The sequence below is a fragment of the Plectropomus leopardus genome, chromosome 17 (genome assembly GCF_008729295.1).
Source record: "Plectropomus leopardus isolate mb chromosome 17, YSFRI_Pleo_2.0, whole genome shotgun sequence".
NCBI lineage: Eukaryota > Metazoa > Chordata > Actinopteri > Perciformes > Serranidae > Plectropomus > Plectropomus leopardus.
In genome coordinates this window covers 5,725,596-5,786,543 of record NC_056479.1, presented here as the reverse complement: position 1 = coordinate 5,786,543, position 60,948 = coordinate 5,725,596, and the positions used below count along the sequence as shown (strand labels likewise).

The window sequence follows — 60,948 nt, the reverse complement described above, 5'->3', positions numbered from 1 at the left end:
AAAGCACTTAGCTAAAGTCATAATTAGCATGGCGTATTTTAAATTTCAGCTGAGTCATTTTGTGATTGTGGGAGGCCAAATTCTTTCATTTGATTAATTGTTAATTGCTTGCTTAATAAATTGTACTTAAATTAAATAACTGACATATAGTTATATCCTGTTAGAGGTTTAAAAGTGGATCTCCCATGCGAGACCACAAGTTCAGTTACTGAAGAAAATACATTTTATGAGCGTAAGTCTAAAGACCTCTGGTAGATCTATTTATTCAGTCAATGCTTATTATTGAAAGCACAGTAAGCTCCAAATGAAGAAAGTAGGAGAAAGTATGATTTATTCAAAACCTGTTACCACTGTGCTCAAATGTGCTTTACTCATCATGTTATCTTTAATGATCTCATTCAAGCTGTTGCTGCCAGTACAAGTCTGCTTCATTCATTATATGTGTGTGTGTGTGTGTAGGTGTGTGTGTGTGTAGGTGTTTATTCTGCTGAGATTATTCTGGCAAAGCTAAAGAGAAATGACTCATAATGTTCTGAAAACAGATTTAACACAGATAGCATAAAGCACACACTCAGTGTACATCATATGTCGTAATATTATTTATGTATACCATGCAGTTAGATTGCATTCAGACTGTATTTAAACATACTCATATCTACTCCTCACTGTTTAATTGATTATCAGACATATGTACAACTCCGCAATGTTCTGCTTTTGGTTAGATGCTAAACTGTATTTTATTGATTCATTACTTGTACTTTGTGTTGGCCATAAAGTTGACTTTAATCCTATTAAAATAAGGCCTATTGGTAGATTTTTCTTTCCTTTTTCAAATCTGACAAACATGATCTGTTTAATGACTATTTTAGCAGAAAGAAACACTCTGAATCCATAATTTTCAAATATGATTTCAAGAATGCACCAAAATAAAACCTTAATTTTTCCAGGAATTGTCCAACATCAGGAAATAAGCTACTGTTTGGTGAGACAGGTGCAGTTGTTAGTAATTTTTGTCATCTCATTAAGATGAGTCCTCGCAGACACAACAGTTTGTTGTTTTGTTTTTTTTTACATATTCCACTGCTGATTATTGGCAACAGTGGACAAAGAATTCAGATCTTTTAACAGAGTAAAAGTACTGCAAAGGAAAAATACTCTGTTACAAGTAAAAAAAAAATTATGTTTACTTTAATAAACCAACAACCAATCAAGTTAGCATCAAAATAACTTAAAACAGCATATTAATGGTAAAAGTTTTCATTTTGCAGTGTCTCACATTTCAAAATCCTATATATTTTAGAAATATATAATAATAAGTGATGCTTTATTGTGATCCTCACATCTTATCTAAAACCATGTTCTATTATTGACTTAAGAAGGCAAACGAGATCTTAAATCCCCCTAAAGCTGTCTTTAATTATGCTAAAGGCCCTCTTACAATGTCAGTCTTTTACTTTGAGAGAGAAAAAAAGACATTTCAGAGATTTAATTTAATCATGTTTTATCCACATGATTGCCATTGTTCTTAACGTATTCAGAGAGAAATGAATCACCTTTGTTGTCCACATTCCCCTCACCATCTGCGTGTTGTTGACAGCAGACTTTGATGGACAGTTTGCTTAGCCAATGGATGCCACTCGTAGTAGTAACCGTCCAATCATATGAGTATAGAGGCGGGGCTTGTAGTGAGAGGCGGGGAACCAGAGAGGAGACAGCAGTGGCGATCAGCCGATCTGTCAGCAGTGCATACAGTGTTGTCGTGCGGTGCTGGGGAACCACAGCTGTGATTATGATTGCATATAATGGAGAAAAATGGAAAAATCACGGACTGAGATCACAGAGTACACCTACAGAGATTTGGACTGGACGTAAAAATGCCACAGGCCTTTGAACACCCTGCGGATATCGGTATTCTCTGGATATAACGCAGTGAAGTTACGGGAATCTTTGTCATCCCGGACTAAAGAAAGACAAGGGGGCCTGAAATTACACAGACGTCGGTGGAAGTTGAGCTACGGGCTGCGCTAGCTAAGTTAGCATTTAGCTTAAAAATACCAAGGCAAGGGAAGTGGGGTTATAAAGTGCAACGGTATATGTGGCTGTGTGTGGGGTGACGCATAACCAGAGACAGTGTCTTTTAATAAGTGCCGTGTCTGATAACTGCTTTGGCAACGTTAGCGCCAGTGCTAATAGCTAAGCTAGCTGGCTAGCTCTCTGGCAGGGCTAGCTTGTTGTTCCCCCGTGTTAAACTTAGCAGAGAGCTTCTTTTAAATGGGAACAAAACACGAACTCTAGCTTTGGTAGTTTGTTGCTTTTAGGAAGCATACCTTAGCAGAGGTTTCTGCTTATAGATTTTGGAAAGTGGCTTTTTATATTTACCGTTCAAGGCAATAAGCATGTTTTTCTTCCCTACATAGACCAAGGCTGCAAGAGTTGTCCCGTCCGGATTCAGTTTAGACTTTGATTGAATGTGCTTTCACTTTTTTAATATATGTGATCTGTCATTTTTGTCTAAAGTTTGAACTTTAGCGTCAGATTGTGGTTACTAATAATCTGTCACTCATCAGTTTGAAAGACAGTACCAGTTGTTTACATTACTTTAAGTCCCCCACCCCCACTGAGCACCACCTATCCCTAAACTATTGTTTTTTCTTACTTTAAGCAATAAGGATGTTTTGCTTTTCAGAACCACCTTTTTTGGCACCCACCTTCTTTTTTTCAAGTAGGGCATGCATGTGAGTTTGGCCCTTTTTTAGTCTGAAAACTGCGCACAATTTGGGCCGACTGGTAAAGTTGCCAGGTAAAACAAGGACTTAATGCTGGTGGACACACAATTCAGCAAGTTCATGGCATAACAAGACTTTGTTTTGGACCAAGTGAGTAGAATAACACACACGGGGGTTATCAATCCTTGTGTCGCCGGGGGAAGTTTACAGTCACTCATCTTCAGCCTCCTGGGCTCAGATGTGAGACACAATGGGCAGCCAGGGCAGCCCAGTGAAAAGCTATGACTACCTGCTCAAGTTCCTCCTAGTTGGTGACAGCGATGTGGGAAAAGGAGAGATCCTAGACAGCCTGCAGGATGGATCAGCCGAGTCTCCATATGCCTACAGTAGTGGTGAGTCACTTTTCTCTCAGCTGATTGGGAGTTGCTGGCTTAGTTTTGGCCTCTTGTGATGATTAGCTCCTTGTGTTATGTCATGCTTGCTCATCAGAAAAGTCTTGAACATACTAGCTGTGCGTTTTGCAGTGTGGACTGTGGAGAATACACAATGAGCTCTCTGGCGCTCATAACCCAGAGCATTGACATGGAAGTGAGTCAGACAGTCAGGACTGTATGTGCATTGTTGTCGAATTTCACTTGCCAAACAACAGTTTTCATGACCTCTGAGCACACAATAGATTTTAGACCTACACATTAAACACAGATTATTTTCCAATCTACATCTGGTCCAGTATGATTGTGGCTCCTCCTTTTTCCCTTAACAGCTTCAGTGGTGTCAGACTATAAAAAGATAATAATCAAAGGAAGCTTCCATCCCAATTATAGTTATGCGCCTTTGTATACATTTTAAAACCCTGTGTAGGTTTGATTTGTCCACAGTATTGAATTAGATAACAATTTCTCAGTCAATTGTATAAGTTGGTTAAAAGTAGGTGCACAAACTTGTTCAACCATGCTGTGAAGGGAAAACTTATGAAGCTGTGCCCAGTCAGATGATCCCTCCCTGGGCACAGAAGCTCGGATCACCTGGTTCTCTTGCTGGTATTGCTCCGGGGCTGACAGCCACTATCTGATCGCTGCCTGTTTCTGCTGCAGTGAGCTGGTGGTCTGTGGCTGCTGTACATACAAACACACACACACACACACACACACACACACCCATCAAAGGGAAGCCCTGAAGAAGAGCAGATGAAACATACATGTTTTTGTATGTTTCAGCCCATTTAATCCAACTTTACATGCATTACAATTAACCATTTTTTTTGTTTCATAGCAGTTTCTTTTTTCATGATAAAGTGGTGACTTTTCTTTACTTTTTATAACAAAAAGCCTAGATATGTTACATGGCTTGGTAGGGCTGTACCAGAGAGTACATTATGCCTCAATTCCTATTTGTTGGCATTTAGCCTGTCAAAAACAACATTTTCACTGTGGTTGAAAAGCTATTTGCTCTCTCATTTGCTGTCCAATAAGGGAGGCATTGCACCTGAAGTTTGCTTTGTTGTTCCTTTACTATTTTACCTTGTTTCTTTAAATATTTGGCAGCTTAGCTGACATTTGAGTCAGTAGCAAAAAAATTAATCGACACATGAAAATACTTTATCACAATAAACATCCATTGTTGTTGTTCAGTATGTAGTTGAATCACTCTTCCATGAATGCTGCATTACAGTGCCAACAATAAAAGCAGACATAATGATCAACGTGATGGATTACCTCACCGTCTTTCAAGTATCTGCAAATAGTGTACTGGAATTAGATGACCCAATGGCTGCTTGGTAGGCAGAAATAAAACATTTTTAAAGCACTAAAATGCTATAGTTTGCTTTGGAAAATAGTGAGCGGTTATTTAGATAATATATACATTTTGTAAATTGGCTTAAACATGCAACCCGACCCCGGATAAGCGGAAGAAAATGGATGGATGGATGGATGGCTTAAACATGTAAAAACACATGGTCATTAAAGTTGTGGTGAATAACTATTGTTTTACTGGAATAACTGATGATGCTTAATGTGATGTTTGGGTTTGTAAAAAAGCAGTAACAAGGCGCATAGCATGACAGAAAGGAAGAGCGTACATCTATCATTGCATTAGACGTTCTTTTCTACTTATCCACCAATAATGGAATAAAACCTGCTCAGTTATTTTTTTCCCCTTAAGATAAAATGTGCATGTGAGATGCATTTGTTAAGAGATGCTGTTTTATGGGATTTCCTGAGTATCCATTTAGTTTTTCAGATGAAGAAGATTTTCATCCCCTCCCCTCAGGATGACAGCAACTGTTCATGAAATATACATCAGTCAGCAGAATGAACCCTCTCCACCAGTGCTCATCTAATGAATTCTGCCAAAGGGTGATGCTGCCCGGTGGCATTTGGCAGCACTGTGAACCTTCCCAGGTCATGTGTGTTTTCAGACATCCACATTCACCGAAGGCCAAACTGTTTCGATCACTAACTGTGATCTAGAAGGGGAGGTCATCATTATAAATAAGTCACAGCGACTGAGCAAAAGAGTTGATAAGAGCCTCTGCATCGTGGTTCCAGTATTATTCTATTGTGATAGATTGTCTGTGGCTGTTGTTGCACTGACTTAATGCACTCATGAAGCTACAACGACTTCCACAGTTAATTCATAATGTTTTCAAATATCCAATTTATGTGCAGAAACTGAATCATCAAGTATTTTGATAGTCAGTTAATGCTTTAAAACATTTTCAAGAAAAGGTTACAATCATTGTCTGATAGCAACATCTCCAGTTGAGTATTTACTGCTTTTAAAACATTGTTAAGTGAATAGTTTGGGGTTTTGGACTATGATGGGCTATTTTATACTATAATCGTACAGTTTATAGATTTTATAGACCAAATTGATAGGCTCTTCAGGTAAATCAATTGCGAAATTAATTGTTAGTTGCATTCCTAGTCCAGTGAGGCTGTACATTATAATAAAGCTGAAAGAATTAGACAATCAATTGATACAAAGAAAATGATGGTACGATGGTAAAGCAAGAAAAATTCAAGCAAACTTGACCTTTATTTCCTGGTTGCTGCTCCACAGTTGTCAGAATTTGCTGCTGCTCATCGTCTTTTGTGATAATATATTCAATATCTTTCTATTAGTGAGACTAAACAAGCCGTCCTTGGGCTTTAGGTATTGTGATGGACATTTTTTAGGGCTGTACCCGACTCAGAATATTGTCAGTCGAATGAGATTCGGCAGTTAAATACAAATATTCTGCGATTCTGGGTTTTTTTCATCAAAAGTTTTACAGTTTGAACAAGGATCAGAGGGACATTACGTGTGACAGTAGCATTCAAGTGATATAGTAAGCAATCTAACGGCGCTTAACACAGATCGCAAATGTGCAACAACATTTTTTTAACACTAAATATCAATCAAAAGCCAGAGACTGTGTTATATTAAGTCGATAAGATAATGTTATCTCGTAGCCTTACAGTGCAGACTGCAAATGCACCATGTCTGCTGCGGCCTCTATGAAAGAGTAGCATGACAGTAAAGAGCACTCACTCAGCAGCAAAATCTGGGGACCAAAACGTCCTCAGCATATGCTCGCTTTACGTGAAGCAATCTTAGTGGACTGAGGAGTCTCCTACTGATGATTTGAATCTCTGACTTTCAAGGGGCAGCCCTGACATTTTTTTACTTTTTCTCTGACAATTTATAAGCCATATATTTAAGAGATTATTTTGAAAAATCTGCACATTGTACTCTTACAATTGAGGTTTCATCCAATAACTACTTTCATTAATGGCAGAATGTTACCAGCAGCTGTTTCGGTAACTTCGCTGTACAAAATTGTGATATTTATTACAGCTTTAGTCATATCCGCCGTTTTAAGTTTTGTCACACAGTTCCAAGTCTTTTTGCTCACTGGAGCAGCTCCAGTGTTTGTCTCTGCCCTCTGTGGCATGGAAGCCTTCAGCATTGATAGGCTTTTACTCATGACTTGTAACCAATCAGATGCTGCGGGCAGGACACTGAGCAAAGAGAGAGGTGTCTGCTGACAGAGGGGCAGCCCCAGAGCCTAAGTAGTGCATTGATCAATAAATTCATTGTATCAACCCATTTAAAAAAAAAAAAAGGCAGAAAAAGCAGTTATGACAGTGATTGTCCAGGTGTCATCATGCGATTGAGATGGTCGGGCTTTTGTCTCAGCTCGACCCACACAAAATGCCATATTGTTGTGCAGCCTGATATCTCTGTTCAACACTTGATCAGTGTTTTCATATTTATCTGCATTAGTGGTTATCATCTAAAGGTGAGTGGACGTGTTAAGGTTTCTGAACACCAAACCCAGGGAGGACCCTTCATTCCACTAAAGACAAACTGTGAGCCCCGCCAAAGAGTCTCTCAAAGAGGAAGATGTCCTAATTGATGCAAGCAAGATCAAAAGCCTTCAAACAGCTTCATTAAATATGGAGGGCAGAGTGGAAAGCAGCTGAACGCGCTTCAGCTGGGATGTTTTTGCAGACAGAAGCTCTGCTATTGATTTTCATCCCTCTGGCAAAGAGAGATTAGCGTGGAGGGAAGGGGGGACGCTTGTGAGGAACCTAAATATTTTAAGAGGGGAGAATCAGGACAGAATTGCAGATTTTGATTGGACGGGGTTGTCCTCAGGCTATGATTGGCTCCCTGCCTAATTTGGGGGGCAGCCAGTTGGTCTGTCACATTTCCTCTTCAGTGATTGTGTGCTTTATTGATCAGAAATTTGGTGACTACTGATCACAATTGTGACATGGTTATATAATGACAAAGTAAGTGTCCATGTTGTGAGGGATTTGGTGGCTTTGTCAAACTGTTTCGGCCCTCAGGTGTTCGGCATGATGCATTTTGAGATGATTTTTAGGTGGTTTTGCAGTGCTGATGTTAAATTAGCAGTTTTATCCATTTGTTGATCGTCAGACAATGAATTGCCAACTGTAATAATTTAATAATTTATTATTTTTTTAACTCTTTCTTGAACAAACATGCCAAACATTTTCTGTTTCCAACTCCTAAATATGTGGATTTGCTGCTGTACTTTGTCATACAGCTATGACAAAGCAGCATCTTTGCATATTGAATATCAGATTTTGGACCGTTGCTTGGACAAAGCAGTCAATTTGTATGTGTCATGTAAGGCTGTGAAAAATTGTGATGGCCAATATTTAACTATTCTTGGGCTGAAACCATCAAAAAATTAATCAGCAGCTGTATAGGGCTGCAACTAATAATCATTTTCATTATAGATAAATCTGCTGATTATTTTCAAGATTACTAGATTAATTGTTTAGTTTATGAAATGTCCAAAAATGTGACAAGTGATCATCACAATTTCCCCTGAGCTCACAAATGACATCATTAATTTGCTTCTTTTGTCCAGCCAGCAGCCCAAAACCCCAAAGCTGTTAGTTTACCATCACAAATGACAAAGGAAAGCAGCAAATTTTCACATTTAAAACTGCCAATGTTTGCCATTTTTAATCGAAAAAACCTCCAAAAAAACACTGAATATCTTTGAGCACTGGACTGTTCTAGAAAAATAAGACATTAGCTGGGGTTGATGGACATTGTGAGGGACATTTTGCTCAACTTCCTGATATTTTATAGAGAAAACAATTTATCAGCTTATCAGAATGCATCGTAAATTTACCAGAGCACACACTGACATATTTGAATGAAAAAAAAACAGTTCACCATCACAGAAGGCTAGAAGCAATTAATTTTCAGGCATTTTGTTTTGTATTACAAAGATGACAATTTTTTTTTGTTAATTGATTCATCGACTAATCACTCCAGCTGTAGTTGTAGCCCTAGCTGCTTACTGACACCATCATAAATCTATGTGATGTAGCATATTTCATATTATTGAAGTGAATAAGTCTTTTGTTGCATTCAAGGCATTAAATACCTGACAAATGAAGGTACTTCGTGCCAAACCTATAGTTACTGTAAAGCATTCCTGCACATTCATTTCTAATGTTGGCCACAATGGCTTAATATGTCTAGAGATATTGAAGGGATTGCTTTCTCACTAATGACGGTATAATAGAATCTCTATTGTCTTTCTGCACGCATATTTATATTATCCAACCCTAACTGATACCACTAACGCAGGCTTTAGGGAGACTTTAGGAGGGGGACATGAGTGTGTTTGAGTTGCAGATAATTTCTGAGGGGATCTCCAGATTAATTTTTCACACCATGATAAGGTTTTGAATTTCACAGTCCGCTACCATCAGATAACACTGGGCTCGGAGGGCTGAAGCCAATTAAAATGCAAAAGCAGGTTGAAAAGATGCTTTTCAGTGCAGCTGGCAGACAAGTGAGACTCTTAAATCTGTTTTTCATGGTGCAACAATGGGATATTCCCCAGGGGTCACGCAGGCACGGCAGTCCATTGTTTGTCTGTGGCAATGGACTGGCTGTTTTGACAGTGCCTCATCCACAGACAGCAGTCATGGCTGGATGCAGGCCAGCTCAGAGATAACCACCTATAGTGCCCTCCTGAAGGAGAGGGGGGTTTACTGTTTGTGTAAAAGGGTGAACTGGTAGGTAAATGAAAAGCTGAACCTGGTCTAATCCTGTCGAAAGATGCACAGACACTGACTGTTCAATATTACCACAGAGCTTAGCTGTTAATGCAGTCTCACTGCTGTCAAATCAGATTTTCTGCACTCTGCTCTGTATTTCTTTTCCTCCTTATGTCATTTTTTCCTTCACATCATCGCCATGTTATAACCTGCAGATGCAATGTACCTCATATTCAAAGGTATAATGTAAATGTTACAAGTCATTCACTGAAATTACCAAATGCAGACATGTCTTTTATGATCATTTTTTTCCAAAATTTGACAGGAAATCAAGCGAGAAATGAATAATAAGTAATTGCAAATACTGTAAGTGGTAATTTTAGTCATGTCGCCCGCTTAACAGTGACAGAAAACATCACCCCAAACATTACCATATAGTTAATTCAGCGCCTCCCTGACACAGCTTCAACAAAAGCTGAACATTATACGCCTCACACAGCTTTGAGTGCATCCAAAGAACAAACAAAGTAAGCTGACTCCCAGAATAGAAGCAGCAGCATTCAGCTAAGACGTCAGAGACATCACAGAAGCTATTGATTATCTGGGATATCTAAGTGAGCCCTGGCAACGAGAGGAGAGGAAGCACTTGGTACAAAGTCCCGCACTCACTCCAATTCAATTAGGTTAGACTGAGCTCAGCACTTTAGCTCGGCAGCAGCTTTATGTTGCCTGGAAAATTGGAAGATATTGCTAATTTTGTTAGCCAAGCAGCTGCTACCTGCCAGAGGCTGACGCAGTCATGTGTTAGAGTCTGGGAACAGGGAATGCTTGCTCTTCTGCCGCTGTTTTTATTTAAAACATTGCTGTGATGTTGTCTGTTTTTCCCAGCAGTCTTAATGTTAATGCTGATGGTTTCCAGTTAAAAGTGGCCTCTCTTCAATTATACATCCAATTTGGTGGTGGTAAAAGGGTTCGTTGAGTATGGGTGTGTAGGTCAAAGCCAGAGGTGGGATGACACATTGAATTAAAATGATTTAAGGTCACTTTTAAAAAAGCATTTTAGTCAATTGTCAAATAAAGAAGCCAGCAATTTTCTTAATTCTATGTATTTTTCAGTGAAGTAGTTCATTTGGTGTGGACTAATTTTAGAGGCAGATTAATACGCAACAGTTTGACTCATGAATATGTTTTAAATAGTTTTTTTTTTGAACAACAGTGGAGCTCTATGGCACAGAGAAGGGAGATGTATACAGCTTTTGAAATACCCAGTACTTGATAAGAGGACCAGTTCACTTTTTATTATTTGTTGACAGTAACTGAAATACTGGAAATGTCCAGCCTCACCCTAAATACAGCCAGTAAACACAAAGATCCAGCATGATCCAAACAGTGTTATTCTTGTCTTGATGGATGTGACATTGAAACAGCATTTCATTGGTTAGCATGTTAGGGCACAGCTCTACACACTCACACATTACACTGTTTAGGGAAAAGATTAACATCAAACACTGATTATTCAGTAGTACGCCGGTTTAGCTCCAGGTGATACCAGACTCAGTGAAAACCACAAGAACATCAGGTGAGCATGTGGAGGCATGGAGCAGCAGGACGACAGGTGTAGCAGTCTGACAGGTTTGTGAGAAATGAGCTAACACCTGGCTTGTTCCTTCTGCCAGCCCAAATCTGTTTTTTGGCATATCCAGATTGTATTCAGGTTGGTTTTAGAAAGTTTAGACAGCAACTACAGCAAAAAACAGATGAAATACGTTTTTGTTTTTTGATCCAAACCATATTTGTAGGCGGTTAAAAATGTGATTCTGAGCAGATTTCTAGAGATGCATCTAAAGATCTGGCCACTCAGATCAGATTTCAAAGTATATTTATATTTGTCACACAACACACAACAACAACATCAAATTCAGAGTCATGGAAGTGCTAAGCAGAAACCAGCCGCTGTGGCGGACAACAAGAAAAAAAAATCAGTTGACGGATGCTGAAAAAATTTGAAACAGATAACAGCAACAGCGTGATTGTTTGCTGGGCTCCAGTGGAGCCAATAGATTTCCAGTTTTGTAACTTAAATAAAATAAAATAAAATAAAGAAATGCAAAATAAACTATTCCAAGGGAGACAAAGTAGATATAACGCATATTTTCATTTTATTTTGTATTGCTGTTGAGTTTTCTTGTCGGGTCCTGTGGTTTTTATTAGAAAATGTTACACAGGTATTTGTCAACCAAGAATTTAGAGAGAGGGCAGCCTGAATTTCAGAGCAGGACAGACACTTTAATAGGAGGAATTATTCTACACTGCAGCACAGAGACATTTGGGGAAAAAGCAGGAATGGGAAGGGACTAGGCCTAGTTGTTACCGTTGATGAAAAGAAGTCAAAAATGCTGACGTGATTAAAAATGGTATTTTTAGATCAAGCTGAAAGATCCCCACTGTGACATCTTTAGTGTTGTCACCTGTAAAACACTGTTGTCTTATTTCTCAAAGCTAACCACAGCTCTCCGCCGTGTGTTGTGGATAATTTTACTCTTTGATTCAGTTTAAGCGGCTCAAACGGATGATGAGTCATTTTATTGAGCGTCAGCTCGTCGCTGACTGCGGTATTGTAATCTTGATTGATGCTGGCCTTCTTGATGCATCCATTTGCCTAATGCCTGCCTCCGTCTGCCCCCTCTCTGTCCAGGCATCGACTACAAAACCACCACCATTCTTCTGGACGGGAGGAGAGTGAAGCTGGAGCTCTGGTAAGTACACATCACTGCTCAGCCAATAACATGTTGTCTATAAAACAGAGAGAGGGACTGCTGCTCTTTTTTTATTAGGAAAATAGGTTTAGTATAGCATAATACATGATTGAACATCTATAGCAAGGTATATAGTAAATTATTGTCAATAATGGTTATTCTTAATATTGAGGTTGTGACAAAAATTGCAATAAACTCTCTCCAGCAATATTAAATCCAAAATTCTGTCTTAAAATCTGAACAAACACAACATGTTTTATATCTATAGTCCCCTGAAGATAAGTGAGTGTAAAAATACCTTCACACTGACTGTGCGTGTATGGGAGCGCCTGTCCTGAGTTTGTGTGACAGCTCAGACTATGATTTGAACCCTCCAGTCTTTTCTTTTTAGTTTCTGTGTGTTCAAGTAGAATCATAAAAGCTCCAGGATGAGCGCACATTTTTGGCTCAAATAAAAAACATTTGCAACTGAAACAGACACGTCTTCACCTCAGTTTGCACCGCCGTGGGCCCTCTCACATCTTGTCATGCATCTAAATTTCACCTCATTTTCCATTTGAACGCGTCTTTTGTGAATTGTGTGAACAGACCCTTTAATTTAAAATCTCTCTGACCTGCCTGTGGGTCAGTGTTTTCCAAACTCATGCTGTGTAACCAAACATTGTTCAAAGCCACAGAACTTAATTTCAAATTCTCGTCGAGATCCCAAAGTATCCAAAGATATCAAATGTGTCTTGCTGAATATCGGGGGAAATGTGTGTAAGATGAGTGCATCTTGAATATTTCAGTTTGATGGAAGGGTGCAGCCATGAAAAAACATGAAGTGTGAATATTTCACTCAGTGTAAACCTCATGGAGTTTCTACGAAGAGCTGGAACCACATGATACAGAATATATCAGATACTGGCAGATAGTGAAAGCTAAAGGGAGAAGGGGAGAACTTTATGTCAAGGGGTTACATTAAATAATATACTTAAAAAAAAGGCAACGAGAAGGTTTATGTAATGGTTGCATATTTGTGCAGAAACAAAACATATTTGCAAACACATCAAATGTTTACTTTTATCTATTATATAATATCTAACCCAATTTGTTACATATCTAATATTGGCATACAGAAAAGAAAACATCACAAACTGCAAGGTGCATGCACTTTATTGCGGATGTTGTGGGTGCAATGCTTTATTCCCTGCATATTGTTACATGCTTCACAAATATTCTTGCATCAGTAGAGATGCAGGAGATGCGTGTAATTGTCAGCTAAGACACACTGCAGTGCTAGGCGAGGCCTGTTTGGTGGAAGTAGGCCAAGGAATTCAGCTCCTCAGGGGAGAAGCAACGCCTTGTCCTCCCTGTGGAGGAAAAAGTTTAAAGACAGCCCTATGATGCAGAATCTTTTTTATTTTTCTACTACACTCGTTCCTTCTCTTTTTACTGTTGTTTCACTGGCTAAATGTTGCTTTTTCTTCTTGCTCACACTCTTTACTGCATCCTCTGCTTCCTTTCTATTTCTGTCACTGTTGCCATCTGCGTCTCATGGCAGAGGAAAATAACTGCAAAAGCTTTGGTGGTGGTAGTCTTTATTTTTTTTACTGTCAACAATTCCCATGTGCAAAGTCAAACAAAAAAATGTGTAGCTCTTAACAGGTATATTGCAATATAGTGTTTGTATCAAAGTGTATATTTCCTTCCTCTGTGGCATACAGCTCAGTAGTTTCCCCCCAAAACTATTAAAAACACACCAATGAGCCACACACTTGCACTAATTGACATACTCCTTTATTGCCATGAACACACACATTGTAGTTTATTTTGACTTTATCCCACATAAACCGTCCTGCTGCCACAAATACTGGAGCACCAAATGAGGATTAATCCGCCTCTGAAAATAGTCCCCAACAAATGCACTGTTTCCTCCTGTTCAAGTTAAGTTTGTTAAAAACTACGGAGATCAGCTGTTTCAGGAAATAATGGAGCCTTTTTTAAAAGGTTTCGGAATCGGACATTAAGAACATTAATATAGCAGCAAACCATTGTTTGTGTCCTGATCAGAGATTTAAGACCTACTGCCTGTGTGTGTGTGTGTGTGTGTGTGTGTGTGTGTGTGTGTGTGTGAGTGTGTCTGTGTAGTATTATGGTAGATGATCTGGCTGTCAGTGCACTACACTGTTGCACTGCACTAATATGGCAGTTACAGCTGCTATTGGGACGACGTCGTCAAAGAAGCATAGCAGCCACCTTGGGGTTCCCCCAGGTCAACACTGTTAGCTCCATCAACACTGTTGCCATTGTTTAGCTCTGTTAATGATGTCAGCACTGTTAGCGGCTCACCCCCGGCTCAGTCACATCTTTGATGAGAACCATGTGCGGACGACTCATACACTCTGAATTTTGCTGATATAGCTGCTTTGAATAAAGCTGACTTTTTGTTAGTCACCAACCAGTCACTGCATATGGAAAACTGACTGAGTCTTTTATTTTATATTTATAAGTGGGTTGACAGTGAAGTGGCAGAAAGAGGGAATGAGATGCAACAAAGATGGACTTTAACAGAGGACGATGCAGTTCATTGATGGGGCCTCATACTCTTTGACCAGCAGGGTGACCCCTAATTAGTTTGTCTTTGACCAGGTAATAGTAAAAACCATCATCTGGTTCAGAGACCAATATACTGCTGATTCTAAGGCACCTTTTATTAAAGAGCTATTATTGGCTTGTCAGTTTTATCCCACATCAGTAAGACAGGTGAGCATAATTTAACACTTTATAGTCATTCATAATGCTGCACCTGCCGTAAGAAGTGTAAACATTTAATTAGTCATGTTGTCATTTCTGGGAGACTGCACAATAGCTGATTGACAGAATATTGTCCCTGAGACATGAACACACAACTGACTGAGCTGTAACTAGTCTGTGCTACTCATTTTCAGGCTGTAAAAGTAAAGCAGATGGTCTAAATTTGTTCTTAAAACTCCCCACAAAAAATAGTTACTAAATCTGAGATTCTAAACAAGCTATGAAGTTGTGAAATTATGCTTCCTTTCATGTCTGTACCACCTGTTTCAAATAGCTGTTTTCATGGTTTGGGAGTGAGGAGAATGCTTGTCAGGATTTGTCAGGCTCAATTAATCCTCAGTTATTCTCTTTGTGAAAAACTGGAATGGCAAGATGTAGGCTGGCTTTGCAAGGCAGAGAGTATGTGTCAGCTAAATGTTGTAATATTCATAAATAAGATTTTATAAAGTAGGTCAAAAAATCACTTGTGAGAACAAGAAATGGCTATAGCAATATAATCATGCAGATATGAATGAAGAACATGCAGTAAAAGTACACAGAGTACATTTACATTACCTTTAGACTGTATAACTAGCTCTACACATATTGACTGGTGTGTCACATTTTGTCCCTCATATTTATGCCTCCTCACCGGCAATAGCAGCTGCCGCAGGCACTTTGTTTTCAGGTTGTCTGTCCTGCCGTCTGTCTGCTTCTCATGATCACAGTTTCTCGAGAATGTCTTGCGGGAGTTTCGTCAGATTTGGCACTTGGCACAAAAATCCACTTGGACTCAATGATGAACTCATTATGTTTGTTGGTCATAGGTCAAAGGTCATGATCACAGTTGTCCATCTCATTCTCGTAAACACAATATCCCAAGAACAACTTTGGGAAATTTCTTCAAATTTGGCAACATTATTAGACTCAAGAATGAACTGATTAGATTTTGGTGGTCAAAGGTCAAGGTCACTGTGACATTGTGTATGTATCATTCTCATGAATGCAATATCTTAAGAAAGCCTTGAGGGAATTGTCTCAAATTTGGCATAAACATCCAATTGAACTTAAGAATGAACTGATTAGAATTTTGTGGTCAAAGGTCAAGATCACTGTAACCTCACAAAAAAAACATGTTTTGACTATAATTCAAGAATTAATGAATTAGTTATGACTAATTTCACAGAAATGTTTAATGAAATAAAATGTGATGCCATTGTATATCTAAAAGGTCAAAGGTCAGCTTCAGTGTGATATCATAATGATCTGCACAGAGACTTTTCTGTCCATTACTCAGTGTCATAACTCAGAAGGGGAGACATTTGGTCAGATAGTGGATTGGTAACACTAATTTTAGGTGTCCACCGTGAAACTGTCCCTGTTGCATAGATCTGTGCTTCAGTTTTAACAGATGTGTTTGAAGTGTCCATGTTTTCACAGACATTGATGTAAACTGTAACTGCACCTTTACTGGTTTGTGGAGACATACAACTGCAAGGCCGTAATTGTAGTTGCTCATGAAACTGACCCAGAGGAATGTGCTAAAAGGATCCTGGTGATGAATGTGAATTCTGCTCTTTTGAGCCAACTCAAGACAGTTTAGTCACATCTGTTGAAACTGAAGAAGTGATTTTTTGGATGACAAAGTCAGACCAGTTTTCAGGTCAGTGTTTCGTCCTCAGTGCTGAAGCCCGTTACTTTTCTCAGAAACATTTTAACATCCTGGCAGCAGAACAGATCTGATTTGACTGTTAATCTTTCTCTCTGCCTGTTTCTTTCTCTCTTCAGGGACACATCAGGACAGGGGAGGTTTTGCACCATCTTTCGCTCATATTCCCGTGGGGCGCAGGTGAGGAACAAACAAGTTAAATTGACTAAACTGAAAACAACCTTCGCTTCCTCTGTATGCACTAAACCTGCTCGACTTTGTCTAAATATCCAGGCTTTGATCGGAGGGATCACAGAAAGGGTGTTGTGGTGTTGAAAACATTGGTCAAACACAGATTGACCAATACACTCTATTGCTATGATACTCTTAGACTTGCTGTTGATTTTGTGTGTGTGTGTGTGTGTGTGTCTGTGTCTGTGTCTGTGTCTGTGTCTGTGTCTGTGTGTCTGTGTGTCTGTCTCTCCTCAGGGGATCCTTCTGGTGTATGACATTACCAACCGCTGGTCCTTTGATGGAATCGACAGGTGGATCAGAGAGATTGATGAGGTGAGTGTAGGAGCTATCTTTGGACTAAAAGGAATTTTGCTGTTTATTGCCTATAAAAATAATCTAAAAGTGTAAAGAAAGTATCAGCATGAGAGGAACTTGTACTTTCTTAAACCTCAGGGCGCTATTTTTATTTATTAAATATAATTTAGATTTTCACTTGACTTTATCAAAAAAGATGTTGGGAACTTGCAAAATATGATGTTGAAATTTTTTGGTTTTGATTCAACTTTTGCTAAAGGCATTCTAAACAAAGTTTTGTTGAGTTGATCATATTCCAAATTGTTAATATTGACAGACAGGTTCTCATCTCTACTGTAAATGCATATCGGTTCTAAATATCAGTTATTAGTTCAGGTATCAGTTTCATTAACTATTAATAATCCGTATCAGTATTGGGCCTGAAAAAACAATGTTGGTCATCCCCTAATCTTGGTTTATATTTACTCAGCACTGCCTAGTTTTGCTGTTTGGTCTGAGTTTGGGAGAGAGGGGGCGGCAGCTCTCTCTTAATCCACTCCCATACTCTTTGTGTCCGTGGTGGCGGGTGTACAAAAATGTGACAGCATAATCTGTGGTTAGAGCAATAGCTACAGAAAAAGCCAGTGACAATCCACTGGGTTTGACGAAGGAATGAGCAAAAAGATGGAGAGAAGAAGAAGAGAGAAGTTTCACATCTATTTACATATACTACCTACAATGTTTTAATACCAAGCTACTTTAAAATCAGCAAAGTTTAGAGACCTTTTCATAGATCAGTAGAGTCATTTTGTTGTCCATTAAATTTTATCAAAGATTCATTTTTACACAATCATGTTTCCACTCTGGCTTTAAAACTATGATTCTGACAAAAACAGTGATAATTTACAAGGACATCCATAATTATGGTGATAATAGCTGCATTTGAATTATTTGAGTTTTTTTCATGGCACCAGTCAGTGTGTAGCTTTTATCCAAAGTGAACCAGCATCGCCAGTGTTAAGCTCAGTGAAGCAAATAAAGCTACACTTGCTTTGTGATACACGTTTGTTGATGTTTTCTAAAGTGATGCCTTCTCATTCAGTTGGGGATCAGTTTAGATCTTAGAAGTAACTTTTTGCAGACTGTAATCTGTTACTTTGAACAGACAATGAATTATCTGTCGAGAGGGCAGGACTATTGGCACCAGAAAAATATTAAAAGTTGACAAAAATCTTATTCGGAAATCAGAGTCCTCTGCAAGAATCACCTTTTCCAGGATTTCTTCCTGTCATTTTTTTGCTTGGTTAGTTTTTTAGCTATTTTCTTGCTGCAGCAATCCAGCTGGATCTTCTCATGGTGCTGCAGAGATCATGGAAGATTGATTTGATTGTTTTGCTTTTAGACTTCATGTTCCCATTCATAAGATGGAACAAAGGGTCAATAGAGGGAGTTAAGTGAATCACTTAAGACAACCTGTGTGTGTGTGTGTGTGTGTGTGTGTGTGTGTGTGTGTGTGTGGTGTGATATTTTTGGCCTGTGGAATGTATGTTTCAGTTTGGCCCTTTCCTGCTCCACCTCCGCAGACACGGTGTGGTTGTCTGCCACTTTTAAGGACAGAAATAAAGTAGAGATGGAGGGATGAAAAATCTCTGGATGATGAAAGTTTAACGGTGTGCCGAGAAGTGAGCTGTTTAGGGTTAATCACTGGTTATGCGCTGTATGTGATTACTTCTCCATCCTGAAATGGCTGTGTTGTCTCAGTGTTGGACTGCAATCAAAGTCATTGTGGGTGTTTTGTTTTTTCTTTTTGCCTTTTCCAGATTTTTGCCTACCCCAGATTTAAAACATAATAAAAAATACATAAAACAGTTCATAAAAAATATGCAAACATAACCACAAAAACTAAAAAACCCACCACACAAGCCCTAACACAACATTAAATCAGCGATGGCATTAAAACTCACGAATGTAAGAGAGATGTTTGTCGCTAATGATCTTACAGCCCCATGGCAAAGTACAAATCCTGACATCTGTAGAAACTGCAGCTGCCACTGTCTCCCCTGTGACTACTGCTGCTGCCGCTGTAAGACCGGCCTCGGTGGAGCGACTCGGAGCATGAAAAGGCAACAGGGAGGAAACTCTGAGGAGAGGCTGATGAGTGGTGACAGTCAGGAGGAGTGAGGTCAGCCTCTCGCTGCCATCATGTTTCATTCAGTTTGTCAGGACAGATGGGGAGGAATTAGAGAGACCTGAGTCAGAGTGGCAGGACAAGATACACGCTGCTTCCTGGAGCTTGTTGAATTAATAACAAGCTTCCGCTGGTCATTTTGTTTGAGTGCGATGTCTCAGTCAATTTTAATCTCTTGCTGATGTTTTTAATCAACTGGATGTGCGTTATGGCAGAGATTTTTCTAATCTGATCAACTTTACTGTGTAAATCATATTTTAAAAAGGTGTGAAAAACTAGAGACACTAGCTGTATTTACTTTAACACCTCTAGTTATTTTTAGATTGGGAAACCTGCTGTGAAAGCAATATTTCTCTCATATAAGTCCATTTTACACAGAGATCGCGCTGTAGAGCTGCTACTAAGTCCCTTCTTTATGCCACCTTTGTATTCTTACACAGAAGCAAAGGACAACAGCCACATTCTGCTCCAGCGTGTGATTTTAAGTTTATTCTGGCATCATGGGACCAAAATAGGCAGACAAATGGGAGGAAATGCAGCATTTAAGTGTATTTTAAAAACATGTAGAGGAATTTTTCTGGAAATATGGTAATATTTACATGTTTAAAATCATGTTATGGAAATAGGTACACCTGTTCACATATTAACTTTTTTTCAAGTCGTTCCTTATTATTTTATTTCTGTTTATTTCTTATCTTTTTCTTTTTTTGATTTTTTCAAGTCTTTATGTTTTTAGGTTGTTTTTGTTTTACAAATTTAGTGCTAATTTTGAGTATTTTTTTGTCAAGTTGCTCATGCAACAACAATTTGCTCGTTTGTCATTGCCATCACCCCCAACTCTAGCATGCAAAACAAGAAAAGATCTTATTTATGTCATGTTTTTTTGTTTATAGAAGTTATGTTGGCTGAGCATATATACTCTACAGGTATGACAGACACAAAATAACAGGAACAGACAGAGTTAATATATAAAAAAGAAAGCTGACAGTTGAGAAGGTACATGCTCAGTGAAAGCAAGCTCAGACAGGCAGAGAACAAGTTATTGGGAATGCTCATAAAGTTACAGAGAGGAATAATTGTTTTTTTATCTAAAACAGGTTTGAATGTCAAAACATATCAGTTACTAGGGTGTTAAGTTCTTAAGTGCAGCTACCGACAGAGGTTAATTTTCTTTAATTTTTCCTTCCCAGCATGCTCCAGGCGTGCCTCGAATCCTCGTCGGTAACCGTCTACATCTGGCTTTCAAAAGGCAAGTTCCAACGGAGCAGGCGAGGGCGTACGCTGAGAAGAATGGCATGACCTTTTTCGAAGTGAGCCCTCTGTGCAACTTCAACGTCATTGAGTCTTTCACGGAGCTGTCGCGCATCGTCCTGATGAGGCATGGCATGGAGAAGTTCTGGAAGCCCAACAGAGGTGAGTGTACAGGGAGCCGGGTTGGGAACAGCGGGCAGACCAAAGAACAATCCCTCAGAGAATATAGACCAATTTTTGTCTTTTTTTTAGGGGGTGGATGGGGGATCTTGAGGTTGAGATAGCAGGTCAGCAGTATATGATATATAGAAGTGTTGTCCATCTGTGAGTGTGATATCTCATGAAGGCCGTGAGGGAATTTGGCACAAACGTTCACTTGGACTCAGCGATGAACTGATTGGTTTTGGGTGGTTAGGGTTAGGGTAAGGTTAAGGTTACTGTGACCTTGCATCCATCTCATTTTCGTGACCACGCCATCTCAAGAACACCTTCAGGGTTTTTTTTTTTTTAGATTTGGCACAAACATCTGCTTTGACTCAACAATGAACTGATTAGAATTTGGTGGTCAAAGGTCACTGTGATTTTGCGATTATCTCATTCTTGTGAACGCAATATCTCAAGACAGCCCCGAGGGAGTTTCCTCAAAGTTGGTAAAAACATTCACTTGTACTCAAGAATGATCTGATTAGAATTTTGTGGTTGCATAATTTTTGGCATAACTCAAGAATTCATAGCCTAATGATGACTAAGTTTCACACAAATGTCTAATATGATATTTTGATAAAGTGATGATATTTTATATCCAAAAGGTCAAAGGTCAGCTTGACTGTGATGTCATAATGTTCTGCAAAAAAGCAGTTTTCTGGCCATTACTCAGCATCATATCTCAGAAACAGGAGGGGAGACATTTGGTGAGATACTGAATTGGAGACACAAAGCTTGTGTAAGTGCAACTTGACTGGTTTGCGGAGGCATACAACCACAAGGCTGTAATTCTAGTTCCAGTCATAAATCTTTAATAAGGGTTTTATGGTCAGGCGCCAATCAACATTTTGAAAGTGTAGAGTGTTTTTTTGTTTTTTACTCAACACTGGGTTACCGTGTATCCTTATAATGTCTTTAAAGGTATTGAATTAACCAGTCTAAAAATAAGGCCTTAATTGGTATTAAATTGACTTAAATCAATTTTTCAAAAGTCTTACAAATGCTCAGACATGGGAAACAGGATTTTCTGAGTTGTTTTTTTTTCTGAAGTTGCATTGTAAAATATCAAAATAATTGGAAACATCTATTTTTTGTGAAATAAAATAAGTAAATTCCTTTTCTTAAACTTTTCATGTTGGGAATCATCAAGTGGTGGAATCTCATGCACAATTAGGAACACAAAATCGACCAGCAAACAGGCCTGAAATGCCAGATGATTCCCAATTCTGTTGGCAAACCAATAAGACACCTTATGATAATACAATATGTTCATTGTCTTCCATGTGTTCCACTCTAAAAAAGTTGTTTTTACTAACTTGTGACGTATATAATTCAACTTTTTTACTGGACAAAAAAAGTCTTGTTTTGTGGTACAATAAACATTTGGGCAAAATAAAATTGCCCATCTTTGGTCTTTAGCTTAACTTTGAGGGGCATTAAAAAGTCTTAAAAAGTCCTCGTCTTCCTCGTCTTAAGCTGTAGGAACCATCAGAATGAGCACAGCCTAACTGTTAACCTCCTGTCCGCAGTGTTCAGCCTCCAGGACCTCTGCTGCAGAGCCATTGTTTCGTGCACGCCGGTCCACCTCATCGATAAGCTCCCTCTTCCCGTCGCCATCAAGTCCCACCTCAAGTCGTTCTCCATGGCCAACGGCATGAACGCCGTCATGATGCACGGACGCTCATACTCGCTGGCCAACCCGTCCGGCGGCTCCAAGGGCAACAGCTTGAAGCGATCCAAGTCCATCCGTCCACCGCAGAGCCCGCCGCAGAACTGCACCCGCAACAACTGTAAAATCTCCTAATTAACAGCTTCCTCTGGGGCGGGGTGGAGGCAGGAGACAATGAATGACTGACAGCATGGGATCAGGAGATGGATTTACAGGATGTAGTTAGTTGGAGCAAAAGAGTACATCCCTGAACCTGAAGAGCTGAAGAGCAGGAATGATGGATAAAGGGATGCATGAGTGCTACCTCTCACCTTCATGTTTAATAGCATGAAGCACTTTGCAGGGGAGGGTGCTGGGGGCTCGAAGAGTGCCTCAAGATATCAGAGGAGAACAACTCCAACCTTCTTTGTCTCCACAGACCTGATTCTCACTACTACAAACATGTTAAATGAGAGAAAACGACTCCAGATTCACAGCTGGAGTTTCAACTACATGTACAGAAACCCCTCACCAACTCAAGCCACCATATTTAAATCCTCTACATGATGCACGACTCATTGTGTCTGTGCATCACAGAAATCACCTTTAAGTTCAGTTCTTCACTTTTATGTCTCGTATTTTTTTGTCTTCTGTCTGTCTGGTTTTAATTCCACCTGTTTCTCAATTTATTTGCTATTTGAATGACCAATAAGCTAATGATCAAAACACTAGTAACCAGTCAGTACTTTACTGATATTTTTTATCCTCAGCTGGTAACAGTTGTGTTTGAACACTCATTGTGCTTTGGAGGTAGAAATATTTTATTTAGTAACACTCACTAAAATGGAAATCTTGGTGACAAGATGAGAAAAGGTTTCCACCCGCTGTTGTAGTCAAATTGGAGGTCTTAAGGCAAACATGGCTCCTCTGAAATCCCCTAAAAGACGCAACCTGAACCAGATCTCAGGTCCAGACTTGCTAGTGTGCTTACGTTTTCTCCTAATTATTTGGGGTCATAAACAAATGTGAGCCTTAACAACACATGCTGAATTTTCACTGACCTACTTCAGCTGCAGCAAACTGGCTTAAAGTACAAAAATCAAGTTCCCCGAGTAGACAGTTCTCACATCAGAGTTTCAATTTTCTCTTATAATTCTGTGGTTTACACTGCCGCCTACTTTAACAAGGCATCCAGTGATGCTTGTTGCCATGGATACCACTCAACGCTTTAAAAAATAAGCAGCCTATTTGAGATATCTCAGTCTTCCTGTGAAATGTATTTTTAACTGGAGCAGAAGGCCGGGAGTATTCTATATATTTATTGCCAACAAATCCCATTGGAAGCCATTTCTCTTTTGGCCCACGAGCTTCTGGAAGTTGTAGTCTGGAGATAAGATGGAGAAGAAGAGCTTCACATTTGTGTCACCCAGAGGTCTGGATCTAAGTAGAGATTAGTTTTTACTGTCACTTCCTCCTCCTCTTTCCTTCTTTCTGTTTTCCCCTCTCTGCCAAACGCTTCAGGACGCCTGCTCTTCATGTTTTCCCATTTCACACCTCACCTGTCATGTCACACGTGTCATGCAGCAGGAAAATACACACACATCACCAGTACAGTCTAATATGTGACACTAAATTTTTTTCGCTCCCTTATAGTGATGCTCCACTCAAATTCTGCTGTGTGTGTAGTGTGTCCCAAGCACAGAGTGAGTGTTTGAACGAAGAAGTTTCTGACACGATGAGACAATTTATCCATGAGTTGACAAATTTTAATTATTCTTTTATTCAAGGACAAATGCTAAATATTTGCTGATTCTAGTCTCTACAATGCAAGAATTTTAAACTGAGAATTTGGAAAAAAAAGTTATTTGAAGATGCCCACGTGGGTTTTGGGAAATTTTGATAGACATTTTCAGTGTCTTTTGGCAATTTATAGACAACACATTTAATTGTAAAGATATAAATTTATAATGAAAATAACTAAGAGAAATAAGTTGAAGATGCAGATGGAGGGTACAGAAGTCTCTGTGATACATTTTTTCGACCATAAAAACTGGTCTTGATTTTATAAATACAACCACAGCTGCTATTCTTCATGAAAAACACAACTTCAAACTCCAACAGAGGAGAAAGATTTTGAGTGGAATATCATTTAAACTACGCTGAGACAAACTGAAAACCAGCAGAGACAATATGCACCCCCCACACCTTTGATGTTATGACCTAGTGTGTTTTCCATACATTCATTTCAGTGTCAGAGGTGGAGCGAGCATGAAGCTGAAGGCAGGGGAGGCACAGATATCTGATGGTGGCGGCAGCGACCGGTAAAAGTCTGATAAGTGAAAACAGAAACCCGTCAGAGAAGCGAAACAGGATCATGTCGGGTAAAGTGGAATATTTCACGTGTTGACAGTAAACAGGGACCCATGTTTATTTGTTTTGTCTAAATGTCACTCACTCCCCTGTATGAGCAGCTCCTCCTCTCCAAACAGAGCAAACTGCTGATTTATTTTAAACTTGATTGATGTTAAAGGATCCAGATTTTCAATGTATTGTTCATTTTTAAAGCAAAAATAGAAAAAAAAATGTTGCCTTACACGAGTAACTAATTACCATCCTCCAAAGCAGCCAGTAGTTTAAATTAATTTTAAATAAGTGGGAGGAAATGCTGCATTTTCTGGGGTCTATTTTTTCCGCAGGGAATTAATCCACATTTGGTTTTTGGGGGGCATCAGTGGAGGTCTGTGGCACAGAGGAGAAATAGTGGACACACTCAGTACTTGTTAGTATTGGGGGTTGACTGACATTGATTTTTTTGGCCCGATACCAATACCAAGTACTTAATGAGACCAGTAAACGATATTTGAAACCGTTATGCATTTACAATAATGAAAATATTTCTGTAGAAATCTAGAATTTAAAATATAACAAACTCCAATGCAGAACTTTGTTTAAATGCTTTCAGCAAATGTTTAATTAAAACTAAAACTTTCATCATCATATACAGCGAGTTCCATGTAACTTGTTTTTATAAAGTTTAGTGAAAATTTAAATAAAAAATGAATAAAAATAGCTCCCTGAGGTTTTACAAAGTAAAAGTCCCTCTCATGCTGACAGTTTCTTTGCATGTGTTGCAGACTGCTGTCCCTGGTGTTGGTTGAGTGTAATCCGCACATTTTGACATAAATTAATTTTATTGCCGATCATTAAAATAAAACACTGATACAGATTATCGGCATATTGCCAAAAATCGGCTCTGATAATCGGCCAGATAATCTGTCGACATCTTGTTAGTATGGCATTAGTTGTGTGTTAGTTTCGGGCATTTCATCGGATTTCTTTACAGTAGTGTTTTGGGTTTTGTTCTCACTCCTTGCTGCATTCATGTCCAGTGGGAAACAGCAGTTATGAGTGGATGAGTTGTAAATACTGTTCAGCATCAGGGGAACATCTGCTCCAGTGTATCAGTCACTGGTGTGAAAAGGTAATCTGACTGAACCAACAGTTCACACATGTCAGCTCTTCCGAGTCGCTGCTTTTTAACTACCAAACTGCTCCGACTGGATCTCCCACTGGAATCAATGCAGCATGTCTTCTTCTTCTTCTTCTTCTTCTCCCTCTGATCTGCACCAACGCCTCCGCATGCTGTCCCATGATTCATAGCTGCTGAATAATAGATGCTCTTTTCATAGATCTCTGGAGGGCTTCGTCAGTTCGCCCCGGCTCCGTCTCTCCCTCGCTGCTCTTTCATCCTCCACTCAGCTTCAGCGTGGTTTGTTTCTTCCTCTTTTTTCAGTGGTCCTCCTCAGCATCGTGTTTCTCTTTGACAGAAAGAATGAGCTGCTGCTTGTTTTTCTGTTTGACGCCACATTTTCCTCAAGTTTTACTGTGTTCCTCCTCTTAAATCCGGTCCAGTCAGCTCAGAGTTAACTGAGCAATGTTGGCGGACTCTCCGTCTGTCTCCCCTCCTCCCTTGGTCTTATCTCAGGGAGTCGTCTTTGCCTCCAGACTTTAAGATGTCTTGACTCACATGGTGAAGCCTCCTCGCTTTAGGAAATATTTCCACTGATCCAGAGTCAGATTCCTGCAGCGTAGATGACACCAGTCTTTTAACTGGCTTTAACCCATTTACTCCAAATGATTATGCAGTGGATCCCTACTTGTTTGGCTTGTGGTGAGAGGCAGTGAAATCAAAGAATACGTTTTGCTACTCAGTTTGTTTTATTTTAATACTTTTTTGGGCCAACAGAGGGAAATAATTTAGTAATTATTAAGTTATTTTTTCTAATGGGGAACTGAAACCATTAAGAACAACTTTCTTCAAAGCCTCCAGATTCCATTGACAAAAAACAATTTTACCTCACAGAACACAGGAGTTGCTGGTCTACCGCTGCTTTAGATGGTTAGTTTGTGTTATTATGTGACTTAAGTGATCCCAAGCTGGTCATTTAAAACAAATGCAACCCTATTTCAAAAAACGTTGCCTTTAAGTAATAGTACAAAAGCACTGAAATGTACTAAAGAACCAAAATTAAGAGTACTCATCATCCAGAATGGCCCAGAATCACATATATTATAATACTGGATTATATTTATGATGCATTCATGTATTCGACACTGTAATATTGCAGCTAGTAAAGGTGGGAATACATTTAATAACCTCACATAAAGTAAGTTAATCCATAATAATGCATCGTAATTTATTAGACAATGTATATTTTGCATTAATAAGATTACTCCATTAAGTAAATAAAGCATTTACAAAAAAATACAATATTTCCCTGTAAGATTTAGTGGAGTAGAAGACAAAAGACTGAAAAAAAGAAGAATTACTTCAAATTCTTAGTTAAATACTGTACTTATTATATTCCTCCACTGGGAACCAGCATCTGCACAAAGCTCGGAAGAACATGTTTAAATGCAGAGTGATTATCAGTTATGTTCATTTGTAGTAAATGGGTTAAAATGTGTATAAAATGTGACTTGAAGATCATTTTTATTCATGACTGCGTCCTGAGTTTTAGGGTGAAACAGGTTTAGAAACGGCCAATCAGATAGCTCATATTTTGTGTTAGCATTAGTTTCATCAGCATCATCGCTTTAAGGTCGACTCGAGCTTGTTACCAAGATTTTCAGACGAGGTTTCCCTCTCTGCGATGGACAGGAAAAGGCTTTTATAACTGTTGTGGTTTCAGACTCACGGGGCATAAAATACCCTCACGGGGTGTGATGATGTTGTTTTGTGTTATTTTGTACATCCAGACTCTTTGTGTTATGTGATAACACTCAAGCATTTTCCTCCTTGTTTTGCTTCCACGTCTCCCTCTGCTTTTGTATGGACTCCCTCTGTGCTGGTTGGCTCTTTTCAGAATTGTTTATCCTGGATTTGACTTTTTGGATTTTCATTGACTTTTTTAAACGATGGAAATGTCTGGAGAGGATGGTGGGAGATTCAGGGACGCCCTCTGATATTTGCCTGTTGTGGAAGTGTTTGTGTAAAGGAGCAGACTGTTGTGATGATGACGACTTAGACAAAAAAAAAAAAGACTTGTAAAACACTATTCTGGTTTTTGGCTAAAGCTGCTGAGTATTCTGAAGCAAGTGTGTGAGAGTGAGTGTGTGTGTGAGAATGTTCTTCAAACACTAAGCTGAACATTTTTCTTTTTTTAAATTATTGATTGTACAGTTTCAAGGCAAGGGTATGAAGAGATAAGACTTTTTTCACAATAAAATTATTGAATGTTGGAGTCAAGATGTGCTGCTGATCATTTTTACATGACTTTGTGTGTTGGACTGCAGCTTTAAAGGAATCTGGTGTTGTTTCTTTTGGAGAGGCTGCCATCTACTGGAAATTACCACATCACATCTCTTTCAGACAAGACCGTTGGTCATCAACATCAACACGGTTAATTTCAGAAAAACAGTGTCTTATCAGATGCATCTTGTATTATTTAATGTCTTTATGTTGTTTTCTGAACAGCACAGGACTGATTTGACACTATTTTAAGGTTCAAGGTTCAACCTTATTGTCAATGTACAAAAAAATAATTTGAATGGAATTCATAAAAATGATTATAAGAAAGAAGTAAACTATATTGTATTTACAGAGAAAACATACAATTATATAAAGTACATGCATAAATGGAAGAAGTTCCCAGATCTTTTACTTCAGTAATATTAGTAATACAGTGTAGAAATACTTTTTACAAGTACCAAAACTCAGATTACTCATTATGCGGAATGGCCAATAATATAAAGTCATATAATGTATACCATATTAAAGAGGGGGGGGGGGGGGTTGTTTGTTGTTTTGTCCGGCCTGGGATTAAGAAACAACAGGGCAGATTTCATGGAAAATGACCTGCTTCATATGTGGATTTAATTGGCTCATTCTAAAGTAATGCAGGCACAACAATTCCCAATTTTAGGTGATTCTTAACTAATGAAAACATAGATATCCATATTATGTTCTATTTCTGCCAAGAGATACTCCTAAATCCTACACGCTTGATCTTAACTCCCGTATGCGTTGACAAAATGCTTTTATTTTGAAAAGAATAGGCCCTGGCCGGAAGTATTCCATGAAACAAACAAGGGCACTTATCAGCACCATGGTTATGTTATAGTGAAGTCTTGACATTTTGCTGTTTTCCTGAGACCATCTCTCTTATCATAGACACCGGTTTTCAAGCAGAATTTCACCCCACGTAAATATTCGCGGTTTGGAGGAACGGATCCATGGAGGCACTGCCGCACTTGTTTGTCCAATTGAGGCTGCCGTAGGGAGCTGTCCAAGATGGAGGACTTATTGCGCATGCGGGGAGCTGATCGGGTACTAACAGCGCTAACTTCACAACGGTTCAACGTTTCACGCCGCACGATGAGCAGCCATTTTCACAACAATAACACTGTATGAAGACAGCAGATATCAGTCTGGTCTGGCCTGTAAACACGGTCGAGTGTCCTCCGCGTCATGTCCAGCATCCAGCTGCTCAGGGTGCTCATTAACGAGCGGCTGTCTGCAGCCGCCGAGGAGATCTTCGAGGCGGCTAAAAAAATCATCGTGGACTACGAGGAGGAGATCCTGCTCTCCAAACAGGAGATCGACAGGCAGCGCACGATGCTGCAGGCAGTGTTAAATCCCGAAATAAAGACAGACAAACACGCAGGTTTGTGTATTATCGGCATGTCCCGGCTCTGGCTATGCACTGAAAAGCTGTCATCACAAGCCCCGTCGACGCCCACTTTTCTGGTGCAGGTGAAGTGGTGCCAGGAGTTAGTCAGTTAGCTAGCTTAGCAAATGTAGCTCTGTGCTCTTGATTTCCCCTAAACAAATAAACGTGCAGTTAAACGTGATGAATGCTAATCCATTACCAGGCTAACATGTGTTATAGTAACCAGGGCCTTCCGGGGTAAGATGATATCGGCCTACTGAAAAGAACGTCAAGGCACCAAAAATTCATTGAAGTATTTCAAATACAGTATTTTCTGCCAGTGTTTGTACCTGATAGATATGCGACATCTATTGTTGATTGCAAAGGTGTACGTTTACATTCAGAATACCTGCGACTCACCAAGAAGCCTTAAATTTAAAGTAGAAATGCATGTTGATTGTGTCTCGTCAATATCAGCTTAACTGAAGTTACCTTGCTGAAAGAATAACTGGGGTGTAAAGAATATAAGCAAAAGGTATAAAGTGATGTTGGTCGATTGGCGAGATTTACATATGCCGAATTAAAAATTGCATCCCAACAATGTAGAAAAAGCTACGTTTATTTACCTAAACAGTTCATGTAACCTGTGAGGTTGGATAAACAATGATTCATTTGTCATTTTGAATGATGTCTGGTGTCACGTGGTATGGTTACCAAACACCAGCCATATCCAGTATAATAACTATGGTGGCAATTTTTTGTCACTGATGTATATTTAATTTTTCATACAGAAATACTCACATTAACTTGATAATTTGAGTCAGTCAGTATTAACATAATACTATGCCAATTTTCAAATATAACATTGTGACATGGATGCTGCATGAATCGTTGACATTTCTGAGCCCAGATACTTTATTTTAAAATCTTGCATTGAGATAAGTGCTGTTTTAGTTTATTTTAGTGCCATTCTACATATTTAGTATTGATAGATTACATAAATGTTTGACTTTTTTGCTGAAATGTTTGTTGTTAACACAGCAGTGATGTCATGTAGTGTATAACAATTTAAAATATGTGGCTGATTGCACATGTATACTCACATGTGGTATAAAATTGATTCCCCAAGCAGCTTTAAATCTAACGGGGGCTATATTTGCTTGGATTGTGATCGAAATTTGTCATAAATCATTTGCGGTTTACGATTGCATTCATTTACAGATATCAATTCATTTACAGAGATTTCAGGATGACTGTTTTCTCTGACTGTTGGTCAGACAAAATATATGGAGTTTAAAGAAGATTTAGATATCTATTTGGTATATACACTGGGATTTTAAGTAGTAAAAAATGTAAATTTACATCACAATTTCACAGCAACAAAAAGAAACACTTGAAAGATGTACCTTTTAGGCTTTAGAAAATTGTGATGATGGTAACATTTTTCCCTTTTTTTCTGACATATTTTAGACAAAACGGTAATTAATTGAGAATGTAATGAAACCGTGATGACAATAATTGTTAGCTTTGGTAATAGATCAACCATTTCAACTGGCTGTATCTACATCATAAAATATCTTGAGCCTTTTAAATACTCTCTATTTGCCAAATTCTGGTTAATAGTCCCTTTAAGTTCTCCCCTCTGTTTTTTTTCCAAGCAGACCAGCCTCAGCTGGCTCCCTCTGTCTGGGACGGGGACACCCCCAACCAAGAGGAGCAGCCGCAGGAACGCTGCAATCAGGAGTGGAGCTCTGGTCCGGACCAGGATGAGCAGGAGTCTCCACAAACTGAGGGGAGACAGGAGGACCCTCCCTACAGCAAGGAGCAGGAGCCGATTCAGGAGGAAGATGAGGAAGAGGAGGAGAAGAACACCATCAGGTTAATCTTTTCTCCTCCGTACGTGAAGAACGAGCTTGACCAGCCTCAGTCCGGTTATCAGAGCATTAAAGGAGAAGGAGATCCTCTGCCGAGCACTTCAGCTGAGCAGGACCAGGTGAAGGTGGAGGGCGAAGATGGAGCATCCTCCAGCTGCTCTGCAACCGAACAAGATGACAGCAACGATGACGACTGGAGGGGCAGCGCGAGATCTCAGAGCGACGACAGCGACAGTGACTGTGAACAGAAGAAGAGGAAGGGGCTTCGACAACCAATGGCCCCAAAAGTGCCCCCAACTAAAAAAGCAAAAACACAAATCTGCTGTAAATTGTGCGGGAAAGCCTTTCACGCTACTGTCTCTTTGGTGAATCACATGGAGGTTCACCCAAAGGATGTCTGCGGCGTGTGCGGGGAGCGATTCGAGTCCGAGGAGGACTTTAAAGGCCATTTGAAGTCACACGTGAAAGCTGAAATCTGCAGCGTTTGCGGGAAATGTTTCGGGGCCTCAAGCTCTTTGGAGACGCACATGAGGATCCACACAGGAGAGAAGCCGTTTAACTGCAGCGAATGCGGGAAATCCTTCAACTGTCGCCACAACATGATGCGACACATCAGGATACACACGGGGGAAAAGCCGTACCCTTGCACCATCTGCGGCAAAAGCTTCAATGACTACTCTACGTTGAAGCGCCACCTGCTGAGTCACATGCACAAGCAGAACAGAGACCAGTATAACACATCTGCAATTAAAAATGAAAATGGCAACAACATGGAGAAGAAGCTGACAACATCATCACCGAAAAAGCAGCAGAGTCTGACCATATGTGAAGTGTGTGGGAAAATGTTCCACTCTATGGTTTCTCTGGTGAATCATGCTAAAAGTCACGCCGCAGACCTCTGCGGCGTGTGCGGGATGCATTTTGACTCGCAGGAAAATTTAAAACTCCACCTGAAAACTCACAAGAACGGGAAGGTCTGCGAAGTGTGCGGGAAGTGTTTCGACAGTCAGGGGAATCTGGAGATGCACATGAGGGTCCACACGGGGGAGAAGCCGTTTCTCTGCAGCGAGTGCGGGAAATCCTTCAACTGCCGACACAACATGACGCGACACATCAGGACCCACACGGGGGAAAAACCCTACCTGTGCAACATCTGCGGGCGCTGTTTCAGTGACCACTCCACTCTCAAACAGCACACCAGCACACACACCGGAGAGAAACCGCACCGCTGCGAGATCTGCGGTAAAGGCTTCCACCGAAAGACATACGTGAAGCTTCACATGAAGAGCCACACGAATGAGAAGTGACTGCTCTGTCACTGTGGTGGGATGTAAATAAAAACGTAGACATGAAAAGTAGGGTTTTTTTTTCTTAAAGATATTTTTTTCTGGCTTTTTTTTATTTTAATGGACAGTTTTAAGGGGGATGGGGGGGGGGCAACATGCAACAAAGGGTCAAGCCCGGAATCGAACCCGCGGCTGCTGCAGCAAGGACACAGCCTCAATACATGGGGCGCCGCTCTATCCACTGAGCCACCAGGCTCCCTGAAAAGTGTTTTCTTATAATGTGCCAATATCACATTTTTTACTCGTCAGGATTGCAAATTCATCTGTTCGTGATTGTTCATGCATTATTGAATACAAAAGCAAACTGACTGGAAACATCACCAACTGACTGGTTCGTGCACGGCCCGGGACAGGAAGGCTCTCCAGCAGGCAACTGGAACTGCCCGGAACATCACTGGTTCCCACCTGCAGAGCGTCAGTGACCTCTGTGAAGTGAGGTGTCTGCACAGAGCCAAAGGACACTGAAAGACAGCAGCCACAGTCTGTTCACCCTGCTGCCTTCTGGGAAAAGATACACAAGTATCCGCTGCAGAACCATCAGACTGCAGAGCAGCTTCTTTCCCCAGGCTGTGAGACTCCTCAGCTCCTCCTGTAACACCAAAAAGATGAGGATTAGGACCAACCTTAATTTCATTTCTTTTTTAACCATGTTTACGAAAAATTACAATAAATCTACCTTGGACCTTATTCCTCGTACCTTGTTTAGGCTGTGATCTAATAGAATCCTTTTTTATGCCACCCTAATCAGTATTTTTATTCACAATTGAAATTGGTATTTGTAAAATGAGTAGTGTGACTTATTATCACCAGACTCTGCAGTTTGCTGCCTGTATGTTGGAAAAAAAATAAAAGCGGGTTTAAAGCTGTAGTAATAGATTTTATTACTTAACACAACACAGAATCTGCTTGAGTAAATTTGGCAAAAGTGTTAGCAGTCAGCTGCTCATTAAGACATTGTTGCTGTATGTAGTTGTGTTTGTGTCTGCCTGAAGTCCTCTGCAACAGGTTATATACAGAGATACAGAGTCTGCAACACTAAACAGGTTTAAAAGTCTTAAAGATACAGGTGAGAATTTTAATGACAACAGGACTGAAGTACAGATGTCAGTTTAATTAACAGTTAAACGTTTATCTGTTAAGATTAACACTTTTCTGCTCTTCAGTTTACTGCACTGCACACCAGCAGGGTGTGCTAGCTAGCAGCGCTGCTGAGGTCAGAATATCTCGGCCTCTGACTTCGAATAGGAGGCAGCACGTGTTTCTGCGTGTTAACGTGGCTAACCGGCTGTCTGCCAGCAAAACCGACAGTAAAAAAAAGGCGAGACACTTAAAACACAAAGCATTAAAATTTAATTACCTTTAAATTAATAGCACTTTGAAATGTGGGTCAGTGCAGTGCCCAACTGAAACAATTGCATCTCTTGTTTTTCTTGCGATTTTGTGTGAGTGTGTGTGTTTGGGGGGGGGCCTTCACACTGACTGAAATAAGTTTAAGTTCTACATTAAAGTATAAGACCAGAAATACTTTGCGTCAGCTAATGTATTGTAAACACCCAAAGTTACGATGCATTTGTTCATCTCTTTAAGCTTTGTAACTTCATTGTCAGTGGCTTAGTGTCAAAAATGTGCTGCAGCGACACACAATGTGCCTATTAAGAATGTTAAGACTTAAAAAAGTAACAGAATTTTTGTTATTTGCCCATTTATGGCATTTGTTTTATAAGATGAAAAAAGCCAAGACTTAAAAAAAAATCCTCTTGTAATATGGCAATTATCTTGGGTGACTTTGACATCGTGTCAATATTCAGATGTTTTAATAAAAACCTTCACATGATGACATTTGAATGATTTATTCTTAAATCCACTTTTTGTGTGTGTGTGTGTGTGTGTGTTTACAAAGAGAAGAGAAACAGGTAAAACACTGTGGAATGGAACATGTAATAGTAAAAATAGAAGCTTTCAAAGATATGTTTGCGGTTTCAGGCTTTCGGGGTTTTCTTTTGTTTTTATTTCTATTTTTATTTTTTACGTTAAAATCATCAGGAGCAGGTAGGGGAGTCAAAGAAATATTTGTGCCACTCCTTCAGTTTTTCTCTTATTGGAATTTTGGGGCTCTTCTATTGATATCACTGACTAACTGGCTAAGGGGCCAACTGAACCCTTTGTTTGGTAAGTAATAATTGATGTAACATTAATAATGTGGGAGACCATGTCAAAAACAAAACATCTGGTGTCAGTTTAGTGAAGGAAAATAGAATAGATAATAATAGAATAGATAGAAAAAAATGCACACGGAATGATCAAGCACTAACAAAAATATCTTACTCTATTGCAAGCAGACCAGGCCTATAACGTACCATTTTTTAACATTTTGCATATGTAAAGAGTTCCTTTTCACTCTGTTGTATTTTAACTGTGACAGCAAAATTGACAATAAGAAGTAATAAAAACGAAAGTCAAAAACTCATGATAATTTATGTCTGCCCGTCAAGACTACACAACAAATACAGGTGGAGTACTCAGGTCAGTTGAGTCGCAAAGCGAGGACTTAAGACGTGCTTTACTAACGCTAGAAAGACTCGACTTGACTTAGACTTAAAAAAAAAAAAAAAAGATGACTTGAAAGGAAATGGGTTTTTTTTAAACCTTCTGTCTCTCAAGATATTGAAAAGTTAGTTTTTGTTTTTGAATTATGCTTGGGTGATTTTAGTGCAAACCTGGCAACCCAGTGAATCATGGCAGACTAGTAGCACGAGGAGGCTCTGTACATATAATGGAGAGTTTAACACTAAAATAAACGTGTGGTTTCCAGGGTTAAGTCTTCAACAGAAAGAGCAACAGCGACCATTTGTTGTGTAAGGTCCCAAAAACCAGCGAAAAGGCCGCCACAGCGTCCAGCTTCAGCCGTCTCGCATCAAACAACACAAAACTCAGATGAAAGGTGACCATATGTGAGTGATTTTATTTTGGCTAAACGTATGTAGCACAGTGGCTGGGCCGGCGCTACACGCTAGAAAGCTAACAATAACTGACACACGTCCGTCAGAATTTCATAACAAACTTCACACCTGTGTATTTGGGCTTTTTGTTTCTCCTCCGCGTTTTCTTAATATTTATTTAATAAAAATGATACTATATCTTTGGTTCTTTATTTTCTGGGACAGCAGCCAAGGACAGCAACAATACTTTGCTTTCTGTACTGTTATCCAGCTGAGATATATTAATACGTAAATTGTTATTATACGTTAATATGATAACTTCTTCTACTCTTTTTGGAGATTTATATTCAGTGTGTGAGAAAGGTTTCTGATTCTTATGTAAACAGAAATTAACAAAACATAATATGCAGTCATGACCATGAATTCTGTTTTGTACATTGAACATATAAACTTTTTTACTGAAAACATTTTTTTTTTAAATAAATAACCCCTTTTAAATCACCAACAACTTGATAAGTAATTGTTATTTAAATTATATTTTTCATAGTAACTGTAACTGAATACAATTACATTTATTTTGTCATTGAATTACTGTAAGTAGTTACTCTCCAGCACTGAACATGCAGTCTAAACTCTCTTTCTGTCTTCAGGGATGCTCATGTCTGGTTCCAGGACAGTGCTGGCCTTTTGCAGGAGGGCGTGGACATTTGGTCATCGCCCTGTCTTATCCAGTCACCATCAGCCACGTCACACTGGGTCACGTTTCCAAGGCTGTAACCCCAACTGGCTCAGTTTCCAGCGCCCCCCAAAAGTTTTCTGTCTACGTAAGTCACATATTTCAAATTCTCTTCACTGCAAATGTACACAGAGAACATAAAGATGTTCAAATGCATTCTTTTCTTTCTTTGTTTCAGGGCATGAAGACTTTGGAAGATGAGGGAACCCTGCTTGGATCCTTTGACTATGAAGTTCAGACTTTGAAAATGCCTGTGAGTATCACACCATGCAGTTAGGGTGCATTCACATCAGAGTTGTTTATGGTCCACTTTAAACAAACCTTGGTTTGTTTTCTCAGATAGTCTGGTACTCTGCAGGGTGTGAAAGCTCATTCAAACTCTGGTGTGGACCGAACAATTTTTCTCTGGTCCGCTTGAAATTGAGGCTCTTGTTTTGCTTTTAAGTGACACCTCGTGCAGTTTGTTTGTGGTGTGAAAGAAAACAAACCAATCACAGGATTTTATGATAGGAGACGTGATTTTGGCAGGATTTCTACAGCTGAAACAATTAGAAATCCATCTGCTGATCCACGAAATATCTCTGCGATCTCATAATTGATCCTGATAAAAGCCACTACAGGCAAGCACAGTGTGTGGGTGCACTTCTACATTATTATTAGTTTTTTTCAAACGTAAGCTTATTAAAACATTCCTGCCTTCAACAATAGGACAGGAATGTCTAATTGGATCTTCTGTCATCAGTGTCACTGCAGAATTTGCTCAGAAGCCATTATGTAATGACCTGATTAACAACCTGGCAGCAGGTAATGCAGTCGTGTGTCTCTTTAGAGCCTCCAGCAGCTGCTGAAAAATGTCTGCTCTGTGTTTCTTCTGTAGTGGAACATACATGCAGAGTTTACAGCCTAAAGTTTTGTGATTTTTCTAGTGTAATTTGTGAGCATAACAGTGAAGCAATTACAAAAGTGTACTCACAGCAGCCCTGAAAACATGTTATTGATTTCTTAATAATGTTTAAAATCAATTTTATCATTTCTCTATGAACTATTATCAAGAACACGAATATAATCACTCCATAAGCACTGCATGAACTTCTGTCAGTCACCTGAATTTGATTTCCCCACATGGGTCCTGATAATGCACTTATGATGCAGGATGACAAACGCTGAAACTGTTTCATTAGTGAGTTACCTGTTAGTCGGTAGAACCTCATGTATACTCCTCTTGGTTCTTTTGTAAAAAGTGTGTGCGAGCACAAACTCAACCAGAACTAAACTGCAACAACGAAACATTTTTCCCCTTGATCTGGACCAAATGAACTACAGGTTTGAAAACAGTTGTAAACACTTTTTAATTTTTTTTCACAAGCTAATATATTGTGAAGTTTTTCTGGTCTTCTCATATTCATTAGGCAATATCCTCTATTTCCCATCCTCTCACTCCTTTTTGACCACCAGACTAACATGCTGTTAATTTTTCTTCTCTCAAGATCATGTCAAAGCTATCCGTAACCACATGAAGCACCAAGTGGAGAGCAACTGGGGCCATCCTGACTTCACGTGCCTGTACAACTTCAGGGTCCATGGGAAGCTGGCAGACTGACGGACATGTGGAGCAGAAGGAAGACCATCGTCTGGGTGCAGAGGCAGATAAGTATATGTTTCTTCTGTAGGTTGATCAAATTGCTGCTATCAGTAAATTAATAGGTTTAATTTAACTCTGAGCAAATTGGTTTGATTTCTTTCAAAAACATGGGGAGAAGGAACTGAGCAACTTAAGACATGGCCCAAAAATTTGCCATGAATTAGTTCAAAGGCTCAAGAAGATTACCTGAAAAAAAAGCAAAGGTCAAGGGCAATTTGTGCTTATAAATGGGGAAATACAGAACTCACAGTAGCAGGCAGCCCTGCAGAAGCGTCACAGCCACCACACTGCCACTGTAAACACCACGAGCCTGCTACACGCTGCACTTGTACAAGGTTGTGCTCATGCAGCCAGTATGAAACTGGCATTACAGACTTGTGTTGCTTCACTCATAGCAGGGACTTGCTCGATTCTTACCGCAGTAACGTAGGACTTGCTTGAGACCCAAGGGTTGAGACTTGGGACTTGCTTGTATCTTGCACATGTGTGACTTTGTCCATCTTTGTCCATCAAGTGAGAAAGTCAAGTCAAGTCAATTTTAATTATAAAGGCCATTTTCACAAAACACGATTTGCCTCAGAGGGCTTTACAGCTTACAACCTCCCTCTGCCCTTAGACCCTCACATCACCTGCGGAGAAACTCCTGTAAAAGCAACGGAGGGGGGGGGCGTAGCTTCAGGCAGGACCACAGCAGTGGCAAAACCAAGGCCACAGTCAGGGCGAGCTGGGGATACAGTATCAGTGCAGCCACAGCGCAAGCACGACCAAAGGCAGGATCACTGCACCAGCACAGCTATCACCACAATCAAGCACAGCCAAGGTTGCTGCCAGGAAAACTCGGAGACAAGGGAGCAGGAATGCTCCGAAGAGGCAACGGAGTTAGCATAATGCAGTGAGTATAATGCAGTAAACAGACATGAGCATTTTCAAATTTTCAAAGCCAGGGTGGCAGGTCTGAATGGACTGAAAACCAGCCCCTCCGGATCGGGCTGAAAGCTCTGCCTCCTTTTCCTCCTCCCCGTCACATGGACAAAAGTTGACAAAGTCACTTAAAGGAAGCAACAATCAAAGAATAGAGATACTTCATCACTGATGACTCATGATGTGTCACACTTTACCTTTTCGGTATGAGCCTTACGTTTCGTTTTCACTGTATCATAACTTGTTCATGCGTGCTTGAAGTGTGTGTGTGCTGGGATTGTCAACTTCCTAGAAGAGAAATAATGAATGGAGAAAACCAGCAGGCAGACGGTGCAGTTGGCCTTGTACACATTGTCACTCATGCATTTCAGCCATTGATGATCATTCCCATTCCCGTCTGTATTTCTAAAGTCTCTTCTGTTATTTTTGTTGATGGGTTAAGCTTGTAGGTTGCAATTTTTTAAATCTTATGCTGTGTCAGACATACTGCAACGCAATCATTTGAATGAGTCACTCTGTGTAAAATGATCTGCTCTGCTTCAGAGTCGTTGGGGCCCATTTAGCAGGGGCTCAGCAGACTGGTTTAGTTGTAAACTTCCATCTTAGCTCTCTGCCAACAATTTAAAATATTTAAATTGCGTGTTTGCCCTCATAGTTTTTTTAAGTGTTATTGGACCAAATGGATCAAAACAAATATCCACTGATTTACAGACGGATCTTTCACAATAGGTTTATTAGTATCCATGTTCATTATTATCCATGGGAAAAGTGTTTTTCGGCCCAATGGCATCACCTCATGGACCTTTAAGTTATAATGTCACAGGTTGGATACTATGTGAAATTGGCTTCAAAGCCTGGTGCTTTTCCAGGGGGACACACATGCTTAGGTAATGACAGGGTCTTCCTCTGTTACACGCATATCACCCTGTCTTAATTGTCTAACATGTAATATTTAACTTTTATAGATTTGCACTGAAGTGAAGTTTCATATGGACATGACTAGCCATTCAAAACACTTCATGATGATGTGGGTCTGTGCAACAGGCTGGTAGTCACCAAAGAAGGATGGAGTGGGCTTTTTTGACACAATTTTGATTGTGGTGGCTTTGAAGCATGCTGGAACAACAGCCTGGCTCAGAGAAGTGTTGAAGGTGTCCATGAAGACATCCTTTAGCTCCTCTGCGCAGTCTTTCAGCGCATGACCAGGAATGTTGTCAGGTCCTGTAGCCTTGCGGGTGTTGACTGTGGACAGTGTTCTCTTCACACTGGCTGCAGACAGGCGCAGAGCCTGGTTGTGGGGAGGGGATGGAGACTTCTGTGGAAGCGTGTTGTTCTGTGCTTCAAACCGTGCAAAGAAGCTGTTGAGGTTATTGAGCAGAGAGATGTTGCTGTCACAGATCTGTGGTGAGGGTTTGTGGTCCGTGATGGTCTGGATGCCCTGCCACAGACTCCGCGTGTCTCTGCTATCTTTGAAATGACAGGTTAGCTCCTTTGTGTATTTGTGTTTTGCTTTCCTGATGCAGCGGGACAGGTTGGCTCTTGCTGTCCTCAGACCAGTAGCATCCCCAGCTCTAAAGGCAGTGTTTCTGGCCCTCAGCAGCCTGTAGACCTCTCCTGTCAGCCATGGCTTTCAGTTTGGTCGGGTGATGATGGTTCTTGTGCCGGTTACATCATCGATGCATTTGTTGACGTGAGAAGTAACAGTGTCTGTGTGATTGTTGTAAGTGGCTGCCTGTTTTAATTTTTCCCAGTCTGTAGTGTCAAAGCAGTCATGAAGTGCACGGGAGGACCCCTCTGGCCACACCCGTATCTGCTTCAGAACCAGTTTGGTGTCTTTAACCTTCGGCCTGTATGCTGGTTTTTGCATTAGAGTGATGTGGTCAGAGAGTCTGATTTTGGGGAGGGGAAAGGCCTTGTATGTGCCTTTATGGGTCTTGTAAACCAAGTCCAAGTGGTTTTTTTCCTCCTGCTGGGAAATCAACGTTGGTGTGTTTTTGGAAAGACAGTCTTAAGGTTTGCATCATTAAAATCACCAGCAAGGATGAGAAAACCGTGAGCTGTTCACTGTTCATTACCGAACATGTCTTTTAGTTTATTATCAACGCATGATTACCTATTTTACGGGGACAGTTGGCAACCCTAGTGTGTAGGAATTTTTAGTTGTTAAGCCATCCAACAACACGTTCTGGAAGAGTATACTGGTACCTTAACATAGTTGCAGATGGGACTAAGCAAAAATTAAATTGAAATTTCAATTATTTTTTAGCACCTGCCTACAGTACACTGATATGGATCCAATCGAATTACAAAACCAACATCAGTTGGGATCAAAAACATACAACCCCTGGGGCTCTGTCACTGCAGAAAACCAAATAAAACTCCCATATTTTTGGTAAGTACAATGTTTTAATGACAATTAAGTGCACAAGTCTGAGCAATCACTGGAGATACATCTACTGACTTGTTAGCAAAGGTGAATTTGAATTTTAGTCTGACTTTAAACACATGGTAAAGTTTTGTGACTTATATAATATACAAAAAATTTAATTCCCTGAGATATGTTAAGGGAATATTTTACATTTTTAACATTTCAGTAAAATACGTCAGGTTCGAAAAAAATAGAGCGTAAATTTGTTTAGAGCAAAACTATCTGGAATAAAAAGTGAAATAATGAGTTGTTCACTTCCTGCTCATTGTTGTTTGTTTCAGGGTGAGTCACAGCTAATGTTTGATATTGCACTCACAGCAGGAAAAAAGTGTGTCATCCACACAAATAAGTGTGTTAATAATGCATATGCACACACTGTGAAAATAAGGCAGAATGTTGTGTGATTCACATAACAGTAGCACCCGTGAAGACTTGATTTAATATCTAACTGACTCACCCCTGGTGATTCCTCCCAGACAAAGTTTAAAGCCAGCAACATGTTGTCTAACAGTGATTGTGACTTTTCTGAAATGCCCACATTTGCAGGCGGGGCGACAAGCTTGCAGTAATATAGAGTTTGCTGCGTATGATGCAGAGTTTAAAGGTGTAATGTGTAAAATATGGCCAAAATTTTGATTTAAAACATTCAACAAATGAGCTAGCCTTGTCACAAGAATATGAATAAGTTAAAAATACCCTTTTTAGACAGAGATTGCACAATAGAGCTTCAGATAAGCCCCTTCTTTATACCTAGTTTGCAGTTAAACACAGAATCAAACGACAGCAGCATCACGCGGCCATACTTGCCAACCTTTACACCTCAAAATAAGGGAGGATTCTTAAAAACATGCAGAATAAACATAACTATATGTATAAATATGTATGTATGTGTGTTTATGTTTATATTTATGTTTATATATGTATGCCTCACTGTTATCTTAAAGATTTTAAGTGAGCAGTGTTATTTTGACCGGCTCTCAGAGTTTCAGCAGTTTGGTTGAATCTTTCATATTCTTACCCTGCTGCTAGTTTTTTTAGCTTACAAAATCATAATTTTTCCTCATGTTTGCAAAGGTAAAAACATAAATCTGTGACCTAATGGGTGAGACCATAAACGTCCCATAACTCTCATAGTCACATTTGCCTACAAGGTCGCCAATCACTGTGCTGCTGGCAGGACTGAAACCCAGAATCACTGCTGTGTTGACCACACCCAATATAAAACATAATCTAAACAAAACTCGGGAGACAAGAGGTGAAATGAAAGTGAAAGATCTGTCTGAAGTTTGAGGCTGTTTATATAAAGCAGAGTGAACTTACAGCCTGCACTCTTGGATGAATGCGGAAAGAGGTAGGTGAACATTTTTTCCTCCGAAAACATATGCGGAAAATATCAATATTAGGAGATGAAATTAGCGAGAAGAGGAAAGTTTACTCTTAACACTTTTTACTGCTCACCCAGAGTTCACCCATATTTAAACATCTGTGCATCTGACTTGTGTTAAAACATTTGGATTTATTACTCAAACTGGCACCCACTCAAAGCCTTTTTCCTGTCTGAAAGCAGCACATAGCTGCTAGCGTGGGTGTAGACTCTTTGTCTTGTACCACTTTTGACTGATCAATGCCAACAGTTTCTCACTGCTTCTTCCAGTCTGCTCTAAGCTTTGTTAAACATATCCAGAACTTAAACTGCAATATTAAATCATTTCTTTATTTTCTGAGGGATGCACAGTAGTTTCAGCATGTCGTCAGTATCAGCAGATATTGGCTTTTAAATAAAATTGGAATTGGCCAACATGCTGATTTTTGCTTATATCACAATCTGTATCTTTTTTTTTAAACAAGCAAAGTGAACATGTACAAAAAATTAACCCTGAAGTGAAGTCTTTTTCTTATTTTGCACAATGAATGGATATTACATACACTGAAAGGCATTGTATTTCATGTCTCCATCTGCTGGTGTGCGATCATGATAAGAGTATGCATAATATGATGTTAATTCCTCTTCAGAAGAGGCTTGATGATCACTAATATTAGGTAGGGAGAAAGAAAAGTGTATATATTTTTATCAGTGTCTGTTATTGGCCAAATGGGTTTGATTTCATATCGGCAAAAGAGCCAATATCGTGTATACCTAAATTTTCTTCTGTAATTTCTTTATTTTTTATTTACAGTGAGGTTTAGTTTCTTCACATAAAATACGTCTAAAATCTTTTCAATAATTATCTACTTTCCTACAGTGATACTGACATTAACATGCAGTACGAATGGGCTGAAGATGACTTTGAGCTGTCCGGTGGGGCAGTTCCACTTGGAGACTGTGATCCAGTTGACAATAAAAGGTACGTCATGTACCATGGCACCACCAGGAGGAGCGCTCAATCCATCCTGGCCTGCGGTTTTCATCAGTCAAAAGACGGGATGCTCGGCCCTGGGGTCTACCTCAGCAGAGACCTTCAGAAAGCAAGCCGCTATCCTATTGATCACCCTGAATTTGACAAGGTTGTCATTAAGGTTGTGGTCAACGTGGGGAAAGTGATAGTCATCAATCACCAACACCACCCATATCAGAAAACCTGGCATTATCTTGGATATGACACAGCCTGGGTGCCACCCAGGTGTGGAATGGTGAAAAGCGGTTTGGAAGAGAATTGTGTCTGGGATCCCAATCGAATCGAGATCATTAATGTCATCAAACCACGTCCAGTCCAACCGTACAGTGGATGTGGTGCATGGGGCTACATGTGAGCTCTACAAGATTATTTTGTATGTTCAAATGTATTTTTATATATTTGGGAAAAAGTCATTTACATTTGCATTTTGTTACTGTGTCATCATAATGTGCAAAATAAATGGTTCGGTCAAATCTAATTTGCTGTCTTGTCGTGTTGGATGCAACGTGTGACGAGTGTATTTTTATGCTGAGACATTCAAAGTCAGAAGTCTCTACCAGGAGGATCACTTACTCAAATTTGAGACTGGAAGTGGAACAAAACAAGCACCTGAGCCTAAGTTAGCATCCTCCTGGTATGTTTTTGTGATTCCCTGCTTTGTCTCTATTCCCACTGTGAAAATAATCACTTAAAGGAAAAGTTCAGTTACTTCCTCAAGCTAAGAAATAGTCTAGCCCATAACCTCTAGTTAACAATTTGTTGTTTTTACACAAGAGGTGGAAAGCACCTAGATACATTTACTTGTAGCAGTTAGTTCTGAGTTCTTTAAATTTTATGAACTTGTACATTAGTTTTTCTATTTTCATGAGCCTTCAACTCCAACACAGTAACTCTTACACTCACATCTGTCCTAAGGCCTTTAAATCACTGATCACTGTGCTGCTGCTGGCAGGACAGAAAATGGCACAGCTGTGTTGACAACAACTAAACCATGTACATCCTGCTTGACGGTAAGGTAGTGAGACAAAAAGTGAAAGATAAATGCACACTTCCTCCAAAAGCTTGACGGTTGTTTGTGAACCCTCATAGCCTGCACTCTTGGAGGAATGTATGAAAAGGTATGTGAACACACACTTTCTTTTGTTCCCTAAAAAGTTCATTTTTACAGTACATATTAAAAATACTCAGTGTACCAGATGATTGGTTAGTCTGATAGAAAGTGTGCTCTTAAACATTTGATGGAAATTGTTGATGTGTCTGATTCAGTTCAAACTTCTTGACTATTGATAAAAGCTCATGTATTTGGTGTTTTTAGGTCTAATCGTACACTCCCTTTTGAACAGTGTTCAATTCCAGCTGGAAACTGCATTTTCTCAGGCACTAAGCTATTAGTCAAAGTCAGTTTTATAATGACCTGGAATAGTATTGTAGTAGTAATACTTTGTGAAAGCCACCTGTAGTTAAAGTTTAAAGTTATCTGATTTTCATGAATTTTGGTCCCAGTTTAAGCCTCGCTGTATTTTTGTCATTTTTTTCAATAGGAAAATAACTGTGTGTTAAGTGCTTACTAGTAAATGTTAACATGCATAAAAGATGCTAAACTGTGAAGGTAAACATGGTAAACTTTATACCTGACAAACATAAGAATGATCTGGCAAAAAAGTTGTGCCTGGCTCATCTTATGCCAGATTGTCTTGTCTTGTGACGTCTTGACTTTATATAGCTAGATTAATTACAGTTTCCTCCTGCTAAGTCTCTATGCTAAGCTAGGTTAACACATCCAGAATTCAACTCGTGTGAACATGTGTAAACCTTCTGAATTATCTAGACTAACCACCCTCTCCTACAGTGACACTGACTCCAACATGCAGCATGTGTGGGATGATGATTTTTTTGATCTGCCTGGAGGGGACCTTCTCTGTGAAACAGTTTATGATGGAGAGTACCAAAGAAGAGTCCTGGAAAATGCTAGCTGCTATCACACCGAAACCAACGATCCACGTCCAGTCCAACCCTCTGATGGATATGTTGCACGAGGCTACATGTAAGCTCTACAGGATGGTCCCAATTTATTTCTTTGCTCAATTGTGTGTGTGTGTTTAGCTTTGAGTTAAATGTTAACACGCTCACAATTGCAACTTTATTGCCCCTAATGTTACCCTACCATCTTAGCTCAGGATGTTAGTGAAAATGTAAAAAAAAAAAATGCAATCCATCCATCCAACTGGTAGTTGTGAAATATAATTCACCTTAAACCCACAAATGTGAACTTCATGGTAGCACTAAAAGACTGTATATAAAGATGGACAATGGTACAGATTCCTTAAGTGTGTAACATTTCAATCTGGATCGCCCCCTGGTGCCTGACTACAGTATAGGTCATAAAGCAAGTTAATGACAATGAATGTCTGTACCAAAATTTCTGTTCAGCAAATATGTAGATGTTGAAATGATTCACCTGGCCAGTTAACATTTGGAGCTGCTGGTGACAGTTGAAACAAGTTACTTAAGTCAGTAAGATTCATTGACTCATCACTGTGTGGACCACATTTTACTAGAAAAAGAAACAAATTAACCTTATGGTAGTTCTAGGAAAAGCACTTTGTTTTTGGTGCTACAAAGCAAGATGTTAACATGCAAACAAAATGCTTAACTGTGACGGTGAACATAGCGAAAGTAATACCTGTTAACTGAAGTCAGCGTTTAGCTGAAAGCACTGCTGTGCCCAAAAAAGTGTTCAGACCAACTTAAACCCTGTTTTTAAAAAATGTAGCTTCCTCATGCATTTGGAAGGGGCCAGTCTACCAACACCAAAGCTGTGGTTAAAAAAAGCATTGTGGTCTGGCTAAAAAGTTGAACCTAGCCCAACTCATTCTCCAACATCTTGTTTTTAAACCTTGTGTTTCACTTTCAAATAAGTTTTCCTCTGATTCTTCAGTCTTTATAAGCGAGGCTAAAAACATCTGGAACTGTATTGTATTTTTTCATTTGCAGTTTTCTTTGTTTGCATGAAATCCCTCTAAAGTCTTTCCACTAATAATCCTCTGTCCTACATTAATAGAGATAGAAAGCTCGACCTGTACCACATTACCACCAGGGAGGACGCTCAATCCATCCTGGCCAACGGTTTTCACAAGTCTGCAGACGGGATGCTCGGCTGCGGCATCTACCTCAGCACAGAGCTGGATAAAGCCAAACGCTATACCACTGGTCACCTTGCGTCTGACAAGGTCATCATTCAGGTTAAGGCCAAAGTGGGGAAGGTCATTGCCATTAATTATCACGGCCATCCACGTCAGAAGAACTGGCATGACCCCAGATACAGCACGGTGTATGACACCGCTTGGGTGCCACCCAAGTGTGAAATGGTGAAGAGTGGTTTGGAGGAGTGTGTTGTATCTGGGATCTTGATCGAATTCAGATCATTAAAATCATCGATCCATACCCAGTCCAACCCCCTGATAAATGCAGTGCATGGAGAAGTGCATTTTTGTGTATTATATTATTTTTATGGATTTTCTTTCTATTAAGATAAAACAATAAATCTGCATGGTTGGTTAGACCAAAGTGCAATTCATGTGCCATATTGTCTTCTGTAGGTGTGTTTTTTTTTTGTTTGATGTAATAATTGTCCAGCTCTCAGTTTAGTTTCTACTCCATACACACTTTTACACTCTGCCCACCAAGTTGCAGTGCTTTTCCCTTTGAATACAATGGTTCTCAGTTTGGAGATTTATTGTTATAATATGAATTTAATGTTTTCCAGTGATGTCAAATGAATGTATCTACATTTTAAGAAGACAATGTTGTCACCTAACATGCCGTTTTGCATTGCTGGGGGAGCAGGAGCGCAGAATTAAAAGACAAGAAAGCTGTTGATGTGCTATATTTTGGGGGGGGGGGGGGGGGGGGGGGCTGGGCCCTCATTAAGTTATGGATTTTTTTTTTTTTTAATTAAAAAAATATTCTTCTATGTGGAAAAACTAAGTAATATTTGAGTTGCATAAAAGCTTTTTATTTCTTTTCTTCCTAATTGTCCTTGAAATACTGATCAACAATCCCGCCACCCCCGGCACAAAAATGGTTTGGCCACTGATCAAAATTTGATGTTGTCATTTGATTTGAAGTTCAGTACCGTCAAAATGTCCGGTCAGCACAAGTCCTCAGAAAAGGAAAGAAAAGAGAAGAAGAGAGAAGACGAAAATAGAGGCCTTTGAGATTTTCTAAACAAATACTTAAAAAAAGGTGACAGGGTGAAGCTGGAACTAGTAAAGTCAACGTAGAGCGAACGTTTACCAGCCTTGTAACCTGACCTAGCTCTAATGTTAACGTCCATTAGCTTGTAGAAAAGCCTGACACAAGACGTTATCTTTGGCAGAAACAGTTGAGAGTTTGAGAGAGACAGAGAAGATGAGACAGAGAAAGCGAGAGCTCCAGCTGAAGTGAGGTGACAGAGAGAGCGCTCGCTGTCCCACAACGGAGGGACAGAGTCAGGCTGCACAGTGATGCAGGAGGGGCCCGCTGCTCCGTCGGAGGGTCTGAGCAGGCTGGATCAGAGACTGATCAGACACTTGATTTCAGCGATCCTGCTTTTGGCCAAATAAAAGTGACAGACTCTGATAGAGTGGACATCATATGTGTCTCTGCCATGCATGTCATTTTTGCCTCGTCTCTTTCTTATGGTTGAGTCATGAACACTGACCTTTACTGAGGCAAGTGAGGCCTGCAGTTGTTTAGATGTTGTTCTCGGTTCCTTTGTGACCTCTTGGATCAGACGTCGCTGTGCTCTTGGGGTAATTTTTATGGGGCCGGCCACTCCTGGGAAGGTTCACCACTGTAACATGCTTTCTCCATTTGTGGATAATGGCTCTCACTGTGGTTCACTGGAGTCCCAAAGATTTAGAAATGGCTTTGTAACTTTTTCCAGACTGAGACATGTCCATTACTTTTCTTCTGATCTGCTCCTGACTTTCTTTGGATTGCGGCATGATGTCTTGGGTTCAATATGGCCTACTTCACCCTGTCAGACAGGTTCTATTTAAGTGATCTCTTGATTTGAAAGGTCTGGCAGCAATCAGGCCTGGGTGTGGCTATGAAATTAATCTCAGCTTTCCACAATAATATGATTTATCACAATTACCTCATCATTTAACAAGGGGGGCAATTACTTTTTCACACAGGATCATGTAGGTTTGGATAGTATTTTTCTCTTAACAAATAAAATCTTCACAGAAAAACTGCATTTTATGTTTACTTGAGTTATCTTTGTTAAATATTTAAATTTGTTTGATGATCTGAAACAGTTGAGTGTGACACACATGCAAAAAAGTAAGAAATCAGGAAGGGGGCAAATACTTTTTCACAGCACTGTATCTCGTCCTGGGCCCCAGCAAAGCTGTCAGCTGGCCTGCTGATAACGGAAATTTACTGAGGCTCCCACACCCACTTAAACAACTAAACTGACTCAAACTGAAACTTGCACCGCCTCCCAGTTTGAAAGTCTTTACAAGAAGCAGAGTGAACTCACAGCCTGCGCGCTGGAAGGAATGCAGAGAGAGGTACGTGAAAACTGCTACTGTTTCTTACTCCCAAAAGAGCATTTTTACAGAAATATTATCAAATATAATTCTTGTAGGATCAGATAAAGAAAGTCTGATGTATAGTGTGCTGTTAAACATTTAGGAGAATATCTTAATGTGTGTGTCTCTCTTCTGTGAATGTCCTGACTGATAAAAGCTCATGTATCCTTTTGTTTGCAGGTCTAAACGAAGTCTCCCTTTGAACGCTGTAATCCCAGTGAGAAGCTGCAACAGAACCATCTTTTTCTAAGTGTGTGTGCCATACAGGATTATAAAAATGAAAAACCAGTCCATGATTATGTACCACGGCACCACCAGGGAGCATGCTCAGTCCATCCTGGCCAATGGTTTTCGGCACTCTGCGGATGGGCCACTCGGCCGCGACGTCTTCCTCTGCAGAAGCGTGGAGGAAGCTCAACGCTTCCCTGTTGGTCACCCTGAGTCTGACAAGGTCGTCATCAAAGTTGAGGTCAGCCTGGGGAGAGTGAACGTCAGCGATCGTCAACAACACCCATGTCAGAAGGCCTTGCATGACTCCAGATCCGGCCCAGAGCACGACACTGCAAAGGTTTCACCTGGATGCGGAAATGTGCTGAGCGGTTCAGAGGATTGTGCCTGGGATCCTTATCGAATCAAGATCCTTAAAATCATCAATCAGTGGGGAGTACCTTGTACGTTCTTCTAACATGTTTAGAAGTGAGCTTGTGAGTTTGTTACCTTCTGACAGCAGCTCTCCATTTTCTGTTTTTTCCTGTCATCATGCTAAGCTAATCCAACTGATTGTTGGCAGGATTTAGTTTTGCTAAGAACATTATCAGAGTTGTATCAAGTAAACAGTTAACACTCACATTTATTCATGTATTTCACTCAAATGTTAAAGCACACATGCTTCAACCAAAAAATGAAGAAAAAAATAAATATCACTCTTTACTGTGACTTTAGAGTCTTTCCTATCTTTCTCTGGGCCTATTGTCATATTTCCAGTGGTCCAAACAGAACAGGAAGCATGCCATTACATGTGGCGAAAAGATAAGACTTTATTTATCAGAAGTGGAAGTGATGTGCAGTTGTTGAAATAAAAAGAGGGAAGAGTAAAACTACAAAAGGTCAGAAGTAACAATCACAATAAGGAGCCCAACCAAATCAAAATCAGGCATGAATCGGGTTACAGAATATATATATATATATATATATATATATATATATATATATATATATATATATATATATATATATATATATATATATATATATATATGTATATATAAAATATTCTGTATATAAATAAAAAAAACAATTTAAGTAAACTTCCATGAAGTAGAAAACGTATTTAAAAAATAAGTGCAAAATTCAATGTAAAGATTAAAAAAAAGCAAACATCAAAATGTTAAATATGAATATGAAAATTATCAAATTTAAAATATATACCAATGGATTATATACTTAATAATCCATTATCTCAAATTTGTCTCTGGATTTTAATTTTAAATGTGCCATATTGTTTTTCTGCAATTATGTTTTGGTTTGTTAAATTTAATTTTCACATTCTCTGTTTAGTTTCTAACCCCAAACGTACTTTTATACTCTGCCCACCAGGTGTCAGTGTTTTTCCTTTTGAATTGTTTTTCTCAGTTTTGAGGCCATATAATGTTACAACATGAACTTAATATTTTCCTGTTGACCAGAAAGTATGCATGTCATGTAATGTCAAATTATCTCCATTTTAAGAAAAAATGTTTTCACCCACAGTGTTGTTTTGCACTGCTGGGAGAGCAGAGCTGCAGAGTTAAGAGACCAGAAGACAGTTGATGTGCCATGTAGTCTTCTTCAGGAAAAAAAAATGCTGGAAAACTTTATCGTCAAGTTGTCATCTATCCATACCCCATCCACCTCTGTAATATTAGAAGGGAAAATCCCACACTCACATTAGCGCCAAAGGTCCTAAAATAGCTCAAAGTGAAAGTGAGAGAGAAGCACATATCTCTTCCCCCAGCCAGAGTGTGTTTACAAGAAGCAGAGTGAACTCACAGCCTGCCCTTCAGGAGGAACATAGACAGAGGTACGTGAAAACTGCTACTGTTTCTTACTCCCAAAAGAGCATTTTTACAGAAATATTATCAAATATAATTCTTGTAAGATTAGATAAAGAAAGTCTGATGTATAGTGTGCTGTTAAACTTTTGGTGGAATATGTTGATGTCTGTGACTCTTCTGTTACCCTCCTGACTGATAAAAGCTCATGTATCCTTTTGTTTGCAGGTCTAAACAAAGTCTCCCTTTGAACGCTGTAATCCCAGTGAGAAGCTGCAACAAAAAACCATCTTTTTCTAAGTGTGTGTGCCATACAGGATTATAAAAATGAAAAACCAGTCCATGATTATGTACCACGGCACCACCAGGGAGCATGCTCAGTCCATCCTGGCCAATGGTTTTCGGCACTCTGCGGATGGGCCACTCGGCCGCGACGTCTTCCTCTGCAGAAGCGTGGAGGAAGCTCAACGCTTCCCTGTTGGTCACCCTGAGTCTGACAAGGTTGTCATCAAAGTTGAGGTCAGCCTGGGGAGAGTGAACGTCAGCGATCGTCAACAACACCCATGTCAGAAGGCCTTGCATGACTCCAGATCCGGCCCAGAGCACGACACTGCAAAGGTTTCACCTGGATGCGGAAATGTGCTGAGCGGTTTAGAGGATTGTGCCTGGGATCCTTATCGAATCAAGATCCTTAAAATCATCAATCAGTGGGGAGTACCTTGTACGTTCTTCTAACATGTTTATACGTGAGCTTGTGAGTTTGTTACCTTCTGACAGCAGCTCTCCATTTTTCTGTTTTTTCCTGTCATCATGCTAAGCTAATCCAACTGATTGTTGGCAGGATTTAGTTTTGCTAAGAACATTATCAGAGTTGTATCAAGTAAACAGTTAACACTCACATTTATTCATGTATTTCACTCAAATGTTAAAGCACACATGCTTCAACCAAAAACTGAAGAAAAAAAATAAATATCACTCTTCACTGTGATTTAGAGTCTTTCCTTATCTTTCTTTTGGCCTATTGTCATATTTCCGGTGGTCCAAACAGGAACAGGAAGCATGCCATTACATGTGGCGATAAGATAAGACTTTATTTATCAAAAGTGGAAGTGGTGTGCAGTTGTTGAAATAAAAAGAGGGAAGAGTAAAATTACAAAAGGTCAGAAGTAACAATCACAATAAGGAGCCCAACCAAATCAAAATCAGGCATGAATCGGGTTACAGAATATATATATATATATACAGTATATAAATAAAAAATATATATATAATTTAAGTAAACTTCCATGAAATAAAAGACATATTAAAAAAATAATAAGTGCAAAATTCAATGTAAAGATTAAAAAAAGCAAACATCAAAATGTTAAATATGAATATGAAAATATGAAAATTATCAAATTTAAAATATATACCAATGGATTATATACTTAATAATCCATTATCTCAAATTTGTCTCTGGATTTTAATTTTAAATGTGCCATATTGTTTTTCTGCAATTATGTTTTGGTTTGTTAAATTTAATTTTCACATTCTCTGTTTAGTTTCTACCCCAAACATACTTTTATACTCTGCCCACCAGGTGTCAGTGTTTTTCCTTTTGAATTGTTTTTCTCAGTTTTGAGGCCATATAATGTTACAACATGAACTTAATATTTTCCTGTTGACCAGAAAGTATGCATGTCATGTAATGTCAAATTATCTCCATTTTAAGAAAAAATGTTTTCACCCACAGTGTTGTTTTGCACTGCTGGGAGAGCAGAGCTGCAGAGTTAAGAGACCAGAAGACAGTTGATGTGCCATGTAGTCTTCTTCAGGAAAAAATAAATGCTGGAAAACTTTATCGTCAAGTTGTCATCTATCCATACCCCATCCACCTCTGTAATATTAGAAGGGAAAATCCCACACTCACATTAGAGCCTAAGGTCCTAAAATAGCTCAAAGTGAAAGTGAAAGAGAAACACATATCTCTTCCCCCAGCCAGAGTGTCTTTACAAGAAGCAGAGTGAACTCACAGCCTGACCTTCAGGAGGAACATAGACAGAGGTACGTGAAAACTGCTACTGTTTCTTACTCCCAAAAGAGCATTTTTACAGAAATATTATCAAATATAATTCTTGTAAGATTAGATAAAGAAAGTCTGATGTATAGTGTGCTGTTAAACTTTTGGTGGAATATGTTGATGTCTGTGACTCTTCTGTTACCCTCCTGACTGATAAAAGCTCATGTATCCTTTTGTTTGCAGGTCTAAACGAAGTCTCCCTTTGAACGCTGTAATCCCAGTGAGAAGCTGCAGCAAAACCATCTTTTTCTCAGAAGCTTTATTTATATTATTCTGTCATACAATATATGAAATAATGGCAGACCAGTCCATGATTATGTACCACGGCACCACAAGGGAGAATGCTCGATCCATCCTGGCCAATGGTTTTCGTCAGTCTGCAGACGGGCCGCTGGGCCACGGCGTCTACCTCTGCAGAAGTGTGGAGAATGCTCAACGCTTTCTCATTGGTTACCCTGAGTCTGACAAGGCCGTTATTAAAGTTAAGGTCAATTTGGGAAGAATGATCGTCATTGACCGTCTAAACCACCCACGTCAGAAGACCTGGCATGACCCCAGATACGGCACGGTGTATGACACTGCAGAAGTGCCGGCTTGGTGTGGAATGGTGCCGGGCGGTTCAGGAATTTGTGTCTGGGATCCTGAGCGAATCAGGATCATTATGTTGCCACCTCCTTGTTTTATTTTGTAGTTGAGGTGCTGTTAGGTGGAGTTTGTTACCTTGTGCCCACAGCTTGCTGTTTTCCACCTTTTTAGTCATTATGCTAAGATAACCAATTGTTGGCTGGATTTATTTTTACTAAGAGAATGTCATTAGAGTGATAACAGTTAATCCATTTTAGATCAAGTATCGCACATTGTTTTTTTGCTGTTGCATTTGTTATGAAAGTTAGCAATTTTGTTCTCTTTTGCTGAGCTTAAACCACAAATATATCAACCAAAAAATTAAGATATGAAGACCAAATAAATATTAATCTGCACTGTGACTTAAGATTCTTTCTGCATCTGTCTTTTGGTTTCTTGTGTGTGTGTGTGTGTGTGTGTGTGTGTGTGTGTGTGTAAATACATGTACATACATATATATGTGTGTGTGTGTGTGTGTGTGTGTGTGTGTGTGTGTGTAAAAAAGAAAAGAACAAATATTTAATATAAAAATATGAATGGAATGTAAAAAATACCAAAAAATTACAAACAAAACTTACTTATTTACACCACTGGATCAACAACCCAGTAATGTTTTGCATCTGACTAATCTCTGAGTTGTAAAATAAAATGACTATTTAGTTAGTTGTTATTCTTTGGGCCTTCTGCAGTCTACTCAGTGGTTAGATTGGGTAGGTTTAAAGGCACACTATGCAACATTTTCCAAAAAATAATATAGACACACAAAAGTAATCCCTCTCAAACATCACTTAGACACATAACAGCAGTATGTGACAGTGATATTATCTGCAGAGAACCTGCCCTCTGCCTGTATTTCCTTTAAGTCCTCTTATTCAGGTTTGTTTGGGACATTTCTGTAAACCTTTGGGTAGTGACGTGTGGCCAAAAGCCATTTGCAGTGTGAGGTCAGGTAAAAATACAGCAACCAGGTTACACCACTCAGTCTCAGCCTCTCTGCTCTGTGGATGCGAGCGGCAGGTCCGTTTGTCTCTTTGACAGGCCAAGGTTGAGCCACACACACATACACACACACAGAACAAGAAATCAAGCGAACATGTGCTTCAGCTGGATTAATATAAAATCCAACAGTGCAGCACCTTCCTGCGGGCTTTTTTGGACATTGACCTCTTGTGTGACACATGGCACACACGTTGGCAGGACTTTGTAAACAATAAAAACAGCTTTTGCTGACTATAACAATTATTTACCATCCCTGTTATATGACGGCTTATCTCGTCCTCTGCTCTGAGGCTAAGGACCTCCCATATCCCATTTGATTCCCAATATGTGGACTTTTAGGGACACTTTTCTTATTCTTTGATTTAGTTGCTAACTGCTAAGAGCTACTTTAAAAAACTCCCCCATGGTGGATTGAACAAATAAAATGCTGTCATACTCCTCCTGCCCATGGTCCCCCGTCCTGCTGGTTGTCTTTATCACACAGACACCATTTCAACAGTGATTCTACCTCCACTGCCAGTTTGAGAGCGAGACAACTGTCTTCACTGTCCTCCTATTCCACAATCCTACTGTTTATACAGGCATAACAACACAAGCCACAAATATTTTGGGAATATTATGCTGATATGAAGCGTGGCAGTGAAAATGTTCCTACCTTGAACAGGCAGTGTGAAAGGGACTGTAGACTTTAGATAGTTTGCCTGTAAATCAGTGGGGAGTACCTTGTACGATCTTCTAACATGTTTAGAAGTGAGCTTGTGAGTTTGTTACCTTCTGACAGCAGCTCTCCATTTTCTGTTTTTTCCTGTCATCATGCTAAGCTAATCCAACTGATTGTTGGCAGGATTTAGTTTTACTAAGAACATTATCAGAGTTGTATCAACTAAACAGTTAACGCTCACATTTATTCATGTATTTCACTCAAATGTTAAAGCACACATGCTTCAACCAAAAAATGAAGAAAAAAATAAATATCACTCTTCACTGTAGGAGGACTGTATCTGGGATCCTGCTCGCATCAAGATCAGAGTCTTTCCTTATCTTTCTTTTGGCCTATTGTCATATTTCTGGTGGTCCAAACAGGAACAGGAAGCATGCCATTACATGTGGCGATAAGATAAGACTTATTTATCATAAGTGGAAGTGATGTGCAGTTGTTGAAATAAAAAGAGGGTTAGGGTTAGAGTAAGAGTAAAACTACAAAAGGTCAGAAGTAACAATCACAATAAGGAGCCCAACCAAATCAAAATCAGGCATGAATCGGGTTACAGAATATATATATATATATATATATATATATATATATATATATATATATATACAGTATATAAATAAAAAACAATTTAAGTAAACTTCCATGAAGTAGAAAACGTATTTAAAAAATAAGTGCAAAATTCAATGTAAAGATTAAAAAAAGCAAACATCAAAATGTTAAATATGAAAATATGAAAATGTAAAATATATACCAATGGATTATATACTAAATAGTCCATTATCTCAAATTTGTTTCTGGATTTTAATTTTAAATGTGCCATATTGTTTTCTGCAATTATGTTTTGATAATTTTCACATTCTGTTTTTAGTTTCTACCCCAAACGTACTTTTATACTCTGCCCACCAGGTGTCAGTGTTTTTCCTTTTGAATTGTTTTTCTCAGTTTTGAGGCCATATAATGTTATAACATGAACTTAATATTTTCCTGTTGACCAGAAAGTATGCATGTCATGTAATGTCAAATTATCTCCATTTTATGAAAAAATGTTTTCACCCACAGTGTTGTTTTGCACTGCTGGGAGAGCAGAGCTGCAGAGTTAAGAGACCAGAAGACAGTTGATGTGCCATGTAGTCTTCTTCAGGAAAAAATAAATGCTGGAAAACTTTATTGTCAAGTTGTCATCTATCCATACCCCATCCACCTCTGTAATATTAGAAGGGAAAATCCCACACTCACATTAGAGCCTAAGGTCCTAAAATAGCTCAAAGTGAAAGTGAAAGTGAAGCACATATCTCTTCCCCCAGCCAGAGTGTCTTTACAAGAAGCAGAGTGAACTCACAGCCTGCACTTCAGGAGGAACATAGACAGAGGTACATGAAGCACATTTTGTTTTTCACCTAAAAAGTGCATTTTTACTGTAAATGTTATCAATAGTGCATGTACGTGGAGATAAAGAAAGTTGGTGTATAGTGTGCTGTTAAACTTTTGGTGGAATATGTTGATGTCTGTGACTCTTGTTTACTTGGGTTGTCTTTAATATTTAAATTTGTTTGATGATCTGAAACAGTTGAGTGTGACACACATGCAAAAAAGTAAGAAATCAGGAAGGGGGCAAATACTTTTTCACAGCACTGTATTTTGTCCTGGGCCCCAGCAAAGCTGTCAGCTGGCCTGCTGATAACGGAAATTTACTGAGACTCCCACACCCACTTAAACAACTAAACTGACTCAAACTGAAACTTGCACCGCCTCCCAGTTTGAGAGTCTTTACAAGAAGCAGAGTGAACTCACAGCCTGCGCGCTGGAAGGAATGCAGAGAGAGGTACGTGAAAACTGCTACTGTTTCTTACTCCCAAAAGACCATTTTTACAGAAATATTATCAAATATAATTCTTGTAGGATTAGATAAAGAAAGTCTCAGAAGCTTTATTTATATTATTCTGTCATACAGTATATGAAATAATGGCAGACCAGTCCATGATTATGTACCACGGCACCACAAGGGAGAATGCTCGATCCATCCTGGCCAATGGTTTTCGGCACTCTGCGGATGGGCCTCGGCCGCGACGTCTTCCTCTGCAGAAGCGTGGAGGAAGCTCAACGCTTCCCTGTTGGTCACCCTGAGTCTGACAAGGTCGTCATCAAAGTTGAGGTCAGCCTGGGGAGAGTGAACGTCAGCGATCGTCAACAACACCCATGTCAGAAGGCCTTGCATGACTCCAGATCCGGCCCAGAGCACGACACTGCAAAGGTTTCACCTGGATGCGGAAATGTGCTGAGCGGTTTAGAGGATTGTGCCTGGGATCCTTATCGAATCAAGATCCTTAAAATCATCAATCAGTGGGGAGTACCTTGTACGTTCTTCTAACATGTTTATACGTGAGCTTGTGAGTTTGTTACCTTCTGACAGCAGCTCTCCATTTTCTGTTTTTTTTCCTGTCATCATGTTAAGCAGAGTTGTATCAATTAAACAGTTAACACTCACATTTATTCATGTATTTCACTCAAATGTTAAAGCACACATGCTTCAACCAAAAAATGAAGAAAAAAATAAATATCACTCTTTACTGTGACTTTAGAGTCTTTCCTTATCTTACTCTTGGCCTATTGTCATATTTCCGGTGGTCCAAACAGGAGCCAAAAAATGAAGATATAAAACCAACATAAATATTAATCTGCACTGTGACTTAAGATTCTTTCTGCATCTGTCTTTTGGTTTCTTGTGTGTGTGTGTGTGTGTGTGTGTGTGTGTGTGTGTGTGTGTGTATAAATACATGTACATACATATATGTGTGTGTGTGTGTGTGTGTGTGTGTGTGTGTGTGTGTGTGTGAAAAAGAAAAGAACAAATATTTAATATAAAAATATGAATGGAATGTAAAAAATACCAAAAAATTACAAACAAAACTTACTTATTTACACCACTGGATCATCAACCCAGTAATGTTTTGCATCTGACTAATCTCTGAGTTGTAAAATAAATGACTATTGAGTTAGTTGTTATTCTTTGGGCCTTCTGCAGTCTACTCAGTGGTTAGATTGGGTAGGTTTAAAGGCACACTATGCAACATTTTCCAAAAAATAATATAGACACACAAAAGTAATCCCTCTCAAACATCACTTAGACACATAACAGCAGTATGTGACAGTGATATTATCTGCAGAGAACCTGCCCTCTGCCTGTATTTCCTTTAAGTCCTCTTATTCAGGTTTGTTTGGGACATTTCTGTAAACCTTTGGGTAGTGACGTGTGGCCAAAAGCCATTTGCAGTGTGAGGTCAGGTAAAAATACAGCAACCAGGTTACACCACTCAGTCTCAGCCTCTCTGCTCTGTGGATGCGAGCGGCAGGTCCGTTTGTCTCTTTGACAGGCCAAGGTTGAGCCACACACACATACACACACACACAGAACAAGAAACCAAGCGGACATGTGCTTCAGCTGGATTAATATAAAATCCAACAGTGCAGCACCTTCCTGCGGGCTTTTTTGGGCATGTGGCTATAAACAGTTACAAAATAACATGATGTTTTACACAAAAGCATTAGCCTGTTGTGTGACACATAACACACCCGTTGGCAGGACTTTGTAAACAATAAAAACAGCTTTTGCTGACTATAACAATTATTTACCATCCCTGTTATATGACGGCTTATCTCGTCCTCTGCTCTGAGGCTAAGGACCTCCCATATCCCATTTGATTCCCAATATGTGGACTTTTAGGGACACTTTTCTTATTCTTTGATTTAGTTGCTAATTGCTAAGAGCTACTTTAAAAAACTCCCCCATGGTGGATTGAACAAATAAAATGCTGTCATACTCCTCCTGCCCATGGTCCCGTCCTGCCGGTTGTCTTTATCACACAGACACCATTTCAACAGTGATTCTACCTCCACTGCCAGTTTGAGAGCGAGACAACTGTCTTCACTGTCCTCCTATTCCACAATCCTACTGTTTATACAGGCATAACAACACAAGCCACAAATATTTTGGGAATATTGTGCTGATATGAAGCGTGGCAGTGAAAATGTTCCTACCTTGAACAGGCAGTGTGAAAGGGACTGTAGACTTTAGATAGTTTGCCTGTAAACTGTGATGTGTCAGTTCACAGTATGTTCGTCTCATATTCCACCATCAGCTAACCTTCTGTTTCTGTAGTGAAGAACAGCTTTGCTAAAGCAACATGTTGCCTGTTCGTTCCAGCTTGTTGTAGTCATTACTGCACACTTGACACTGAAATGGGAACCTGTTCTGTTTAAATCTGCACACATTTTGATGCTTAGCTTCCAGTTTTTCTTCAACCAATGACTGATTTCTTTTCTTATTGAACTGTTGATTTGAGGTATTTTGTCTCTTTGTGTTTTTGCAATTGTCATTCTGGTGAAACCATCATACAGGATATGTTTTTTTTAGCCCACAAAACAAACCGTTTCTACAAAATATCTATTTGTAAAAAGGATTTTCTACAACCTAAAAGCATCAAAGAGCAATCTTAGTCTTCTTAGACACCTGACTGGACTCAATCAGTCTTTGGAGACAGGAGATTACAAATTTTTGACAACATGTGAAACATGTTGTCATCATCTACTGGATGTATGTACAGTGGCTTACATTTACCTTTGATCAAATAGTTTACGTTATATATAAGTCTGGACACATATGACATTTGTATTGTTAAACATGAAAAGAATACCACCTGTGTGATCATATTGGAAAAACACAACATTTTTATAATTGATAAATATTGAATTATTTTCTTAATTAATCATTTTGTCAGTGGCTCATCAGAAGAAGGGGAAAATATCAACGTGCTAGTCGAGTCCATACTGTTTTCATCAGAAGTATTTTGTCCATTAAATGCACCAAAGCCAAGTGATATTAAATGTACCATAAATGTAGGACAAAGAAATATCACATTCAAAAAGCTATAAATATCAAATGCTTGGCATCATTGTAACTCTAAAACACATGCATATCCTCCTAATACTAATACATACGTACATGCACATAGATCTGATTTTAGCAGGAGCAAGCCAAATCTGATCTGATGACCTGATTACATGACTAATATAGCGCCTACAATGCATGAACTGATTTGTGCAGATGCAGAGTGGAAGATGGGTTGTTAGCAATCGAGGACACAACAATGTTCGGGCGTGGGAGTAAATAAACGAATGAATAATTAAAGACAACAGCTCCATAAACTGGTTGGATCCTCTTGTATTTCATTCCCACAACAGGATTTAAT

The 60,948-nt window shown here is 39.4% G+C and overlaps 2 protein-coding genes and 2 pseudogenes across 3 annotated transcripts; all 4 read left to right on the top strand.

Annotated features, from left to right (window-relative positions):
* Positions 1 to 1,727: 1,727 nt before the first annotated feature.
* rab40c (RAB40c, member RAS oncogene family) lies at positions 1,728 to 28,012 on the top strand. The gene is made up of 6 exons (XM_042504457.1): positions 1,728 to 3,118; positions 11,961 to 12,021; positions 16,585 to 16,645; positions 16,934 to 17,011; positions 20,351 to 20,573; positions 22,145 to 28,012. The coding sequence occupies exons 1-6, from the start codon at positions 2,977 to 2,979 to the stop codon at positions 22,417 to 22,419; spliced, it is 840 nt and encodes a 279-aa protein (XP_042360391.1). The 5' UTR covers positions 1,728 to 2,976; the 3' UTR covers positions 22,420 to 28,012.
* Positions 28,013 to 29,054: 1,042 nt separating this feature from the next.
* On the top strand, positions 29,055 to 32,714 carry LOC121956948 (gastrula zinc finger protein XlCGF57.1-like). 2 transcript variants are annotated; one of them, XM_042505402.1, is made up of 2 exons: positions 29,055 to 29,429; positions 31,076 to 32,714. In XM_042505402.1, exons 1-2 carry the CDS (start codon positions 29,234 to 29,236, stop codon positions 32,593 to 32,595), a joined length of 1,716 nt encoding a protein of 571 aa, XP_042361336.1. In that variant the 5' UTR covers positions 29,055 to 29,233; the 3' UTR covers positions 32,596 to 32,714. The 2 variants fall into 2 exon arrangements, with proteins under 2 accessions (XP_042361336.1, XP_042361335.1); XM_042505401.1 differs by having other exon boundaries at positions 31,073 to 32,714.
* Positions 32,715 to 42,350: 9,636 nt separating this feature from the next.
* Positions 42,351 to 47,269, top strand: LOC121957285 (annotated as a pseudogene).
* Positions 47,270 to 52,801: 5,532 nt separating this feature from the next.
* LOC121956208 overlaps positions 52,802 to 60,948 on the top strand; it is an 11,174-nt pseudogene continuing 3,027 nt past the window's right edge.

Excerpts from the sequence above, each read along its gene's own strand:
- rab40c (XM_042504457.1), top strand. The coding sequence starts at position 2,977 with ATGGGCAGCCAGGGCAGCCCAGTGAAAAGCTATGACTACCTGCTCAAG. Across the intron at positions 3,119-11,960 it reads TCCATATGCCTACAGTAGTG|GCATCGACTACAAAACCACC; the intron begins GTGAGTCACTTT and ends CTCTCTGTCCAG. Across the intron at positions 17,012-20,350 it reads GGATCAGAGAGATTGATGAG|CATGCTCCAGGCGTGCCTCG; the intron begins GTGAGTGTAGGA and ends TTTCCTTCCCAG.
- LOC121956948 (XM_042505401.1), top strand. The coding sequence starts at position 29,234 with ATGTCCAGCATCCAGCTGCTCAGGGTGCTCATTAACGAGCGGCTGTCT. Across the intron at positions 29,430-31,072 it reads AAAGACAGACAAACACGCAG|CAGACCAGCCTCAGCTGGCT; the intron begins GTTTGTGTATTA and ends TTTTTTTCCAAG.